Source organism: Prosopis cineraria, unplaced genomic scaffold (assembly GCF_029017545.1).
Source record: "Prosopis cineraria cultivar Desert tree isolate PC_DT_omini unplaced genomic scaffold, ASM2901754v1 PC2, whole genome shotgun sequence".
In the NCBI taxonomy this organism is placed as follows: domain Eukaryota; kingdom Viridiplantae; phylum Streptophyta; class Magnoliopsida; order Fabales; family Fabaceae; genus Prosopis; species Prosopis cineraria.
In genome coordinates, this window is record NW_026555333.1 from 34,433,341 (window position 1) to 34,505,429 (window position 72,089).

At 30.5% G+C, this 72,089-nt stretch overlaps 2 protein-coding genes across 2 annotated transcripts; one reads left to right on the plus strand and one right to left on the minus strand.

Moving 5' to 3' along the window:
• Positions 1–28,070: 28,070 nt before the first annotated feature.
• Positions 28,071–30,442, plus strand: LOC129302716 (zinc finger BED domain-containing protein DAYSLEEPER-like). Its single transcript, XM_054941610.1, has 4 exons — positions 28,071–28,821; positions 28,987–29,137; positions 29,216–30,234; positions 30,318–30,442. The coding sequence occupies exons 1-4, from the start codon at positions 28,071–28,073 to the stop codon at positions 30,401–30,403; spliced, it is 2,007 nt and encodes a 668-aa protein (XP_054797585.1). The 3' UTR covers positions 30,404–30,442.
• A 6,598-nt stretch (positions 30,443–37,040) lies between these two features.
• Positions 37,041–39,944, minus strand: LOC129303709 (protein NUCLEAR FUSION DEFECTIVE 4-like). Its single transcript, XM_054943189.1, has 2 exons — positions 38,624–39,944; positions 37,041–37,493 (listed from the first exon to the last, which is right to left on the minus strand). The coding sequence occupies exons 1-2, from the start codon at positions 39,751–39,753 to the stop codon at positions 37,073–37,075; spliced, it is 1,551 nt and encodes a 516-aa protein (XP_054799164.1). The 5' UTR covers positions 39,754–39,944; the 3' UTR covers positions 37,041–37,072.
• Positions 39,945–72,089: the final 32,145 nt, after the last annotated feature.

Consider the following 72,089-nt stretch of genomic DNA (forward strand, 5'->3'; position numbering starts at 1 on the left):
GTAATTATAAATGAATAGATAATTTTATAATTATGTATCGGCTTATAAATTTATGAAAATTTAATTATAAATAAATAAATAATTTTATAAATTTATACAGATAATCATTTGTATATTTAAGAATATAAATAATCTTGTTTGGAAATTATTTTTCCTATTTTACTTCAGTGGAAATTTAAAAATCTGTTTCGCATGAAACACGAAGCCACCGTCCTAAAATGAGTGGAGAGAATGAGTTGTGAACAGTGAAACTGACACTACACCTTTTTTTTTTTTTTTTGAACAGAGACACTACACCTTTTAATTCAAAATTTTAAGACTTGGTTATGGGCCCTGCCATTTTATTATATATTTATTAGGTTTTATTTTATTTGATATATATCAATATAAGTTCACCCATATTTCGTTCCAAAAATATAAGTTCACCCATATATAAAAATTTTAACATTTTCTTCATTGTTGGTTAAAAATAAAAAACAACAATTTCTCCCTTAAATATCCAACTCACACTTAAATGGATGAGATTGTTAGAATGTGAAAATGTGAATGAACTTGAATTAAATTTAATTAATAAATATAAATAATATATAATAAAATAGAAGCATTCATTAACTTGAGGTTTAAAATTTTGAATTAAAATATATATGATATTGCTTTCCACAAGTCATGGTCCATTTGTACTGGACGGTCGCCAATCGTTCCTTGCACAATTAATGGCACATTACGTTTGATAGCAAATTTAAAATACAACGATGTTTCTCATTTGTTCAAGATCGATGAACTTAATTCAACTTTCTGAATCTCAGTTTGACTTTTATTTCCAAACTTCAAACTCAAACACCAAAAAATCTTACCTAATTATGGCATACGTGGGTTGTGTATCGAATACTGAAAAATAAATTATATTATTTATGATTTATGAATAGTATAATTTATTTTAAATTTTATATTAAGGCTTACTGTATTAATTTGTCCCTCAATATTTTTTTTTTTTAAGGAAGCTAAGCACCTTCAAGTCAAAGATAGCACAATGTTGTCTCTCATGTATTACAAACAGAACAATATTGTCCCTCCATTAAACTTTTGTTAATTTGATTATCAGTTAACTGAGAAAATTACAGAGAAAAAAATAAAAAAAATATAGAGAAAGACCTAATTAACAAAAAAAGGATACAAAAAATTATAAATAAATACCATATAAGAAAACTAATACTGATTCAGTTCCTTAAATTAGAAATAAATCCTAAAAATGTTATTTCTTACCTATATGAAAGACTAAAATATAATTTTATTCAACAATTTTAATTGGCTATTAGGTGATTATTATCAAGTCATCATTGCTGAAAACAACATTGGTAAGTAATTAAAAAATAGATTTTTTAATAATATATTATTAAAATATTTATAATTTAATATAAAATAGTTTAAATAACATTATTTTCAAATCTTTACACAAAATTTACAAGTAAACTTTTGAGATATACAAACTCCATAAAAAAGTACAACTTAACATATATGTGATTCATAAGTGAATTAGTTTTTTTTTAACACCTGCTCTACATTTTTGAAGCAAGCAGGACATGTAAATTTTGGAGGAAGATTTATAATTTATCACACTATTTTAATTTACAACTCAACTAGTATGAAAAGCACGTTCACATATAAATATTGGATACACTATTGTTGAGCTAATAATTTTTAAAAAGGGATTTAAAATTTTTGGAGGAAGATTTACAAACATTCATGTTTAAATTATTAAATATATATGTATTACTATTTTAATAAGATATTATTAAAATAAATATAATATTTTTTAAGTACTTACCAATGTTGTTGTAACAAATGATGATCTTATAATCGCTTGGTAGCTAGTCAAAATGGTATTTTGATATTTTACATAAGTAAGAAATAAAATTTATATCTTATAATTTATTTAAAATTTAGGGGGACTTAACCCATGCCAAGTAAAGGTTGTCATGTGAGACAACTAGATTATTCAAGAGTAATTGGATGCTTAATAAAATTTGCTATGACACGTGCAAGATCGGATATATAACACATGGGAAGGTTAAGTAGATACACAAGCAAATGAAGTAAGAATCACTAGCATGCTATGAATACAATACTAAGGTACTTGAAAGGAACAATTAACTATAGTTTGACCTGTAGTGGTAATCCTTCAATTTTGTAGCATATACAGATGCTAGTTTGATAAGTTACTCAAAGGATCATGCTTCCAAAAAGGGATGGGATTTGGGGGTCAAAATTTTCCATTAACCCCATTTGCATACGAAAATTTACCATTTTGAAGTACTATGTCTCTGGAAGCTATAGATTATAATAGCTACAGAGCTTCTTGAACATGTTTAGAAACCTCTCTGAGATTTCCCCTAGGAGTTGTATTATTTTGCATCACTCTGACACGCACACCTCAAATTCAGTCATACAGAACTATTCATAGAACTTGCCTTGCATCTCAATCTAATTAAATATGGAGTTCCTTGGTAACCTAACGTATTAAAAGAATGCTAGTCCTATAAGTGAACTAGGAAATAGGCTTAGCTTCATATTATCTGAGTGATTAAACTCTCCACATTAGAAGTTGAACCTTGTAATGTGCTCCCAAGTTGATGTGCCATCCTTCCCTGAGAACAATATGAATTATGGGATGCAAAACCCTTAGGGGAAAGGGTTCTTGTGGTCAATGTATTCAAGGTATGGTTTGCAAAACTTAGGTCTTAGAAGTGACCTCAAACTAAGTCCATACAACTATCTAACTACTTACTTGACAATTTCTAGGTCCACCAAGGGTGGTTCTCTTCTTGTATGAATATATGCTTTGGTTCCTCTTGTTAGGGCATTGTCCTTTGAAACTTGAACACCTTGTAAAGAATCAACTTTGTAAGTAGTATGGTTATTTAAAGGGTTCGTATGAGCATAATAATGCATGTATAGGGAACTTTTGTTCCTTACATCAAAGCAGCCACTATGGCTTGTTGATCCCCATTAGTGTGGTGAAGTATAATGTTTGTCAACTAAAAATTAAGGCTTGACTAACTCTTTGGTACCTAAGGGTTGCCCCTCGTGCCCCCTACATGTAAGGCTCTTCTTTGGAGTGCCTTATTGGGGGGTCTTTATAATTTTAGCATGGATCACCATGTGGATGGCAAATTGGTTAACCAGAGATTGCATTGTTTCAACAATCACTTAGCATAGTTCAAAGTGCCTTTTTTGTTCTCGCTCTTTTACTGCTAATAAAGGATTCTCATTATCAAGCTTCAATTGTATGGATCTTATCCTTCTTCTTTACCTTTTTCATCCACTAAGCACAAAACAAACCTTCCTCATTCACCCTTTTTTGGTTCTCTTGTTCATAAAACCCTGCAAAGTCTTCAAAGGTCTTCTTCATTTGCCCAGCTTACCACTCTATAATTGCTTTTAATATGAAAGCATTAGTTTATGTTTTAAAATGATGTAAAGTAGGTGATTTTGTTATGATATGCAAATAAAATGTTTAAGTATGACAATTTTGAAACTCAAGCATGTGGGATAATTTAATGCGGTATGGAACATGAGAGCATATTATTATGCATTGTGAATATGGAATTATGTAACCATGATCATGAATTGGGTGAGAGTTCACCCTAAGAAGAGTAGTTAATTTTAAATCCATAGGTAGCCCTCCACTGAGTAGCACCTAATAGTTGGCATAATTATACTTCATATACTTAGTACTGTCATTATCTTTCAAGAAGTGGCATAGGTTGGCTTAGTTTCATTAGTTTCCTATAGGAGATTATATGAGTTGGGCATTATGACACTCTTAGGATTTGAGAAAAGGGGAATCCATGATTTGAGATTGACTATATGAGCCTTTGGTCATGTAACTCCTTATAGTTAGAGAGCTTAGTCTAGTCCAATAAGAAGAGTAATAAGGTTAGTGCATTGATCATATGTATCATACATCTTTAATTTGCATGCTTGAGTATTTGAGTAACTTAGTTTTGTAACATGCCTACTTTGCATGCTCATAGTTACCAGACTTGAATGTGCTTGAGTTTTTGTTCTAGTTACTAAAATTATTATCTCACTTTCATGTTTTAATGTTTACAAGTGAGAATCTAACTAGGGGAAAGGGGAAGGCCTCTAAGGCTAAAGATAACTATTTTGATCATAATGTCTCTAACTTATGCGTAAGAGAATTTGTATTGACAACTATAGGGTCATCACATGGTAACTTATGTTTGATTTGGGTATGCTTGCCATTTTAGCCTTAAAACTTTGAATTAGGCATTTTTGGGTTATATTGGCCATTGTAGGGTTCAAATCCCTAAGCTAACTTTTGTTATTAACCAAGATGTTTTGGGCAAGTGTATTTTGATAAGTTATATGTGTTTTGCATGATTTAGATGATTATATGGCTTGATGAAATTGTTTCTTCTTATTTGATTATAGATTTGGTCTCTACAGACTATGTAAGTAGGTATTGCGGGATCGAGGATCTTTGTAAAGGACCATCAGTTGTCAAATAAAGGTTGAGGATCCTTGTAAAGGATTATATGGCTTTATGTTGTCAACAACACGATGATTGAGGTGAAGGGTATTGAAACCTGTTAGATAAGATTAGCACCTAAGAGGGAGGGTGAATTGGATGACACTTAATTTTTCTAAAAAAGTATGCAGAGTAGAAGAGATGCAAGGAGAAAAAGCTTTGACACTAAAGATTTATCCTGATTTAACCCAAAACTTAACCTATGTCCAGTCTTCAAGATCAACCTTGAGATTTTCAACTATAATCACAACCTTAAGTGGGTGCTTGCAACCTTAGTACAACTCTTGCTTCAATTAAACTAACCTTACTATAACTAATAAGTTGTTACAATTCACTTGAAAAATTTCTTTTCAAGATTTCAACTTTGTTTTAAAGAAAATTTCTATCAAAGATAAACTCTCTGTAAAGAGTAGATTGAGTACAATTGAAGCTTAAGAACTTATAAGAGCTTTTTCACAAAGATTGTCAAGAATGATAACTAAATGAATGCAAGATCTTTGATGGACAAATTGAAAGCTTTTAAGAATGTTCAAACAAGGAACAGTTCACTTAGTTGATCGGCATTCTTGTTCTAGACTTGAATTGTGTCATATATATATATAGTTTTGCAGTGTACAGACCATTGGAATGGTGAATGTAGCCATTGGTGATATTTCTTGCATACAACTAGGAGATTCATGCGTGAAATGGATCTAGGCAAGTTTCAGCCAAACATATATGACAATTCAAGCATGAATATAGGGTGAATCACACATGATTTATAAGGTGAAAAGATACAAATCATTCTATGTGACAAATTAGGTGTGGTTCCCTCAAGCTCTCACGCATGAATTGGCTAGCAGAATGCCAAAGCCAATTCGGGCGACAAATCATGCGTGGAACATTCTAATTATCACATGTGAAATGGCTAGTTACAAAACCCAAGCCATTCTGGATGATAAATCACATGTGAAACACTCCACCTCTCATGCATGAAATGGTTTTGTCAAAACACAAACTAATTTGTGAAACATATCATGCATGGAACCAATATGCATTCAAGCATGGCTTGCATGATGTATCTACTCAAAATGCTATAGAATACAATGTGACAATTCAAGAATGCGTAAAAAGATGTTTCAAGCGTGAATTGCACATAAGCTTCATCAAGGCATCACTCAAACAAAGGTGACAAATCACACATGAATCACTTCTGATTTAGACGTGAAACATCAGCTAGTGTGTTTAAAATGACAAATCACACATGAAACTATTCTGATTCAGGTGTGAAATGTCATGTAGTGAAAATGTCAACTTCTATGATCCAATTCAAGCATGAATGACATAACTTTCAAGCTTAAATTGACCTAAGACAAGTTCTATGATGCACAAATAAAGACTTATGAGCCTAAGATAATGCACTCACTTTAAAATATATATATATATATATATAATGTGATTAAGCTCTCATAGTTTCATATTGAATCTAAGAAAAATAAAAAACTTAAACCTATATAGCTTCTTCTTCTATTTATTCTTTAAGTTCTTGGAGGTTTTATCTCAGCCATTGATCTTTTATACTTGCATAAGTAACACACACCTCTTCTTTTAGTTTTGTAATCATTAAAACATATGATTTAACAGAACCTGCAAATCAACTTTGCGTAGTGGCAAAACCTTAATTCTTCATGTTGTTTTATATCCACAAGACATTTGAAGAAACTTTATTTTAATTTCTCGTGATTTAGATTATGGGTTTATTGTTAATTTTTATGATAAGGTTGCAAATATTACATACAATTTAACCTTCTATGCTTATGCTTTTATTTTTAAAAAGTTTTTTAATAATTGATATCATTGGCAATGTTTATTCTCATAATTGCTTTCTTTCAATAATATTATTATGAATATTTGGCATGCTAGACTAGGATATATTAATAAAAATAGAATAATTAAACTATTTAAAGAAGGAATGCTAGGACTAGTTACACACATGAAAATGTCCTTGTGTGAAAATTGTCTAGCTGGTAAAGTGGTTAGAAAACCTTTCGGTAAAGGTAATAGGGTTGAAAATATATTGCAATTACTCAATTCAAATGTATGTTCCTATACGTGTAAGACTAAAACATGAAGCTTGATATTTCATTACCTTTATTGATGACTTTTCACATTTTGGTCATATCTATTCGATATCTCAAAATCTTAAGCCCTTGAGTGCTTTAAATGATATATTAATGATGTTAAAAATCAAATGGATAATAAAATTAAAGCATTGTGAATTAACTGAGGTTGTAAATATTTATCTGATCAATTTAAAGAACTTTATAAAGAAAAAGGAATAATTAGATGGCTAACTATTCCAATCACTTCACAATAGAATAGAGTCACTAAAAATTTCTTCTCTTAGTGGTCAAACCAACCGGTCCAACCAATTGAATTAGGAAGCAGCTCTTGGTCAAGTTTGATTGACCGCTCAAAATTGACCACAAGGGAACTAGTGAACGACCAGAAAAAACTTGTCAAAAACTAAAAAAATCGATTGAAAACCGAACTGATTCCCTTAAAAATTAGATTGAATTAATTAAAAAATTAAAAACATTAATTAAAATGAAGAATAGCCAAGAATAATTAATATTAATAATTTATTCATCAACAAAAGATCATTTTACCAAGTATTTATTAATATTGTTTTGAAATATATAAATTTTTGCATGTATTTCTTATTTAATTATGATACATAAATTAAAAATATATTAATTTAATATCAACAGGTTCAACCATGGTTTGACCACAGTTGAACTAATGAATCATGAACTAATGGCTAGTCTGATTCAATGATCGGTTTAATTTTTAAAATTTTGGAAGAAACAAAACTCTTCTAAACATGGTTAGGTTTATGATGGCACAAGTGAATCTTCCAATCTCATATTGGGGAGACATTTGCTAATTTCAACTTTCATATTTAACTATTTGTCCTCAAAGTCAGTCACTTCCACACTCTATAAGTTATAGACAAAACACAAATTGGATTTAAATATCCTTAAACCATAGGGGTTAGCTATCTATGTCCTTGATGATTCCTAAAAATATGAAAAATTAAATCCAGAAGGGAAGAAATGTATCTTTATAAGATACTTTTTTAAGCAATCAAAAGGTTATGTCTTCATAGATAAAAAAAAAACAAGATGAAATAGTGACTAAAATTGAATCTAGAAATGCCACGTTTTGTAAAAATCCTAATCTAACCTAATCCTTGAGAGTAGGTGAGTTAAATAAGCTAACCCACCAACTCATTTATTATTTAATTTTTTTCATGAATTTTTTTTTAAAAATACACATAAATAATGAGTTTCAATTTAATATTCCTTTATGATTCATTCTAGATAAACCAAAATTTTAATATATAATATTTGTACAAAATATATAAATTGATCATGCTAAGTATGTCATGTCCAATATAGTTTATACTCAAATTTTCACCTTTTTCCTTCTTTTAATTTTCTTATAAATTATATAGGTTAAATAGAATAACTTTAACCCAACAAGGTTAACCCACATGGTTTATGGGGTTATGTAATGTCTGCCTTAACATTACGAGGATAACATGCTTACATGCCGTTGTGATAATCAGGATTAAATAAAATCTCAAGTAAAAGTTATAACAATCTAAGAGTTTAAAAAAGTAATTAGTTTAAAATAATGAAATCCTAAGAAAATCCTTTTAAAATATATTGTTTGAGCTCAAACTATAGTTTAAAATCAATCTAATATAATAACGAAAGCATGAAAACTATAAGTATGTGAAAAAAAAGATAATATAATCTAAAAAATTTTCAAAAACTAGTTCGTCTGCCACAGCAGATGGCACAAAGGCAGAGTTCTTCAATGAGCACCACGACACAACTGCTATGCACCATGGTGTGCATCTACTATCATGACAGTAAATCGTTATCATGACAACACTCTAAACTTCCAGAGCACATTATTTTGTCATCCAATGTCCAATTTGAGTAGTTTAAGTGTCCACACAAAGCTCTTCAAGCCCTCTAACTAATGGCACTAGTCTCACACTCAAATAATCATCCCTTAAAAAGATGGACACCTAAACCTATAATAATTTATTTTCACCTCAAAACATATTCAAAGGTGTCTAACTTACAAAACCAAATACCATTACCTCTGGAATCACTTTGATCACCTCAAATGGATCACACACAATGCACATGGCCATTCATATCACACAAATAATCAAACATACCCAAAATGATCACTAAACCCCCAATTTATAATAACAGAAAGAGGTGGATAAAACTTAACACAAATATTATTTTGATCATTTCCACACATAAATCATCACAATTATATCACTTGTAATTGTATTTTGGCTGAACACACTCATTCAATCACAATAGCATCAATCTTAAGCCAAGATGCACACCCATTTCACATATGCTCACACAAGTGATAACAAAACAATATCATGTTCCTAAGTTAGTATAATATTTATGGCATATTCATTACAAATCAAAATGACAAGGAGAAGAGCTACACAAATAAGCTCTTTACTCTTCAGTTGCCCCTTCCTTCCTCTTGCCCCTATAGGAGCCCTTACTTGTAAAATATAACCATAAGGTGAGATAAACATCTCAGTAATAAAATAATTCACTACTATTAATTAACATACACAACCATATGGGAGTAAAGCTTTCATACACCAAAATATACTTTTATCATGGTTCAAGATAATCTTTTTCATAATCAATGTTCATTTCTATTCTAAAATGTTCATTTTACCATTTGAGCCTCCATTCATCCCAATTGAAAACATAGGCTCTTAGGCCAAGTACACACTCACAATGGCTCGAGCACTCCTTTATTAGTAGGATCACCTAGCCAAAGGTGTTCTATCCCACTTCCAGACTATGATCTCTCCCTATCACATACAAATCGAGGTGTCATTACTCTAACACTATATCACTGATGCTAAGGAGCATCACTCTCCAACGTCGTATCTTGTATGGATACTAAGGATAAAAATCTCCAACACCATGCCTCACTAGACACTAAGTAGATGCATGCCATATTTGTTGAAAATTATACCCTAGGGCTAATCATTATACTATTCACACTATTATTTAATAAATTTTTCTTTTATTACCATATCAATTGCATGTTCAATATGATAATTGTATCCTTGGACAAACTATAGTGATTGTCCTAAATGTCCTTGGTCGATCATCTTTGAGGAATTATAAATGAAACAAGACTAATATGACTTTGATTAATTATAGAGATATAAATTAAAGTCATAGGCACTTGAAAGAGTATAAGGTGTTGGACTGACCTACTATGAGAAAGCTACATGGTACAAGTCATAAGCTTATATCATATGTAACTATATCACTAAGCCCTTTAACCTAAGATCATCATGGATTCCTTCATGATGACCACTAAACTTTGACCTAGTCAAGAGTCACCTTTGACTGAGTGATCATAAAGGCTATGATTAAGTTTAGTGATATTCATGCAAAGGAATATGAGTTGTCAAGATGGAATTTGTCTCTCACATTAAGTGAGAGATATTATTGGGCCCCTCGATGAGTAAGACTGAGAAAATGTATGGCCATACTATAATGAAAAGGATTTTTTCATTGCTACTATCAGTCTACTCAGAGATTGAGAAAGTAATTGCCAGGTAAAGGAGAATGACAATTACATGTCTCATATTTGACCAAAATATTGCTCGACAAAAAGGATGTAATATGGTTGCATGATAGGTTATATTGGATGATCAATCCTCATGTGAATTGAGTAGTTGCAATGTCTTGCTAGAGGCCACTTGTGACTTGTGGGCTAATAGCGTAATTAGCTTACTTTTAATTTCATATGGGCCTATGGGGTCAAACACATGAACAGTCCAACTCAAGCTACAATGTTTAAGTTCATTGAATCTAGAATATATTTAGATTCAATGAATGTAATATAGGGTGAATGAATATATATATATATATATGAATATTTATTTGATAAATATTTATATATATATATTTATATTTATATAAAATTTTAAATATAATTATATATATATATATATATTTTGAAATACTTATATATATATATATATTCATATGTGTGTGTGTGTATCAAATATATATTTATATATGATATATGTATATGATATATAAAATTAAATATAATATATATATATTCAAAAATATATATGTATATATATTCGTATATATATAATATAATATGTATATGTGACCCTTCTATCAACATAAATATTCTGGATTAACCTGTCGACAAATAAAGAAGGAGATGAAAGAAGACTAGTTAACAAAACACAAAGTAGTGGAAGACACATTCAAAAAGCCTAAAAGCTAAAAAGTAGTCTAAAGCTATATTGTCTCCTTACTTTTTCATTTTGTCAAAAGTAATTTTATTTTCTTATAATAATTAGGGTTACTTTTTATCAAAAACTAACTACAGTCATGTAACCAGGGTTGGAATGCCAACTCTATATAAAGCCATGTAATCTCTAAGGCAACACATAATGAGAACCTTAGAGCTTCCTTGAGCACTTGAGTTCTTTGCCTCCATCCTTGTAACCTTACCTTCTCACTATTAATAAAAGTATTTGTTTCAATTATTTTCTCCTTTGCAAGTATTGAAGATTAACAGGTATGGCTAAGTAATTTCTTTTTTAGGGATTAAAGGGGATTATTATCTGGTGCTTAACAAAGTTTTGGATTTCCGCAATGATCCTATAAGAGGAATTACTAGTTATGTATTGCTATGGCTATGCCTCCAGTAGGAAACGAAGGAAGGCTATGTTGTACTGGTCTGAAGGAAGTGGTTCTATGAAAGGTCTATAGTCAGGCTTGAGAGACTGTTGGCTTGTTAATCTTAGTATGAAAGAGGACTAAGAACTTTTCATGTTCTGTTATGATCTAGATCAGTATCGATTAAACCTTGTAGCAATATATAGTTGGCTATTTTATTTATGGTATCAGAGCACAAGGTCAAAATGATGTTAAGAGGAAGATAATATGAACTTCTTAATCCCTAAAGTTTATTATTGTTTTACTCAGTTACCTGTTTTCCTACTTTCCCTACCTGCTTACTTGCTTTCTTTAACTATTGCTTTAATTAGTTTGAATATTTTGATAGTAGTTGGCTGATGGTATGCAATTAGGCGAATAGTTCTTCAAATAATTCATACAGTTATGTTGTCTATATTTTTGAATTGGCTAATAGAACAAGATTTAGAAAATTTAGAAACAAGAATGGGATTAATATTGGCAATTAATGAATATATAGGAAGAGAAAGTAAAATATATTATTCAACACCAATAAGACAAAGAAATACTAGAAAATTTTTAATCTTTCTAAGTATTTGCTTTTCAATTATACAAATATTAGAAGAGGTTTCCCCATGAATATTATAAAAAAAATTGAACCAAAAATGTATGAAGTAGAACAAAATAAGATTCCAAAAAGTTCTTATATACCACTAGAAAATTTATCATGTATTTTAGTACCTTTCTTATTAGGAGGAGAAGGAGATAGTATAAGTAATTAAGCAAATTAGACAAATATATTTTTAATGAAACAATTAGGTTGTTATATAAATGAAAATATAAATGATTTAGAACATCTATTTAATGAAAAATAATATAATAAATATGTTACCAGAAGAAGTACAAATAATGTTATAAAAAGAAAATCCTAGAGAAAAAATAAAAAGACTTAAAGAATATGCTAAACCTTTAGAGCAAAAAGTATATAAAATAAAGACAGATTGTAATGAAAAATTAGATGAAATAAAACATGATACAGAAAGACTTAGAATTGAACAAAGTATGATAAGTCACAATATTTATAGAATAATAAAATATTTAGGAATAGACCCCTCATAGTAAAGTAGAAGAAAAATGGTCTTAGGTAAATATGATAAGAATAGTTGAAGATGAACATATGACTGAAGAAAAAATAAAAAAACAAGACAAGCATGAGAATATAAAACAAACAAGAATAGAAACAGAAAAATAAGAAAAGGTCAGGAAATAATGAATAATAATATATGGTTCATACATGCACAAATATAAAAATTAGAATTACAAATATTTGATAGAGAAAATGGAACTAATTATGTAAAGAAAAAAGAAAAAGAAATAAAACAAAAATTAGAAATAGAAGTAGAAAGAGAATTAAGAGGAGAAAATGAAATAGATGAAGAAGAATGGGAGAGTGTAAATAGAGTTGCAGAAATAATGTTAGGAAATTATAATTATAAACCTAGAAAAAAAACTCAACAAAAACCACAACAAAGTATAAAAATAAATATGGCTCAAGCAATAGATGAAATAAAAGATGAAATAGAAAATCAATCAGAAGAATTAGAAATGGAGTTACAAAAATTATTAATAAATGAAGAAAATGAAGAAAGAGAAGAATTAGAAAAAATAAAACAAGAATACAAACATTTGATAAATAATAATTATGATGAAGGATTTATAAATATGCAAAATTCACAATTAGTAATTCATGAACAGTAACCCTATGAAGTACCTCAAAACTTTATATCACCGAATTTAGATGATCCATTTTATAATAATAGAAATATAGAATTCAATAGAATATCTAAAGAACTAAGAGATACAAGAATGTTAGAACAAGATGAACATTTATCAAATTATGAAACAAACTTTGTAAAATCAAATAAAACAGATTGTAACAATATACCTTTTCAAGCTACATTTAATATAACAAAAAATAATGAATTTATACCAACACCATTAGCACAATATGAAAGTAAACAAATATCAAATTCAGAAATTTGGTTAGATTTAGATTGTAAATTAGATAATAATAAAAATAATAGATGAATGGGTAAAAGCAACACTAATAGCATTAATAGAAAAAAATATAGATATACAAGCGGCATCTATGTTAATAGAAGCTACTTTTATTGAAAATGTTCAAAAATGGTGAATGAATAAATCTCATGAATTTAGAGAAAATTTTAAAAAATCAAATAGAAGCTATGGAAATAGAAGAGAATATTATGCAATGATTATACAAAAATATGAAAAAGCATTAGTAAATGAATTTATAGGAATAACACCAGATATAAATGAAATAAGTAAAAATAAGGATGCCATAAAAATATTACATGAAATAGAATTATGCTCACTAGAATCAGAATATTTAAATGCTTTTATATGTGAATATAAAAAATACTATTATGAAGCAAGATTAAAAGATTTAAAAGAAGAAAGATTCTATTTAGATTTATTTTATAGAAAACTATCAAAATTATTATCAGATACAATATTAGATGATTATTATAATACTTATCAAATAACTTCACAAGGAGAAGAAATAATAGATGATATAAGACAAGGTCCAATAAATATTTTAAATAAAGTAGATACCATGGGAAGAAGAGAATTATTTTTAAAAAAATATATAGCTGATAAATGTAAAACTACATGAAGAAATATAAAATATTATAAAACTAATAAAACTATATTGAGATGTGGAGAAGTAATGAAAGGACATAAATGAGGATGTAAATCAGAAAAATATGAAAGAAAAAAGAAGAAAATAAAATTGAAAATAAAATTTTAAAAATATCCTAAACAAAAATATTATAAAAAATATAGTAAATATAAACCAAGAAAATTCTTTAAAAGAAAAGGAAAAAGGAGAATAAATTATAATAAAAAACCTAAGAAATGTAAATGTTATAATTGTAGAGAATTAGGACATATATTACCAAACTATCCAAGTAAAAGGATAAGAAAATTATAAAATAATGAAAGAAGCATATTGAGAAAATTTAGAACCTACAGGATATGATGAAGAATTATCTAAAATAAAAAATAAATTAAATAATTTAGATACAGAAATTTATAAATTAAAAATAATTAGTAAAATTGAAATTGAATCAGAAGAAGAAATGAGTTATATATATATGATAAATAGTTTAGAAGATGAATCTAAAAGTGGTAATCAAAATGAATATGATGAATATAAAGAGGTTGTAAGAGCAGAAGAAGGAATAGTTTAAAAAAGGATGACATTTAACCAAAAATAATATGAAAAGATAAGAGATACAAAATTAAATTTAAAACATGAAAAATTAAAAAAATAAAAGTTTTATGAATAAAGTAGGAAAACTTATAAAATTAAAAAAATAAGAAAATATGCATATATAGTATTAGAAAAGAAACACCCTATAGAATCAACATAAACAGAAGGAGTGTTAAGAATATTATTAATAAGCAAAGCCTTAATAGATGCTGAAATTAATAAATTATCATTTAAGAATGAAGTAATAGAAATATATATTATTGGTGTATAATTATTAGTATAAGCTTATTTTCAAAAAGGAAGAAACTCACCAATAGAATTACTAATAACTGATGGAAGAATAATAAGTAGTGTGGAAGATAGTATTTTAAGAATATTAACTGAAAACCTAATATATCAAAAACTAAAATTTACAGTAAATACTAACTTTTGCATTTCAAAAGCGGATGAAAATATGAATAAAACCCTACTAATATATCATAAATTAGGAGGAATAAAATTATTATCAGGATCAAGAACCATAAGTATAACTGTTATGATAGGACTAGTATTTACAAATGAACATAAAATTTGTAAGAGAAATAAAGGCAAATTAACAATTGACAAATATTTTATGCTTGTATTACAAGAAATTGAATTAGATCCAACAAGAATAATAATACTTGAACAACTAAGATTAGAATTAGATAATACAATAGGATATTATAAAAATAAAAATAATTCAAGATTAATAACCAATGATAATGTAGGACAAAGATCATTAAGAATTAGTACACCAACATTAAATATTAATATAAATCAACCTACTAGAAGGAGTTTTAGTTTAGAACTAAGACCTAACACAAGTGGAGGAATATATAGAGAAGAAAGATTACTGTTAAGATCAAGAAGTGAAAACTCTATAATTTCAAACTTAGAATCATTAAGACCTGAAACACTAATAGAAAATGATAATTATATATTAATAGAAGTTAAACAAGAAGCAAATTGGATAGAAATAATGGCATTAGTAGATCCAAGAAAAGAAAAAAGTACAATACAATTAAATTTTATAAATAATAATTTAGAAGTAACAAATGAAGGAAATAGAACAATTTCATCTATAAGAATAAATCAAAGAGATGTTATAACTGTAAAATTTTAGGTAATAAATAATAATAATAATCAATGTAAAATAATCTTAGGCAATGACTTCTTAGAACAAGTAAAATCATGGAGAATATAAAAAGAAAGAATCATGATAAATATTAATAATCAAATAATAGTAATTCAAAAAATAAAATTGGTATGACAAAATTATATTACATATTGATAAAGTTTAATTATCAAAAATATAGATCAAGAAAATATCATGCTCTAGTAGATACAGGAGCTAATATCTCAGTAGCAAAAGTAAATGTATTACAAGATGAATTATGAAAAAAGAAAAAGAAAATATTAAGAATGCAAGGAGTAGAACAAGAAATTAATTGTATTGAATTAGAAGCAAGAAATATTATGATACAAAGAGGAGAATATGAATTAAAAATTAAGAAAATTAAATCAATATAATGATAATTCATGTGATGTAATATTAGGAATAGATTTTATTAAATAATATTATCCTTTACATTGTTTGAAAAAGCAATAATACTGACAACACCTTGTAAACACCAAGCATGGGAAGTAAGAGTGACTAAACCTTATAGTAGAAGAGATAAAAAATTTTAAAAGAAAACAGAAGAATATGAAGTAAAATTTTTATCAAATAAAAAACCTTTGTATAATAATGAAGTTATAAATTCAGTAAAAGTGTTGAACACTGCAAAAGAAATAAAAACTATTAAACAAAGACTATTAGAAAATTATAGTGATAATCCTTTAATACATTGGAAAAAATCTAAGCCTTTAACAAAAATAGAATTAAAAGATTATAGTAAAGAAATAAATTGTAAACCTTACCCATGGACAGAAAATGATAAAAAAAAGTTCATAATGCATATTAATGAAATGAAATAATATGATTTAATAAGAGAAAGTAAATCTGAATATTCATCACTTGCTATGATTATAGTAAAACATAGTAAAGAAAAAATAGAAAAATTAAGATTAGTTATAAATTATAAAAAACTAAATGAATTAGCTATAAGAAATAGATATCCAATACCAAAAATAGATTTGTTATTTAATTTAATAAGAGAAAAAATATATATTTAGTAAATTTGATTGTAAATCAGGATTTTTTTAAATAAAATTAGAAGAAGAGAGTAAAAAATATACTGCTTTTAGTACATTAGAAGGATTGTATGAATGGAATGTATTACCTATAGGATTTTATAATAGCCCTAGTATATTTCAAGAGTATGTGACAAAATTATTGTTACCAATAAAAGATTTTGCTATAATATACATAGATGATATTTTAATATTATCAAAAGATAAAGAAGAATATAAAAAATACTTAGAGAAATTTATAGATCTTATAGAAGAAAAAGAATTAAATATATTACATAAAAAAGTTGAATTAAGAAAAGAAAGAATAGGATTCTTAAGACAATACATAACAGATAGTGGAATAGAGTTACATGAACATATTAGTAAGAAAATATTGAAATTTGATGAAATTAAAAATATAAAAAGAACTTCAATCATTTTCAGGATTAGTAAATCAGGCCAGAAATTATATTCCAAACTTATGAAAATTAACAACAAAAATAAGTAAATTAGCTGAAGAAAAAACAGTATAGATATGGGATAAAGAACAAGAAAAAAATAGTAAATCAGATAAAAACTTTATGTCAAAACCTACCTAAATTAACTATCCCAGTAAACAATAATGTAATATGGATAATATATACAGATGCTAGTAAAAATTATTGAGGAGCAGCTTTATATTACATTAATGAAAAAGAAGTAATAACTAGATATGCAAGTGAAAAATTTAATGATTCTCAGATTAGATATCATTCTAATTGGAAAGAGTTTTTAGCAATAATAAAAGCTATACAAAGGTTTGAATTATTTATTATTAATACTAGATTTATTATAAGAACTGATAATACTCAAGTAAAGCATTGGTTGAATAAAGGAATAAAAACAACTCAATTATGTCATAAAATGTTAATTAAATGGCAATCTAATATGTCTTATTATGATTATGAAATTGAATATATTAAAGAAAAAAATAATCTTGTTGCTGATTATCTGTCCAGATGGAGCCAAATAGAAGAGCAACAAGTATGATGACAAATAGTAGTGGTGGTAGTTCACTAACAGGACCAATAATGACCCTACTAGACCAAGTAATTATGAAGGTAAATATTCTGGAGATGAATATGAGCCTTCTTGCTGGACAACTAAATAACAGTATGCAATCATTATCTAAAACAGTAGCTCATCTCAGAAATGAGGTGAATTTGTTGACAAGTAAAGTGGAGACCTTAAAGAAATCTAAGAAACCATTATCCCAATCCCTTAAAAGACAAATAAAACAAGTAATTGAGTCATCTACTCAAACTCCTGAATCATTATTCCAGCCTTATAGTCCAATTAAATCTGGCCCAATAATACGTTTCACTGAAATAGTTAAAGAAGCCTAAAAGTCTAAAGCCAAAATAGTGATAAGAACACCTCAAAATAGTGCATCCACTTCTACCTCTTCTAGGAGAAGTCCAAGCCCAGTAACTTTACCATCCTTTAAGACCTTAGACCAATATAATTATTTCAAACTCCTCATTAATAAGACCAATCATTTCCTTCTTCCTAACACCAATAATATTAAATATGTTTCCCATTATTCCTTCAATAAAGTTATTATTTATCTAAACATTAATCATGAACTTGTAAAAACCCTTTTCAGTTATGGCCTTATCCACTCAATATATCCTTCTAATGATATGTTTGAAATATCAAAACTTTTAGAGTCTATCAAAGAAGCCGCCAAACTTTATTTTAGAATAATAACTCAATACCGAGTCTTTATTCGGTGTTACTCAACAATAGCTAAAATAACTCCTAACAAATTTTATCCTCCAATTAATCTGATTAAGTTTGGAACAATAAGAAGACTATTTAAGTATGACCAAGAAGAAAAAGAAGATATGAGAGAATATCATGTTAGTTTTATAATTTGAATTTATAAGATAAGTTTGAATTAGATGTGATATTATGGATTAAATTTATGAGATAAATTTAATTATATTTTTGTGGGCCTTTTAAGTGAAAGATGAAAACCCTTATCTACATACTATATATAGATAAGGATGTCCTTTATAAAGGATAAGAGAGTTAAAAAAGTTCTGACGGAAAAAATATTTTGAGAGTCATGAAACACCCTATAGAAAGGAAAAATAATATTCAAAGAAGAACGAATGCTGAGAGTGCTAGCACACTGTTTGAGTTAGAGAGTTGTTCGTGTAAATACTAATAGAGGAAGTAGATCTACGTTGTCAACTTCTGAGATTCAAACTCTTAAAGAGAACGTGTGCCAAGTTTAAAAAAATTAAAAGGTAACTCTTCTATATACCTTGACTTAAATGAGTTCGTTCAGTCCATATTAGGATAGGGACTTTAAAATTTTAATCTTCTACTGCGCATCCTTATTCAACAATATGGACTTCCACTACTCCTTTCAACGGGTGAACTCCCACCCCTTACATGATCATGCTCACATATCTCATACCAAACTCATATACATATCCAATTCTCACTATAATCATATAAAACTTTCATAAAAATTCACCGTTTTGAAATTGTTTCACTTGTACAAAATCATATGTCGCAATATGCCATGTTATCAAATTACAAGTAGCAAACATACATATTTACTTACAAACAGTTAAGCAATATAATCAAATAATATAAATTATTTCGTTATCTCAATGCTTTGTCACACAAAAGGGTTACTATGACTCAATGCTAGCTCCACCCATTCTATATGCCTGATAAAGCTCGAGTAATATTCAATCTATACAATCAAGTGATAATGATCAATTATCACTCTAGATAAACCTTGAATTCACTAGGTTTTAAATACTCATAACACTCAAATTCTTTATCTAACAACATCAACCATTTCCAAACACTCTAACCATCTTATTAAATATTTCAACATATCAAAATCACCATCCAATAATCCACATTATCTAAAAACTCTCAAATTATGCTTAGGGTTCATCCAAACACTCAATAAAATTTCCAATTCACTATAAAACTCACAAACCTAGGGTTAGAGGCTTGATTTAAATCCTCAAAACCTTAAATAAGTCAATGGGTTCAGTCTAAACTTAAGAAAACTGATATCAAAGCCCCCATTGCACCAAAAATCAGAATTTTCACATAATGAGGGAGAGGGAGAAGAAAGAAAAGCTTACCTATTGTATATCAAGCTTGTAAGGCCTCCAAAATCACATTGGAAGCAAGCCTTAGTAGCCACAAACTCCTTTCTATCACTCCTCTCACATTCACCCTTTCCTCTTTTCTAATTTTCAGTCTAGTTTGCAAATTTGATAAGTGTAGATTTTACACATGCACCATAGTACATTGACACATTCGTTGCAATGTATGGCATAGAGAGCCTCGCCACAATTTAAACTATCCTCTGTGCCATGGCCCGCTTGAATTTTGACCTAGCCTTCTTCTAAGGCTATCCAAGGATCTAAAAACTATATTAGTCTTTTAGAAATATCATTAATTAATAAGTTATCTGATTTAACCAAAATACCCTTAGAAACATTGATAATTCCTAGCTTAGAAACCTAGGATGTTACAGGTTATATGGTCTAAGCCAGAAAAAACTCATTTTTATTCTTGTCAATTTTTTCCTTCTCAACCTAACCCTTATGACAGGTTGTTCAAGCAAATCCACATAATCCAACCCATATTCTTGGCACTAAACACAGGAGCAAAATAATACAGAACAAAATCATATACTTGAATCATCATAGTATGCTAATCTAGGTGGGAGCTCTGTAAGGTCTTTGAGAAGACCTAAATAGAATAAAAATTCACAAGAGATCCTACTTTAGAGAAGTAATAGAGAGAGTGTACATAAAAGGCACTTCTAAATTGAGGGTGAAACACTAATGGTAACTCCACAAGATGATGATGAGCTGTGCTTTGTAAATGAAGCTTTGTTAAGACATGCAAAGGCTAAATGGAAGAAGAAATGGATTCAATGAGGACTAATCAAATATGAAAATTAGCTAATTTACCATATGGCCGAAAGGCTATTGGGAATAATTGGGTTCTCAAAATTTAAAAAAAATAGTGAATTAAGAAATTGATAAATAAAAGGCTCATTTAGTTGCAAAAGGGTATACACAATAAGAGGGAATAGATTATGATTTATGAGGATACTTTTTCTCCTGTTATGTGCTTCAATTCTATCAAATTAATTCTATCAATAGTAAATAATTTGGATTTAAAGTCATACCATGGAGATGTAAAAACCATTTTTTAAACGGTGATCTAAATCAAGAAATATATATATATATATATGCAATAGCCGTTAGGTTTCATTGAAAAAGGAAAAGAATATAAAGTTTATAAACTCAATAGATAAATTTATGGACTAAAACAATTATACAAACAGTGGTATTTGAGGTTTCACAAAGTGATAACCTCATATAACTTTTAAATGATTAAGAAAGATCATTATGCTTACAACAAAAGGTTCAAGGAAAACGTAATATTATACCTTTATGTGGATAATATTCTATTAGCATGAAATAGTCTGGATTCGATAATCACTATTAAAGAATGGCTTTGATAAATTTTGAGATGAAAGACACAGGTGAAGTAAAATATATTCTTGGAGTTAAAATATAAAAGGATTGTTCTAAGAAGCTCCTTTCTCTTTCACAAGAGAATTAAATAAGGAAAATTCTTGTGCACTTTAATATGAAAGACTATAAATCTATGGATACACCAGTAGCTTTAAGTGTAAATTTTGAGATGAAGGATATAAGTGAATTAAAATATATTCTTGGAGTTAAAATATAAAAGGATTGTTCTAAGAAGCTCCTTTCTCTTTCACAAGAGAATTATATAAAGAAAATTCTTGTGCACTTTAATATGAAAGATTATAAATCTATAGATACACTAATAGCTTTAAGTGTGAAGCTTAGTCCTGATATGGTCCTAAAACTGAAAAAACTAGAAAGACTATGGAAAGAGTTCCATAAGCCAATGTAATCAGAAGTCTGATGCACACAATAATGTGTACAAGACTAAACATTTGTTATGCTATAGGAATTGTGTGTTGCTACTAGTCCAATCCCAATGAGGAACATTGGGGGGATGTGAATAGGATCTTAAAGTACTTGAAGAGTACTATTGATTATGAATTGTGTGACTAAGGGAGAAATCTATGCCTGATAGGATACTCTAATAGGGATTTGGGTGTAGATAAAAATGAATGGAGATCAACTTCAAGCTATATTTTCTTACTAAACAATAGAGCTATTTATTGAAGTAGCAAGAAGCAAACATGTATTGCCCTATATTCTATGAAAGCTGAGTTTGTAACATGTACTACAACAGTGCAAGAGGCTATATAGTTGAAGAGATTTTTGAAATATCTTGGGTTTGGAAATGAAAGTACATATCTAGTGTTATAATGTGACAACATTGCAGCCATAGTTTATACTAAAGATCCTAAGTACCATAGCAAAACCAAATATATAAACATCAAGTTCAATTTTATAAGGGATTATATAGTGCAAAAAGTTATACTGTGCAATGCATTTTTATGAAATGTATGATAGTAGATCCCCTAACAAAACCCATAGCTAAGGAGACATTTATGAAATATGTAAAGGCTATTGGCATGTCTAGATTGTGAAGAGACAAACTTGATGTAATATCTTAGTTATATTAATGAAAATTATTTATGTTTTCATTGCTTCCATGTGTGTGTGCATGATGTTGGACACAACAATTTATGACATTATGTTTAGTTAAGTTTTGATGATAAATATAGATTAGTTAATTGTATCTATACTATTGTTTCATATATATAGTAATTAACTATAACTATAGAACAAGTACTTTAACGTGTTTTTACCTATATTATTCTATATTATATAAGATTCAAAAACTTATTTATGTGCATAAAAGTTATTTTTATACTATCACATTTTCCTTTATCTTAAAGTGATTATATATCCAAGATTGTTTAAAATTTTATAACTATGACTTTTCATATGCATAAGAATAAATATGCATAGTGATACTTTCATAACTTTAATACATGCATATTGAAACTTGAAATAACCACTTTATTCATGTCATATCATTGAATGTTGTCCGAAGTAAATAGGAGAGTGAGCAAGAAAAGAAAAAAACTGAAGTCATCATTAACATGCCTCATTCAAAATGAGAGAACATGAAGTAAAGGATGATCTAAGAGGAGTTTAAAGAGAATAAAAACATTCATACAAGCTTGGATGCATTATAGCCTTGGAATTGATAGGTATAATATTCTTATGCTAGAATCTGTATGTTAAACTTATTGATATATTATATATACAATATTAGCTCAAGATATTTTAAATCAAAACATGTATTTCAATTATTTAAAGAAATAGTGAGATATAATTTTCTATAATCATGCTTTTTATCTTTGATCATATATATATATATATCTCACAAGCTTTAAAATGTTTTGATACTAACTCCATAAGATTTTCAAATTTATTTTCTATTTACTCAAAATAAAGTTAAGTTGAAAAAGTTATGAATACTTGAAGTTTAAGCTTTGAAATGAGAATTATGCAGAAAATAAAATTTGACCTTTGGTCACATTTTTAGTCATATCTCTCATTATATAAATTCTTTTAATGTGAAATATATCTCATTTGAAAATATACTCCAACATCTTTCAATGATAGTTAATTTATTCAAAATGGTATTTCATTGAGAAATATATGACTTTTAGAATTTGAGTGATGGGATATTGATTCTGCGTATTAGTTATTTTTGAAATTTGATCACTATTTTTAATCATATATCAAAAAATACATTGAATTTAATTATGAACCTTATTTTATTGAAAACTATACTTCAAGGGCTTTTCAATAATATATAATTTGCTAAACTTGGAGTTATATTGAGTAAGTTATAGCTTTTAGAAGTTCTATTCCATAATGCCCCTCATATACATGGGTATGAGAATGGTCACATGTGTGTTTCAGCCTTAGTAAGTCTAATTCAAGCTTATGTTAAAACTAAATGGTCATGCGTATGTTTGAGCTTTAATGAGAATGGTCACACATGTGTTTTAACCTTAGTGAGTCCAATTCAAGCTTATGTTGAAATTGAAACTCATTTGAATTAGACTTAAGAATTGAAGCTCAACACTGTGATGCAATCCGCGCTTGATGCAGAAAGGGTCGATATGTGTTTTGGCTGACAGTGTAGGCAAGTGTCTTGGACATACTTTTGTGATCTAATTTATACTTGAGTAACTTAGTTGTACATGCTTAAATTGTCCCTTAGTGTCAACTCAAAGTGTGCTTAAGATGTAATCCACACGTAACTCAAGATTAAACCACACTTGAATGGGTTCCAGTACTCAAAAACTTTTTTGAGTCTAACTTAGAGAGCCTTAAGCTTAAACAAGCCAAATCAACCTTGTTTTCAAAAGTGAGTCAAGCATATTTCACATTACAATGAATGCAAAATTCAATCTATGCTTAATTCCATGCTTACCCATGTGTGTTTCAGCTTATAAAGAAGTATGGTGCTTTTGATCTCCAAAACACATAAGTCTCATTATAGCCTAATGCTTAATTTAGTTTTAGAATGTGTTTGGTTTGAGGGAGGGAAGGGGAGGGATTTTAATGGAGGGGAGGGAAGGGGTTTGATATTACATTGTTTGGTTTAGGAGGGGAGAGAAAGAAAAATAATTACATATAAACAATTTTATCCTCATTTTATTAGTGTTTAGGTATTGGAGAAATGTATTTGTATTTTTTGAACTTATCATGGAGGGCATGTTGGTTAGGGTATGAAAAATTTTATCCCTTCCCTCCCAATCCCCCAACTTGGAGAAGAGGGTTTGGAAGGGAAAAGAGGGGAGATTTTTTTAAAATTCCCCTCTCGTCCCCTCTATTTTTTCAAACCAAATGAGGGGACCCCTCCTCTTTATTTAGTTTGAAAAAAAAATGGAAGGGAACAAAGGAAAAATTTTAAAAATCTCCTCCCCTCCCCTCCAAATAGGGGGATTGACATGGGAGGGGTATAATTTTATTATATAATGATCAAAATGCCCCTTCTTTTAATTGCTATTGTATCTTTTTAAACAAGTTTAATAAATGCAGATTTTTAATAATATATTTAACAATGATAATTATTATATATATTTATAATTACATGTTAAAAACATTTATAATTATATTTTATTAGGAAAAACAATTTTAAGAATATAAGGGTAAAATTATCTATATATAATTATTTTTCCTCCCCTCCCCTTCTGAATCAAACAAGATAATATTAAAATCCTCTCCCCCTTTCTATTAAAATCCCTCCCATTCCTTCCCCTTCCCTCGAACCAAACATATCCTAAATGAACTAGACCAAGCATAACAGAAGGGAGTCACAATTCTCCATAATTAGGAAAAAAATAATTTATTGTTACATATGAATATATATATATATATATATATAGAACCTAAGTTGGTTTCACTTCTTAGTATTTATTATAAATTTTCAAACACACATAGCATTAAAAATTATTTCGTCCTAAGGCATTTTTAAGTTTTAACTAAATTACACTCCAATAAATTAGTTAATTTTCTTTAAACTAACCATCTTTCCATATTTTCCTTATTTAATAAGATGACTAATTAAAGATGAAGAGTTGAATGCTTTATTTATTAAGGGTATTTTTGAAAAGGGAAAGACTTATTTACTTAATTAACCTTATATATTTAAGGTATTTATTTTCAATTAAATCATAATATGTGTAAATTTTATAAATTATTTATTCTAGGGTTAATGATCATTTTTGCCTTTAAAGTGTACGCGAAAGTTTACAAATAACCCTAAATTTAACTATAGATTAATTTTATTCCTCAACCTTAAAGATTTTCTTTTCTATTACCCTATCATTCATCTACATCTACTCTACCATTAGTGTGTTGATGTGTAGGCTTTTGGTTGACCATAGGCCCCATAATTTTGGCATTTTAATAATTTTTTATAATAAAATATTTTTTAATATTTTTTTAAAAACCACATGGCATATCCCGCTTACTTTCTCTATCCGTCCCAATTCCAACCAACACCCTTTCTTCCTCGACCTCCTCATCAGAGTATGCAAAGTAGGCACTTCACTGCCAAGAGATCGATTTGGGTCTGTGTTGGAGTTCCTTGCTTGATGATGATCCTATGAGTTTCAAATCATCAACATCCTCATCTCAACCAGCTCACCAACAAATGCCTCGGTCTCATGGCTTGAATTTTTCAAATTTGGGTCTAGGGTCTATTTGCTTCCTCATTCTTCTTTGATAATCTTGTCTAAAATCTGATAATCTTATCTAAAACCAAGAAAAGCTAACTTGAAAAGGTTTGATTTCTGAGTTCACAATGCTTCTCTCTTTCTCTATTTCTAGGCAAAACTCATGGTGTTCATAGCACTCTATTTAAGGACAGAATTCAATGCACTCTGTTTATTAACCTGGAAATGCTAGATCTATTCGTCCGAGTTTATGTTTGATCCAAAACCTAGTACCACAGGAGGAGAAAATCATGTTTATTTTGTTGATTCCTTGTGATGCCTCCTTTTAAATTGTGACATTTAGGATTGTATTGATGATTGAATAGTTAGATTCTTGGGTTCTTTTCCTTTTTGTTTCCTTTCTTTCTATGATTGTATAGGATAAAAGTAGGGCTGAGCAAGCAACCCGCTACCCGCACGGCCCGCTTGTACCCGTTAAAAATGAGCGGGTAAAAACCCGCCCATTTAACAAAAAAACGGGCGGGTTGAAATTACGGGCTAGCCCGTTAATAAGATATACGGGCGGGACGGGCTACGGGTTAGCCACCGGGCAACCCGTCCTATCCCGTAATAATTAAAAAAAATTTGCAAATTATTTTTTATTAAAATACTGGAAGAGTAAACAGTGAAACAGGACGCTGGCACTTGGCACGCTGCGTTTTGCCTTCTGCGGTTTTTCAAATACCATTTCCTGCCTGCTGAAATCAAAACCCTCGGACTCGGTCCCTCTCCCTCACAATCGCAAATCATCGCACGCAGACGGCAGACCAGGCAGCCGCAGCTTCACTCAGATAGCCAGACTCGTAAACGCAGAGCAGCAGAGGGCAATCGGGCAGACTCATAGACATAGTCGCATACCTCCACAGCTCTAATCACGCATTCTCACAGTCGTAGAGCAAACTTGTCTTCTGGAGTGTTTCCAAGGATTCTGGGCCACGAGGCTATGGGGTAAGCTTCTGAGAATTCCTTCCGAAGGATTCTTCTTTCTCGCAGACGGCAGACCAGGCAGCTGCAGCTTCACTCAGACAGCCAAACTTGTAAATGCAGAGCGGCAGAGGGCACTCGGGCAGACTCATAGACATAGTCGCATACCTCCACAGCTCCAATCTCGCATTCTCACAGTCGTAAAGGAAACTTGTCTTCTGGAGTGTTTCCAAGGATTCTGGGCCACAAGGCTGTGGGGTAAGCTTTTGAGAATTCCTTTCGAAGGATTCTTCTTTCTCACAGTCGCTACCGTGCTTTTTAGAAATATCTTCCAAGTATGATTAATCACTAATCTATATTAATTACTTGTAATTTCGTTCTTATATGATATTTGTGTATGATATAATTAATCTTGCTCAGTCGCTTAGTCACAATATCTTGCTGCCTCGCTGGCTTGCTCACTCCCTGATTCAATCTTGTGCGTGTCTTCCTGCCAAGCTAAGACCAAGTAAGTTATTAACATTATAGTGATGATTATTTGACTCAGCGACTCTGCCTTTGCTCTTAGTTGTGAATTAGTTTAACTGAATTGGATATGCCACCAATAGATTTCATTAACAGAGTTTAGAGGTGACAAACAAATCCTTCTTTTCCAATTTCCAGTGTTGCTTGCGTGTCCAACCTGTTGTAGTTAATTAATTTCTTGAACGCCATATTCCCAAGCAGTGTCGATGTGCCTGTAAGTCTGTAACCAGCTTGTAAAGAAGCATTAGATTCCATGAGAATCCCACAAAAGAATGGATGCATAAGTTAATTAACTTACTTTTGAATATATTGAACTATTTCATAATGTAAAGATCTCCACATTGGTGGGAACATGTATAAATACATTGCTTGACTGAAATTATGCTTGAAAATTAAAATTATGTGATTTTTTTTGTAGTATGAAATTATGTGGCTGCTTGATTGGAATAATTGTACCTTCCTAATTTTTTAGAATTTAAAAGGATGAGCAACACTCAAACCCTTAAAGCAAATATGGAAGAAGGTGATATTGAAACTAAGGCTACTGCAACATCACACAGTCCCACTACTCGAGTAGAGAATGCCACAAATAATAAGGGACAAAAACAAGCACCGGCTAGGAAAAGGAAGAAGCAAAGATCTGAAGCTTGGAAGCATTTTACAAGGATGCCACTTGAGCAAACTAAAGGGAAGCACCATGCCAAATGCAATTATTGTGGCATGGATTATGCGAGTCATCCTTCGAACTATGGGACTAAAGCACTTTGGCGGCATTTTGAAAAGTGCCCAAAGAATCCAAACAAAGCCAACAAGATGACACAATCTTTATTCTCTGTTACTTGTAGCCAAACAATGTCTACACAATTGTTCAATCAAGAGAGGTGCAGGAAGGATCTTGCTAAATTTATTGTAAAAGATGAGATGCCTTTTCGAGCTGTGGAAGGGGAGGGTTTTAAAGAACTATTGCACGGACTTGAGCCTAGATTTCAAATCCCTTCACGATGGACAGTTGCTAGGGATTGTTACAAGTTATATCTTGAAGAAGCAAGACATCTAAAGAAATATTTTAAGAAATTTAAAGTTCGTGTGTCCCTTACCACAGATTGTTGGAATTTAATCCAAAATGCCAACTACATGTGTTTGACTGCTCACTGGGTTGATGAGAATTGGACATTACAAAAGCGGATTTTGAATTTTTCTGTAATTGAAAACCACAAAGGAGATACCATCGGGAAGGAAATTGAGGGATGTTTATTTAGTTGGGGTATTGACAAAGTATTTATAATTACAGTTGGCAATGCTTCTTCCAATGACACTGCAATTGCATATTTAAAAAAACATTTGAGGGAATAGAATGGCCTTATATGTGATGGAGAGTATATGCATATGCGGTGTGCTGCTCATATTTTGAATTTGATTGTCTCTGAAGGATTGAAAGAGATGAATAAGTCCATTGAACTCATTCGGCATGCAATAAAATTTGTTAGATCTTCTCCGGCTAGGCTACGTAGATTCAAGGAGCTCATGGGAAAGCAAAGAATTGATTCAAAAAGTCTACTTAGTATGGATTGTCCCACTAGGTAATTTTAATTATTGTTATGAATTGTTAATTTATATTTATTTTTCTAATATTAATCGAGCTTTTTTTATGTTGTTAGGTGGAATTCAACATATCTGATGTTAGAAAATGCTGTGAAGTTCATTAAAGTTTTTAATCGGATGAAAGAAGAAGATGAAGATTACAATGAATACTTTAAAAAGAAAGTTGAAGAAGAACCTCCTAGTCCATATGATTGGGGTGTTGCAAAAGAGTTTATAGTCTTTTTGAAGCTATTTTACTCCATGACATTGAAGTTTTCTGCATCAAATTTTGTGACATCTAACACATGTTTCCAGCAAATAGTTGCAATGCAAACTAAGCTTAAGACAAGTGCAACTAATTCTAATGCTCTATTGGGTGACATGGTGAGAAGAATGCAAAGTAAGTTGGATAAATACTGGGGTAAGGCAGATAGCATGAATCCATTGTTGGTGATAGCAGTGATACTAGACCCTAGATACAAATTTAAATATGTCCAAGTTGCTTTGGAAAATATGTATTCTGAGCCTATACAACGTGAGCTGGTTACAAAAAATATCATGGATGTCTTGTATAGCTTATATGGTGAATATTCAAAGGATGTCTTTGATAGTGAAGCTTCTCAATCTCAAGCAAGAGCAGAACACGGTGATGACAATGTTGGGGAGAATCAAGATTCAATTCCCGATGATGATGTTTTGGCGGTCATGGATGATGAAACAATGAGACAATTCTATACAATTGCAAGCATTGAACGCCAAGAGGAAAAAAATTCAGAGGTGGATGAATGTCTTCACGCTGAGTTAGTTGCTTCTCGTGATCTAAAGTTTGATGTTTTAGCTTGGTGGAAAGTGAATGCTTTCAAGTATAAGGTCTTGAGTTTGATTGCACGTGATGTGTTAGCTTCACCTGTCTCTACTGTCTCTTCAGAATCTGCTTTTAGTACGGGAGGTCGAGTACTGGATACTTTTAGGAGCTCCCTCTCTGCAAAAATGGTGGAGGCACTCATTTGTGCTCAAAGTTGGCTTTCTCAACCTACTTTCAAATTGAAAGAGCTTGATGTTGATAATTTTGATGAGTCTGACAATCTTATTATTGGTAATTTCATTAACATTTTCACTTTATATTACTTTACATTGTTCAAATATTAATGAATATAATTTTCTTAATTTGTTTTGTAGAGGAAGAATCAGGGGCTCAACGTTCAACCATCTCTAGTGATTCTGAAGATGACGATGACGACGACGATGATCCAATGCAAGATTAAATATGTGATGGATTGTTTTGTTGCCTTGTTGGCTTGTGAGTTGTGACAAGATTATTTGTGTTGGATTATTGCTTTTTGCTTGTGCCTTGTGGCAAGACCATTTGTCAATTTGTATGGTTACTTTGATTTGATTAATGTTGTATTTTGAAGACTGATGATGCTTGGTGCCTTGGATGACTGTAATATATAACTGCTAATATTAAAGTTTATTTCCTTTGATGATGGTGATATTTTAACTATTTTTAGGTAGAATTACAAGAATTTTAAAGCATAGAATATTTTTTTATTTTAAAGCAAATTGAGGGCTGTTTGTCCAAAACGGGCTGGCCAGCCCGCCCAGACCCATTTGCAGCCCGCCCAGCCCGTTTTTAAACAGGCTGAAACGGGCTGCAAACGGGTACGGGCTGGCCCAGCCCATTTTGGACAAAACGGGACGGGCTACGGGCAGCCTTACGGGCCAACCCGTCCCGCTTGTTGCACAGCCCTAGATAAAAGGGGGTTGGTAGTAATGTTGGGGTTAAAAGGATTTGAAGGAACTAGGTTTCATGTATTATTCAGCTGAAAAATCTTTGGCGGGTAGGAATTTGAAAGTGGTGAAAATGAGTTTGCGAGTGACTAAAGAAGAATTAGGTCAAGAGATCATATTCATATGCCAATCAATATTTATATTCAAATGCTTGATAAGGCATGGCTCTTAATAGAGAAAGCAAGATGGTGGTCTAAGGTGGGTGTCCTATGATGAATTGTAGAAATAGGATGGAGGAGAAAGAAGGACTTTTTTTTTTTGGTTTTCCAGCACCATATGTCTCTCATCTTGTCCACATGTGCATGTAGGGTTAAACAAGCACGTACACTATAGTAAGAAAATAGAGCTGCTATATCAAGTAAATGGTAGGGTGATAGAAAAAAAAATTTATAATTGAGGGATATAAATGACTCATAGTTAACTTTAAGGTCATTTGTGACCTTTCATATATACTGTAGGGACATTTTTTTACCCTTAATCCTTTATTCTATAACAAAATCTTGTTTATCAATATTAATGATACATTGAAATTTACATGTCATGATTTGATATATTAAATATATAAAGCTAAGAATGTAAATCTTGTCCTTTTGAAAAAGAAAATTACAATAAAATTCTTCTGAATTATATAAATGATAATCTAATACCTTAAAATGCCATAATTTCATTGAATTTTCTAGGGACCTCTTAATCAATAAATTTTAAATTGAAAAGACCATTTTATCCTTATTGACAATTTATAATTTCTTGTTCAATTTTTGTAATTCTTTGAAGAAAAGTTGCGATTCTTTAAATAAAAGTTATGAATGAGATTTGTTATTTTAAGAACTTATTTTTTAATAATAGAAATTACACTTGACAAACTATGATTTCTTGTTCAACTTTTACAATTCATAAAACAAAATTTGTTATTTCTTAAGTAAAAATTGTTATTGGGAGTTTTTTTAGTAACAAAAATTATATTTAACAAGTTGTAATTTCTTGTTTAACTCTTATAATTCATAAAATAAAAGTTGTGATTTCTTAAATAAAAATTGTGATTGAGGCTTGTTATTTTTAATAAGGATAAAATAATCTTTTCACTAAAAAAGTTATTAATAAAGATGTTCTCAGGAACTTCATTGAAATTATAATATTTTGAAAGATTAAATTATCATTTATATCATTTGAAGGGTTTTTAATATCATTTTTCCTTTGAAAAAAAAAAACATCATCACTTACATATTGAAAAACTAAAATGTTTGTTGGTAAAAAAACTAAAAATATCTTATATTTTTGAACATTTAACCTAAAAAAATACCTTATATTTTTTAATGAAGTGTAAAATAAAATTTAATTGAAAATATGTATTTGTTATTAACATTAAAAAGTATCATATTTAATTAAAAAAATAACTAGCTTACTTTTTGACAAGTATATATCTATATAGAAATGAAGCAAACAATCAGATCGATATTCTACAAAACCTTAACTTCCAAGAAATTGGAAGCATAAATATACTACTTTAAAAGATAACTTCCCAAAAAGTTAGGTAATTTGAACTAAATAAACTCTAAGATCATATATAAATTGTGTCATATTCATATGGGTGTCTTGAGGCAATTAGGTGCCATAATCCAGTGAGGGACGACGATGACACTTTCTTTATAATGACATTATCCTTTCTTGTGGATATAACCCTTCACTTATTTTGTGAACCATCTTTATAATTGGTCTGTTAATTTATCTTTACGTCTCAAACACTCTTATTCTCAAGACCGAAAGTTTGGAGAATACAATGACGTTGATTATATATATTCTGTTATGTTTGATACTGTTTTAGATGAGTTAAGATTACATGTTTTCTTTGTACATGATAACATGATAGTATTTTAATAAGGTACCACTTTAATATTTATTATGTGGTCTCATTTTCTAAGATTTAACCATATAATTTTTCCCTTAATTCAAGTTAAAAAAAAAGTACATGAGTAAATTGGCCTTTAAATTATAAGTCTAAAAGTGCATGGCAAACTGAGACCTTAAACTCATCTTTTATGCAATATTTTCCTTCAACTTTTGAAAATGGTATAATTTCAGCCCTATCGTTAACAAAATTTACTTTAACTATTAGTTACCAGAAAATTATATAAAAAGATCTCAAAAATTATAAAAATGCACCCAAATATTACAGCAATGACAAAAAAATTGCACAAAATGACCAAAATTTTTTTTGGTCATTTTCTATTAGTTTTGAAGTCCTTTTCAGTCATTTTTTAGCTGATTAACAGACAAAAATTAATTTTCATTAATAAAAAAAATAGATTGTAAAATTTTTAAAAGTTAAAGGAAGATATTTCCATAAAAGATGAATTTAAGGTCTTAGATATTTTTGAACCTATAATTTAAAGGCTAATTTGCTTATTTATCCCAAAAAAAAGAACAAAATAATTTTCCCTAATTAATTTTTGACATGGAAGCCATTTTTTGAAAATTACATTAGACCCTGATTAATTTGGATTGAATCACGTGCATGGTCCTTTTTTTTTTTTGAATTAACATTGATAGTGATAATTTTATTTATACAATCATCAAAATTTACTTTCACCTAATCAAAGATATATGAAGGGGTATATTCAAAAAAAATTACATTGTATTTTTTATATGAGAAAAAATAAAAGATTGCACATAGAATTTCAATGAAATTATATTAATTAGTGAGTGGATATAAAAGTTGAGGCGTGCTCTTTCGAATTAATTACCTATCATCATCATATATCACATTCATCACTCGTACGCTTATCCATCCTAATCCCAGCCATAAAAGAGAAATAGTACATAAAAATATGATTTTTTTTTTTCGTTAGGCACCATGAGTATACTTCAATGACAGTGAAAATTAATTTCCTTCAGGTTATTGAGGGTAAAATTCAAACCTTTTTCCAATAAGTTTGCTACACAACACACGAGCCTCACGCTCTTTACTATTCACATTAATTTGAGATGATAAAATTATAATTATTTATAAATATTAGATATTTTTAATATACCAGCAATTGATCATAGTTGCCCTTATGGCTACTTAAAAAAGAAGAAGAAGAAGAAGAAGAAGAAGAAGCTAATATATAGCAATCATATTTGTCAACATATAACTGTTTTTAATCACTATATGTTGTGACTATATAGTCTAAAAGCAACTATATAGCAGTTTTTAATTGTTATGTAGTTGTAGTCTCTATAATGGTTATTTAAAAACAACCATTATATAAATTATTCTAGTATTGATTTTCATGAACCATTCAATCAACTATATTATGTATTTTTTTTTAAATAACCGTTAATAGTTGTCAAATATACATAAATTGTTTCAAAAGAATCATTATATACTTAGGTCCAATTTTGAATATTGGGCACGTAAATTCTAAAAATGAATTAGCACAATTAATTACTCCTCTCGAACCAAAATATTATATGCACACACACACATATATATATAGAATACATACATACATACATACATACATACATACATATATATATAATATACATATATAACATTTAATGCATCGTTCACATGTTTTAAGAAATATGTTGTTTTTCTGTTATTTTTGTCCCAACTTTTTAATTATACTCTTATTAGAAATAAAGAGGGAAACGATGTCATCCATCTAGTTATATAGGCAATGCTTTCTCATGTAAGGTAAATTAAAATGAGAATATTATTCCAGTTTTTTAATCAACATCCTATAATAAGGACAACTTTTTTGTATTTGCAAAACACTTTATAAATAGGATTGAAAAAGTAATTCACAAAAATAAAAAGATAAAAAAAATAGTTTGTATAATTAAAATGATAAAAAAATCACTATTTCCTAAGGTTACTCTCTAAATAACAACAATCTTTTCAAACACTTTTTACTTTTTTTGAAGCACATTTCTTTACATTTTTCCAACATTTTGTTTAGAATCTAATAAGTTGTATTTATAAGGGAAAATGATAATTAGGGAGCTTGCAAATATATTAATAATAATTGAAAATCACAAATTATTAAAATTCCTCAAAGGATCATAGTCTTTAATTATAATTAAAAAATAAATAATTATTAAAATAATTAATGAAATGTGATTTATAAATTTAAATAAAGTTAGTTGTGAATTTAGATAATATTATAAGTGAATCAATTGAAAGTTAATTGGGAATGGATAGATGGTTATATGAATTTATATATCATTATTTATAAATCTAAGCATAATCATTTATGAATTTTAAAAAGGCTAACAGTGAATTCATAAAATTTCAATTGCGAATAAATAAATAGTCTCATAAATTCATGTATAATTTGTGATTTAGAAATAATCATTATGAATTTAAGAAATGTTACTTTTGAATACAAGAATGTCAACTGTGATTGAATATGAATATGAATACAAGTTGTTCTTCTCAAATTTTCAAGTGACGATATATTCATCCATATATTCATAAAATTATCTATTCATTTATCATATCAAATATTTATTCAATAAGATTACATCACTTCACTCAAATGAAAAATTATGTACCATTATTTTTAATAACTTTATTTTTAGAATAAATTTTATTTTCTTATTTTTTTCTTTTTATCATGTTAATGAAAAAATTAATTTATATTTATAATTATTTTATCATTTTTTATTGGACAAAATATAAAACACCTAATGTGTTAGGAAGGTTCATGTAAAATTTTTTTGATACTCGACCGTCCAGCTACGAAGCAGACGTTTGTCTTTGTACTTAACTGTATAATTTTACACGTGCATCTATCTAATCGCGTGCGTAGAGAGAGGATGGGGGAGAGAGAGAGATTTGTGTTTTGGGCCAAAACACTGAGTAAAATCGAATACGAAACCTATTTATTATAAAAAGTTAGAATATTAATTGATCCATATTTGTACACCCACGTATGTATATATTCAGCCACAAATTAATGGTTCATGAACCCTGAGATGAAACTATAGCCATGTATTAGATTTCTTATATGTAAGTATAAATAAGAATAATATACTCCATCAAAATAGCTTAGATCATTTGGTTGGATACTTTCTTAATTTATATATTTATAATATATTTTTTAATATTTAAAATAGAGACTTCTTTTTTATTTTAATATTTCCTCTATTACTTTCTTCCTCTTTTTTAATTTTTTTTGTCTGAGCTTGTACTTTTTTAGTATCAAAAGTTTCAGTTCTATTCAATTTCTTCTCCTCCTCTCTTTTTTAATCTTTCATTTTTTTTTGGTTAGATTTCTTACTTGTAAGCATGCTTAAGGATAGTATACTTCACCAAAATAGCTTAAGTCATTTGGTTCAATATTTCTTAAATTTTAGAGTTGGACCTAGATGGTCCTATTTAAATAAAAGTTTGGGATTTGAAATTAATTTTTTTTTAAAATAATCGGGCTTGAAAGCTAGTCCTGATGAGCCCTGTAAAAAAAGACTTGGGCTCGGGCGGTCCTTCAAGCTCGGTTATATCTTTATTTTTTTTTTTTTTGGTTTTGAAGCTAAGAAGGATCTGTTTGCCTAAAGCCCTAATCCTACATACATTATATTATTATTAATTTAAATTTATTATAAAATTAATTTAATATACTTTAATAAATATTAGTGTGCAATATAAAATTTCTGATATTTTTTCTATAATTATCATGTTGTTTATTTATAAAAAATGAACTGTTTTTTCTTAACAAAGATTTGAATTTTCTTACCAAACTTTTAAATGTGTGTTATTTAATTTTTAAAAAAATATGAGGATTTTAATTTTTTTTTAATTTTAAAATATTTTATTTAATTTATAGTACTTAATTTTATTTTAATTTTTTTAAAATAGGACTTACGAGTCTGACCTGAGTCCATATATATTTATAGTTTATCTTTTAATTTTTAATGTGTGATTTTGTTACGTTATAATACGATGGCATTATATTGCAGCATTAAATCAAACAATTAACATGGTCGGTAATACATTTACGACTTGTATCTATAATATAACATCATGTATAGTTAGATCACTTGGTTCTGATTCTGATCATCAGCGATCCATCTACAATCGTCTCTCTCTCTCTCTCTCTATATATATATATATATATGAAACACAAGTAAATTAAAATCCCATGTGTATTATTAATTAATTAACGCTTTAGCGAGTAAAATTTGCGAGTTCTGGCATGGAGAATGAAGGCCAAGACAGTCCCTAAACAACAAAGCGAACCCCACAAAATGAAGGTCGTTCTGTAGCATGCCATGCCGAGGCATTTTCCGAGCTCGTCCCCTTCTCGCCTGTAAATGATCGCCGCCGATATGCCGAACAAGAAGGAACCGATGGGGATGTTAGCCACAACCACATTGTGATTCACTGAGAAGTTCTTTGTGCCAAATAATTCTGTGGTTGTGGACACTGCTACGGAAGTTATGGCCCCAGTGCAAACTCCTATTATGGCTGTGCTTGTGTACAAAGACATGTCTTTTTGATTCAGAAGTAGAAAGAATGATGCTGATATTGCCGCCATTAATGCCACCATTGAAGCTGGTCTTGATATTGCAGACTTTCCCCTGAAAAGTATGTTCACGTCTGTATGTCAATATAAGAGTGAGAGAGAGAGAGAGAGAGAGAGAGAGAGAGAGAGAGAGAGAGTCAGATTTTGATTCATTGTGGGCCTTAACTTTTGGTCTAATCATGTTATCATGACCTTAACCGTCCGTTTTTATCTGCTTCTTGTCACATCACACCACGACAGCCAGCAGATAAAAATAAACGGTTGAGATTTTTTTTGATTGGATTGGATTGAAAACTCATGACCGCACCGAATCCATATATAAAATGTTCATCATGAGATGGTGAAAACTACGGCAAATCAGTTAAAGTATTAATTAAAGGGTTAGTAGTGATCAGATTAAAATACTGATTTAACAATCTATTGATTCTATCATACAAGTTGAATTGAATTTTGATAATATCTCTCCTGTGATGCCACAGGCTTAAGTAAATATATGTAACCGATGCCACATGACATAACAACAATCAATAGATGTAAATGTATGGTTCATATCTTCTGACATGAATGGACTGAAAAACTCACAAACTAAATTGAATCCATAATAAAAAAAAAAAAATCCAGTGGAGTGGAAGATTCCTACAAAATACAAATAACATAATGACATACACGTCTTTTAAAAATGATCGGTTTAATTTATCTTTTTTAACGAAAAAAATTACCTTTTTTTATTAAGTAAAAACTGTGAAGAATGTTTTGGAAATTCAATTCAACAATTGATGAATTTATTAATGTAGATCAACTAACACATAGAGAGACATCTGTAGCTTTAAATGACAAGATAAATGCAATTTATGAAGTTGGATAGGATGGAGGAGAATCAAGGCTCAATTGGTGGTGTATGGTTTCATAAAGTGTTTTCTATTTTAAAAAATAAAAAAAGTAACAAAATTATTTTTATTTATTTTTTTATATTTTCAAAACACACTATATTTTACTATCGAAAAATTATGATTAACTTGATCAATTTTCATCATAAACCAAAAATTATTTTTAAATTAATATAATTAAACAGATTTTTATTTTATTTTCATTTACAAAACAATTCTAAAACCTATATCACAAGATAATTTTTTAAACCAAAAAATAGGATCAGAAGCGAAAGGGCAATGAGAATTTAGAAGTTACCTGTAGAAGTAATCCAAGAGAGAAGGCATGAGACGGCCGAAGAAACTGAAAGAAGACGACAACGAAACCAGAGATGAAGTTCCAGAACAGCCTCTTGATTCTGCAATCTGGCCCAAGTTGTTCAGAAACACCAGCCCAATTGTGGCACCAAAAAAGTACACAAAGAAATATAACCAGAAATCTATTCTTCTCAACATCAACTTCACTCCAATCTCTTCTCTGCTCTGATGATCTTCTTCTTCTTCCTCCTGATCTTTTACCTCATCCTCTGTTCTGACTTCATTATTAGTGTTCTCTTCTGAAGTAAAATGGTACACTCTTTGCCTTTCTCTGTTTCTCTGCCATGATCCCACTAATTCCATAACCTTCTCTGTAACTGGAACTAACAAGGGAAGCAAAAGGGTCACTAGAATCCCAAACAGACTGCTCAATGGAGACAATTTTTCTGACACAAATTGCAAACTGGTCATGACAGCATATATCCCAGTTCCAATTGTAATCACAAACATTATCATAAACCCAAGACCAATATGTGCAGATCTTGTGGTTTTAATCTCTCTAACCAAAGGAGCTGCCATGAGACTAACTATTAAAGGTGTGACAGAGTTGAGAAACAGAAAAGTTCTAGCCTTTTTATGTGGGGAAACAGATTCAACTATATTGGTATAAATCTTTGCACTTAATCCTTGATAACTAGTTGATAATCCCACAGCAACTTGACGATGATCAGATGGGAAGTTTCTGATGGTGACAACATAGCAGACAGTGTTAATCCAGCAAATGCTATTGCCTGCAAGAACAGTGAGGAAGAAGACATGCCAGTAGGATAGAGAAGAGATATGATTTGTGATGAAGAGATATTGCAGACCATAACCTATTAGCCCAAGTGTTGAGCCAATGATGAGGACAAGCCAGAGAGGAAGGTATGCGATGGCAACGCCGGAAAACCAGCCGAGAAGTTTGCCGGCGTCAGAAGCGAAGGCCAAGTTATTGAGCTGTAATTGGGATATGGAAAGAAGCAGCTTTAACTGAGAAGAGTAAGCAGGGAAGTTAGTGTTTGTGCCATTTATGGCTTGGAGCCATATCATGCCCACAAGGCTCAGCCATTGCAGAGCAGCTGATGAAGGCATGTTGAAGAAGAAGAAGAAGAAGCTAACAAGGGAGAGAAATTAAAGTAAAGTTGAACTGAAACAAAGAAAGGGTGGGTTTGGAGCTTTAAATCAGTTGGGAGGAGGAAAAAGGAGGAAAACTTTGGGGCTATTGTTGTGTGTGAAACCTAAGTATGAAATATTACTCTGTTTGTGGTTTTCTTCCACCACCATCAAAACATTTTGAGTGGGAGAGGAAGACTTTCTTCTGTTTTAATGAGAAGAGCACTTAAGAATTGAATTCCTAAAATGCTGCAGTAAAATATCAAACTCTTTAATTTGGCAGAAAAAAGTTGAGAAAGCATATGCATGTTAGTTAAAAGTGTGCATCAGAAAAGAAGAATGCTATTTTATTCAAGAGTTTTTCAATACAATGAAGTACCCGATTAGACAAAAAGAGAAGCTCTGCTTTGGTTATTATTTCGTCACTGTGATGTCATCCATGAGCTTATGTGGGCCAGCCAGAAAAATTGTGTTGCTTGAATCCACGAGAAAGCGGATCTCCTTGGAAAGAGAACAAAGAATAGTTTTTCCCATTTTGTGGGATATTTAATTCAGATGCAACATATTTGCAGTGGAATAGCTCCTAACAATATTGATTTTATTTTTATAATGGGTTGAAGATAAATTTTCCCCAAACACTATCTAGAACCCTAAAGATTTTATTAATACTACATAGCCCCATTTTACTTGCAATATTGCTTTTATAATTAAAAAAAAGTTAACTTTAACCGATATTGATTTCAAAATAACATAAAAATAATTTCAAAAATGATAAAAAATTAAAAATAAATATTGTATAAAAAAATTAATAATGATTAAGCTCTTTAAATTATCAATAAAAAATCAAGAGACAAATGTCATTTATTTTCCATGTAAAAGACTAACATTACATTTTCACCAAACACTTTGATATACTGTAATGAGTGTTATTGAGTTACCATTATTGACAATAACACCCATAAATAATTAACAAATAACATGTTTGTCTTTATAATATTTTATTAAAATTTAATACCTTAATGTTTAACAATTAAAATATTATTATTTATAAATATTCCTCTAAAATTTATAAATTCATTTCTCTTTTTTTTTAATTTCATTACTTAGTATCCTAAAAGACCTAAAAGTATTACCACTTTTCATCCATACAACCCAACAATGTGGTAGTCTCATGGGTATTTTAGGGATGCCTTTGGCATATCTATTTAATGCGATTGCATATCTTAAAATTCAAACTCAAAACCTTAAGATAAGCTAATTTAACTCTCTTGATTAGCGGAACTAATTGCCCCTTGGTCTCTTTTAAAAATTAATAATTCAACTAATGTGTCTGAGGTTTATAGTTGAATGTGTTTGCCAAATTAATTTAATTGCAAATTAAAATAGCATAATAAATTAATTATAGGATCAATTGGCTCATTTGAAAAAAAAACTTGTGCCCAAAAAATATAGTCCAAAAATTTAGGGGTATGGTCAGTTTATATTGATGTACAAGAAATTTATAATTGATATATAAGATATTTATCATTAAAAATTTAAAAATTTATATGGTATATCATTAATAAATATAATAAATTGGCCATAATGTAAGATACAATAAATGTTGGACTATTTTTTTAGTTTGATCCTATAACATAAGCTATATTTGAAATAGCCCCTAAATTATCAATCTTCATCTAAATTTTATAATTTCCCTTTTAAAAATTTACAACTAATGTAAAAAAAATTCATTTGTAAATCAAAGATACTCTAATTAAGTTTTAATTTCTGAGGAATTTGCAAATCTTTGACTTTTAAATTGCATGAAGATGTGTAAATAATATTAATATTTAAATCAGTATATACTATAGCATTAATAATAACATGTTGTTAAAATAAATATAATATTTTTTAATTACTCATGATGTTGTTAGCAATGGTGATATGGCAAACTGGTAGCCAATCAACTGATTAAAATAATATTGTGATCTTCTATATAGAAAAGAAATAATGTTTGTCTCTTGGTATTTATTTTTAGTTTGGAAAAATTAATCAATCAATATTAATTTCTCGTAAAGTAATTACATATAATTTTATAGGTGATTTTCTACAATTTCCATGATCCTTTCATGTAATTTTCGTGTTAACTAAATGTCAAAACTAACCCTTACTGATGGTAGTTTCAATGTCGAGCTCTTTTCAAATGCCAAAGAAGAATATTGCACTGAAAAAGAATTGGGGTATGACATGTTCTTGAACAATTTTACCTAAAAATCCTTTCATAACATACATAGCTTCTTAAGTTTTTATATATAAGATATTTTTCATCAAAACCTGCAAAATGATAAAAAAAATTGTTATGTAGTGGAAAGAACATAAAACCATGACAAGTTTTCAATTTTATATTTAATAATGTTACAATTAATACTATGGTTGTTGGTAAAATACACTATTAATACCTCTTCCTTTTTTTAAAATAATAAGAGTAAAATTGTTTAATTATTTAAAATTATCATCATACTTTTTTTATTTAAGAATAAAATAAGTTTGTAAAAAATATTCTATACAAACACACAGTACTTAGGGACTATATTGATATTGACGATGGTTGAACGCATTCAAAAACACTCAAGTTGTATGGCTAAATTAATTGCGATGTTAATTACACCACAATAAATATGAAATTAAAGCTCAAATATTAATATCTGATTTATAAAAAATATTAATGTCCGATAGGACAGTTCTGGAAATCTGCAGCATCCACGTTATCCGTTTGATACCACAAATGAACAAAAGCAACTCAACAGTTAATATATACATATATACACACACGTATATACTGCCTCCAAATCCAAATATAAAATATTAATAATTAATTTACGGTTCTCTAAAAAATATTATTTAAAATTTTAATTTTTTTAAAATATTTACATCTTTTTAATTTGATCCTTATAAATATTTTATATAAATATTTTAATAATGATATTAAATTTTTAATACATTATTTTTTAAAAACAATAATAAATAAAGTATGGATATAGTTGAAAATATAATTATAAAAATTATCTAATACCTTACTATATTTTAAACCAAGTAAGATTTTTAAAATTTGTCATATGTTGTGATTTTGAGGGAGCATTATTTTGTTCAGTATAGTAAAAGAAACTTATGCATAAAACTCATAATTCAGGCCAAATTTGATGAACTAACATAAATAAACTAAAAAGAAAAAGAAAATTAAAATTGGTTTAACAAAATATTACATTTTTTAAGTTTAAATCTATTTGAGCCAACACAAATAGATTAGAAAAAATTCAGGTTAAGCCTGATAAAAAATATAAAAATATAGTGAATATTAATTAATCTTTTATATTTTATTCCATTCTATACTAATTGACCATATATTTCATTATATTATTATAGATATTTAAAAAATAAAAAATTCCTATAAATATATTTTTATTAATTTTAATATGTAAAATATCTTAAAATAATATTTAAAATATAATTAAATATTTATTTTAAACTTTATAACCCATAAATTTTGTATTATAAAAAAGTTGAGTCTTTTATTTTTTTAAGTAATAAAATATTTATATCTTGTATAAATAAAAAATAATTAATTTTAAAGAAAAAAATTGAAATTTGTTTTAAAAAAGTTAAAAGAAATTCAACAATTTAGGTATTCACGATGACTCGAATAAGCTCAAAGATTTTCATGTCAGACTTGACTATTTAAGCTTTTTTTATAAGTTTGGTTAGCCCAAGTAAATCTAATTCACCCAAATTATCAAGAATAAAAACAAGATTATTGTAAATATTTACTAGTTTAAAATTTGTATTTTACATGGTACTTTTAACATCAACTAAAACGCACCCGTTATTAAAAATAGAGGTAGTGTTATTTTTGTAATATTTAAAGTCAATATAGGACTTTCAATAGCAGGTGATGTGTTCCTTTTATTGAATCTTATTCAAATCAACATAAAAAAAAAAAAAACTACCCCCTTTCTCCATTCATCCTCCTCCCCCCCCTCCCCTATTAGCCCCTATCCTTCCCCTCCCCTCACCCTGTTGCCCCCTTCTCGTGCTCCCCCTCCCCTCCCTTGTTGCCCCCTACACCCTACCCTCCCTAGCCAACCCCACCCCCTCCCCTCCTCCTCTCTCGTCTCGGTCCCCCTTCCTCCTTGTGCCTCTATCATTCCTCCTCCTCCTCCTCATTGTTACTCCTCCATTGCTCTCCTCCTTGTTACTTTTCTTCCATTGCTCCAAGTACCTTTCCTTTTTTTAATTATTAATTTATATATATTAATTATATTTAATTATAGTTTTATTTTTAATTATTGTTTAAAAAATTATTGTTGAATTACTTTTATTATTATTTTTATACAAAATTGTTGTTATTATTGTTATTGTTATTTTTGGATGTCTAATGTTTAAGAAAAATATCCCAAAATTTTATTGATATTAATTGTTGTTGGGAGTGCTGTTAGTGGCTTCATGAGACTTTAGAAGTTGCATGTGATTATTTATTTGATATAAAATTATAAATTTTCTCTTGTAAAATTTTTGAAAGGTCTAATTTTTAGAGGAGACTCTGCTGAAATTTTTTTAAATATATTATTTTCTCTAAATTATTTAAAATCATAGATTAATTAGGAATTTACATTTTTTTGAAATTGTTTGAAAACAATAACATGCACATTAGTATTATTCTCCTATAGGTAGTAACATATAGATTGTAGTTGGATGAATGTTAGATGAACAAGTGATGTGTATGATAATGGTGTGAAGGAGTTTTTGGAATTTACTAAAAAAATGTTGCTGACAATAGTGGAAGGTTCTATTGTCCTTGTATAAATTGCTTGAATGAGAGGAAAATAAGTGTTACTGAAATAAGAAAACACTTGACTTGTGATGGAATTTGCAAGAATTATACGATATGAATTTAGCATGGTAAATGATTGAAAAATCATAGTGGTATGTTTCAATATGTGGAAGTTGATAATAATCTTGATGATGAAGCAAATATGGATGAAGATTGGTTAGAGGATATGATTTATAATATTGGGGAAGAGGCCTTTGAACGGGCGCATGTGTATGATAACTTGTGCACTGATACAGATAATCCTTTTATATTTAGGGTGTACTGATTTCAGTTTGTTGTCTGGAGTGTTAAAATTAGTTACATTGAAAGCAAGAGTTAGGTGGAGTGATCAAAGTTTTACATGGTTGCTAGTGTTACTCCAAATAATGCTTCCAAAAGAAAATGTACTACTAAATTGTTATTATGATACTAAGAAGATCTTGTGCCCAATGAGTATAAATTTGAAAACGATACATGGATATCCTAATGATTGTATGCTGTAGGAGAAGTTTTCAAAATGTGAGGCACCATGGTACAAAGAGAAAGGGGCTCCTGTAAAGGTTTTGTGATATCTTTTGATTATACTAAGGTTTAAGCACTTGTTTGTGAATGCTAATGATGCAAAGAACTTAAGATGGCATGCCAATTAGAGGATTTTTGATGGAAAATTTCAACATCCAGTTAATTCTCCTTAGTGGAAGAAAATTGATCAATTATTTTTTGAATTTGGCAATGAACTAAGGAATCTGAGGCTTGGACTTTCTATTGATGGAATGAATCCTTACGATAGCCTTAGTAACATATATAGCTCATGGCCCATTGTTTTGGTGATTTATAATGTATCACCTTAGCTATGCATGAAACGAAAATATATGATGCTATTCATGTTAATTTCAAGACCAAAATAACCTAAAAATGACATTGATACTTACTTAAGACCTTTGATTGAAGACTTGAGAAAGTGCTGTGAAAAGTAGGTGTGGATGTATTTGATGCAAATTGAAAGAAAAATTTCAAGTTATATGCTATGATCTTTTACACTATAAGTAACTTTCCTATGATAGAAATTTGTCTAGGTGTAGTGTTAAGGTTCATAAAGTATGTCCAATTTGTGAAGAAAGCACATGCTATCATCAACTTGAACATGGAAGGAAGATAGTTTATCTTAGCCATCTAAGATTTCTTAGACGAGATCACTCTTATTATAAATTAAAGAAAAATTTTTATGGCCACCAAGAGCACCTTCATGCTCCGGATGCTTTGACTGGGGAGCAAATCTATGAATGACTGAAAAATATTAATGTTATCTTTGGTAAGACTCAAAAGAATACAAGTATCAAAAATAAATAAAAAAATGTCTTTCTTCTTTAATCTTTCATATTAGCGTTTTCTTGAAGTAAGGCATTATATTAATGTTATGTACGTGGAAACAATGTGTGTAATAGCATTATTGAAACACTTCTGAACATGTCAGGCAAGATGAAGGATGGTGTAAATGCAAGAATAGATTTAAAAGAAATGAAAATTTGAGAGGACTTACACCTAAGATTAGAAGGTAAGAGGACTTACTGTCCCTCAGCTTCTTATACATTGTCCGAGGTGGAGAAAAATAAGTTTTTATGAGTGTTTACATGGGATCAAAGTATTGTCAGGGTATTTTTCAAATATTAATAAGCTAACTTTATTGTTACTTGAATTAATTAATTAATATTTTAATTGAAATTTTATACTTTACTTTATATGTTTGACATTGCATATCCATTTTTTGAGGAAGACGACATCGTTACATGTTATGTACAATATTTTGTTAATGGTATGAGATTTAGGTAGTTTTTTAAGAAATTATATAAAATCAATTGAGTTTTGTGTAGTTTTTATAAAATTTTGTATTAAAATTTGAATTATTTATATATACTAGAACTAGCTGGCAAGAAATTGTATAGAACATTTTCATTTATAGGAATTGAGAAAATAAGAAATAAAATTATTTTTTTTTAAAAAACTCACTTTTAATAGTGGTTTTGGTCATAACCGTTGTTAAAAGTGTTAAGGCAACAACCTCTATTAAAAGTAAACTTTTAACAACGGTTATCGGTTATGTCCAGAATCGTTGTTAAAAGTCTTCTGTTTTTTCAAAATAAATTTCCACAAGCAACTTTTAATATTGGACATAAACCTATTGTTAAAAGTTTATTTTTAATAGTGATTGAACAATCATTATTAAAAGTCACATATTTTTAACATCCTTTTGAATAATAGTGGTTGCATAACTGCTATTGCAAGTATCTTTTATTTGTTGTTAAAAATTTATTATGTAATAGTGATTATAAGAAGCATTATGATCTCTGCGACGGAGGAGTGAAGCCATGTAGTGAAAAGTGAGTGTGACAACATTTCTGGACTAAGATATTTCTGAAATCCTTAATAGAACGGGCCTCATCTTTTTAGAAAAATATTTTACATTTTTTTTACTTTTGTTGATTTTTTTTTTCTTATCTTTTTTGTATTCTTCTGGTTTTATTGATCACTAATATGTTTTAGTTTCCGAGAGTCTTGATTTTAGTATTTTTGAAAAAAGTTAATCATTTAATCTTTATAATTTTATCTCGATTGTAATTTAATGCTTAATTTTAACTTGATGCAACTCAATTTTTATAGTATAGACTTGACTAAGGATCTGCTTGTTTAATATTAAAAAATAAGTAATTTTTAAGTAGTTCAAAATTTTATAAAAAGAAATTTATTTTGTGGAGATTTTATAAAAAAGCAGACATTATTTTATGTTTTGTTACAATAATAAAAAAATAATTATCAATTATTTTTTAATTTTTATAATATCTTCCTTAATTTTTTTTATGAAAATAATTTATTATTATATTATTTTAAAATTTTATGATATCTTTATGCATCTTATTTTTTTAGAACACTTTAACTTCTTAAAATAATCAGAGATATGTTTTTTCTTTTTCAATGATGATTATTTTTAAAAGTTTAAATAAATATCATAAAAACTCAACAAATATTTTTTTTTTCAAAAAATATGTGATGTTTTCATGAAAGAAGTTAAAACAAATGGGCCTTAAAACTCAATACCTAAACTTTACTTTAATGCAACTTAATTCTTATAAATTTAAAAATTTAAACATTAATCCCTAAACTTGAAAAAATAATTTCAGTTCTTATAATTTTATTTTCTAAAATAAAAAAATTATTTTTTTTAAATTGTTAAAACTATGGGGATTGCATTATATTGAGTTAAATTTCAAGAATTGAATTTTAGTTGAGTCATAATTATAAAAAAATGAGTTGTACTAAGTTAAAGTTTAAAAATAAGTTAATAGTAAATAAAAACTGTAGTTTGTTAGAAAATCCAGTGGAAAATATGATTTGAGTTTTGTCTGATAACATTGTCCTTAAAAGATATTTCCCAATATATGGTTAAGTGTGACAACTTCCTAAAATTAAATAAACCCTTCCTGCAGAAAGTAGGGTCATAGAACAAAGGAAATCACATAATAATTCAAAAGAAGCACAGGCAAAGGAGGGGAGAACCTGAATGCTCGAGACAATGTATCCAACTATTTAGTCAGCACTATCTTTCATAGGCAGATAACTTATGAACACTGGGCAATTAAAACACTGGCCAATGATACCTTAATACCATGAAAAAATGGTTTCGGGAAATAATGAGAAATAAATATATTTAAATATAGTTGTTAATATTATAATAATTTCTCTTTTGAAATACCATTAAATATGATAAAATATCCTGCACAGTTTTCCGTTTTTTTTTTTTTTAATCTTGAACGTGACCTACGTTGGTACGTTACCGTAGTCCTCTGTCTCAAGTGAGACTGCAAGAGTTCATTGATGAAATTTAAAGGCACTATCCTCGGTCTGTCGTGTTCAGCAGTCGGATATTGAATAAAAAAGATCAACTCATCACGATTTTTATGATCTAATTTGTTGAGCTAAATGATTAAACTGATGAAATAATAATTAAATAAAAATAATATTATATACAATAATATATTTATAAAAATGAAGTGCTAAATATATTGTAAAAAAATTTTGAAAAAAAAAAAAGATAAATTAGTGATCATATCGTAAAATAAATATATTTGACTGCATCCATATTAAAGTAATTCTATAAAATTTATGTTAATACACATAAAGCTTTATCCCAGAATCAATTTAAAGTCTCTCCTTCATTAATTTATCCCAGAAATTAAAATATTATTTAATTAATTTATTTCCATCAAAGCATTTACAACATGCGTTTGTACCCTACACTTCCCAGGCCTGAGGGTTACTTTCCATGCTTCAGGGGGTTGAAGTAGATGATGACGAACAATACCATCACCCGGTTGGACCTGCAATGAAGGGTCTCCCTCATTCTCCTTCCTCCTCCTCCCTGTCATCCTTTGGAAACTTGAGGATGACGGACTCGGACTTCTATTGCTATGGAATCGTGAAGATGTAAATGATAATGAGAAAGATGTGAAATCATGAATAGAGCTGCACATGGATAAGGTTGGACAGAGTAAGACTTTTGCTTGACACTCAAGCCAGACGTGTTGCAAAATATAGCCTATTGTCCAACCTTGCCCAATAAAAGTTCAAACATTTCAGGTTGGGTAGAATAGATTAGGCACCTTTGGGCTGCCCTGCTTAGGTGATAGTATCTTGCCCAACATTTATAAAAAAAACTTTTCTAAATTTAACCTAATAGACATCATTTTAAAAAGAAAATATATTTAATAATTCAAACTAAAATAACATCCATACTCCATAAATTCACATCATAAAAGATAGAAACTTATTATCAAATATAACAAGCTTCAATCAAAAATAGAAGAAGTAACAAGCAGTTAACAAACAAAACAAGAAAGAGGTGAGGAATTAATCATGCACCAGATGTAAATATTTATGAATGAAAAAAGCTACATATGTAATTTAATAATTTAAAAAGTGAATCTACATAAAGTGGTTAGTTGGAAAATAAACTTGACTAAGATGGAATGCTATTGCTAGGGATGTATCAATAGTCTAAATCAACATAATAAATACACAAATCTCTAACTTAAAATATGACTTGGGAATATATATTATTAGGAAAAAAAAAACAACACAAAATGCACACTTTAAGACTTCAACTAAAATACAAATTATATCATATTATATATATATATATATATATATATAAATCTTAGGCAAGGCCAAATGGGTAGGGCAACATGCCTTGCCCACCGCCTACCCTGCTTGTACATTAGCTTGGCCTTGCCCTGCCCAAATCGTGTCGAGCTCCTATTTTTTTGGCTGGGTAGGGTGATAATTCACTGAGTTGGGCTAAGCATGTTAGGTGATTGGGCACCATGAATAACCCTAATCATGAGTGCAGATTGTGGCCATAACATATTTGAAAATGAGGGGGGCTTTTTTGGGTTAAAACTAGAAAAATTAAAAAATATTTGACCTGTCCAATTTTTTAGGAACCGCTACTGATTTATAATTTTCAAGTGGTTTCCAACCCAACCCAACCACTGGCCCAATAACTAAAATGGCTTAATAGTTCAAACTAAGCCATGATACTGAGTGGTCGATAATCTAATTGGTCCACCCATTTAATTTAGTTTGATTTTGAAATCTTTGGTGCTCAGTGAATTGATGAGCACCTTGGTGATTTAATATCCAAATATATTTTGGAGACTTTAGATTTAATATTAATTGTTTTCATAATTTTTATAAAATTTGATTTTATTAAAAACAAAGATAATCTCTTAATTGAAACTTTTCAAACAAATATTTTTTTAAAAAAATTATAAGTTAAAAATTTCAAATCTAAAGTTAAAAATATATTTAGATAATCAATATATAAAAATTATAAATATTTTTAATATTAATTAGATTATTTAAATTAAATTTTCACTTCCTAGAAACATACCTATTAACAAATTTTATAAATTTGTATTTTAATAATATATATTAAATTGTTTAAATCTGGACCAGATCTATTTGTTTTGCTCAAACGGCGCTGAGCACAAGACGGACCCTCTACTATTCTCTTTCCTATGAAAAGCGTCACACATTTGATAGTGCAAACAAAAACTTGAAGGCTTTCATATCAACAAACACTATTGCTGACATTGAACACATCATGACACAAATGAAGAGAAGCTGAGATTTTTCTGATTTGATTTGTCCCAATGCTTATCCCAGATTATGTTCACGATCAATTCTCTTCAAAGAGAAGCTTTTCTCACTAGGAGACAAAGACGGGGAAATTAAACTATCCTCTTCCCTTGTGAAATGGGCATAAACAAGTCAATTTTTTCAACACTACAGGATCTCTAGTTCAATCTAGAGTATGATTCTTCCACGACATTAATCAAACTAAATTACTTCTCCATCTTTAATAGGATTTCAATTCGTGCTTTTGTTGGATGTGACTCGCGTTTTTTCTAATTCGTTGCATTTACATCCATCCACAGTATTTGAAAACTAAACAATAAGTTCATGCTCAATTTATAGTAGAAAGTGAAAAATATCATAAATTGGTGTCCAATTCTTTTACCTACTCCCTCTAAATTACATTATAAAATATTTTTTAAAAATTTTACCTAATTCAAAATATATAATATTGAATAATTTTTATATTTTTTTCAATTATACCCCCACTTTATTTATTATTTTTTTTAAAAAATATTATACAATAATATTTTAATTATTATTACCGAGATTCTTATATAGAATATTTAATGAGGGTATAAATAAAAAAATGTAAAATTTTTTTTAAAAAATAAAATTTTAACTAATATAATATTGTTCGTAAATAATAAAATTATTTAACTTTGGTTGAAGGTGAGTCATGTTTTTACTAATTAATTCATTGCCATTTACATCCACAGTTTGAAAGACAAAAGAATGAGCATTACGCTGCAGTATTTTTCATTCCAAATATAGAGCAGAAAGTGAAAAATATCATAATTAAATTGGTGCCAAATTGTTCTAACTATTTTTTGTCTTTAACTTGGAAAATAAATTGAATGATTAATCCTTCAAAACCCTTCGATTCTTTCATGGATCGACGCCTGCAAATATCTAATTCAAATGTAGAGAGAATCCTATTTATTTTGACAAGGCCACAAGCAGAGAGAAGAAAACAGTAATGCAGGTATCAATTCATTTCTTGCATTGCCTGTTACGCTGCTAGGCAGTAAATAAAGTAAGTGAGCCATGATGATGATGACACGTGTAAATGTAAAATGATTCTAGAATACTCTTTTTACAAAGATAAAGTTATTTGACTAATTCAGAACTTGGGCTGGGACTACTACTTTTGGGCTTGATAGCAGTTGATCCTTCAACAAGCCCCACGAGTCCAATGGTAGGGAACGAACATCCGAGACTCGAACGCTAGGGTGTGAAACGAGGTGAAGATAGTGGTTTAGTCGTGATATCTGCTAGCTGATCCTTTGAGGGTAGAAAAACAATTCAAAGAGTCTTGGCAGCAACATTTTCACGTGCAAAATGGTAGTCTAAAGCAATATGTTTGGCCTGGGAATGAAATACTGGGTTAGCAGCAAGGTACGTGGCACCAAGGTTGTCACAATACAAGATAGGTGGTAAGATAGAAAAAGACCCAATTCTTGAAGAAGGCTTTGTACCCGCAATAATTCATAGGTGGTATTGGCCAATGATTTGTATTCGGCTTCAATACTAGAGCGTGCTACCATAGGCCGTTTTTTGGAACTCTAGGCAATAAGATTAGATCCAAAAAGAACATTAAAACTAGCAGTAAGGGCGACAAACAAGTAACCACCCCAGTTAGCATAGGAGAATGCTGCAAGAGAAGAAGCAGGGGACCGGCCAGTATGCAATCCAAGATGAAAAGTGCCACATAAATAATGAAGGATTCTTTTAACAGCTTGCCAGTGGTGAGCTTCAGGTTGATGCATTAGTTGACTAACTCTATTGACAGCAAAAGGCAAGTCTGGGTGGGTGAAAGAGATACTGAAGACTGCCCACAATACTTGTAGCTTAGTAGAGCAAGTAAAATAAAGAGAAGGGCCATCAAAATTGAGGCCTTCAAGAGTGAGTTTAGTATAGCAAATAACTTGGAACAAGCCCAAATAAGCCCAAAAAATTTAGGGTTGAGCTTAGAATAAGCCTGATGTGGGTTTGGGCTTGATTTGAATATCTAAATTAAAAAAATTATGTTTTTAAAAATACATAAAATATAATAAATATTAATTAATTTTTTAAATTTTATGTCATTTTATACTAAAATACCCATATATTTGAGTGTATTACTATAGGTATTTTTTATATTGTCATATTTTTATTATTTTTAATTTATAAAATATCTCAAAATAATATTTAAAATATATTTTGATATTGATTTTTAGATTTTAAGACCCACTTATTTTTTTTAAAGTTTTGAGTCCTATACATCGTTTATTTATTCAAAAAATATATTATATATTTTTTATAAAATAAAAATAATCAATTTTAAAGTAAAAAATTAAATCAAAATTAATTTTATAAATAAAAAATGCAAGTATTCTGCTTGAGGCTCAAATGAATTCAAGCCAAACTTAGCCATTTAGGCTTTTTATGAAGTTTGAGCTTGCTTTAGTTAAGCTTATTTGGATCGAGCTCATTTAAGTCAAGCTTGAATAAGCTCGCCCCACCTGAATTACTAGTTTTAGAGTTAGAGTTGACAACCATTGGATTGGACATAGGGGTAACAAACATCATCTTACTTAGAATTTGATAAAATATCTAAAATATACTTCTTTTAAGAGAGAATAAGACCACTAGAAACATGGAGAACTTCAACACCCAAAAAATATTTGAGAGATCCTAAATCCTTGAAAGTAGAACTCAAAGTAGTGAGAAGTTAAGAAATAGCTTCATTAGATAAAACCAGTAATGATGATATCATTGACATCAACTAGTATATGTAGTTGAATGCTAGGACCAATGAAGGAGAAAAGTGAAGGGTTATACTTGGAAGTAATGCAACTGAGTTCTAAGAGGTGAGAATTGAGATGAGCAAACCATGCTTAAGGAGCTTGTTTGAGATTGTAGATAGCCTTGCTCAAGCAACAAACATGATTCGGGTAGTTAAGATGAATGAAACTTGGAGGTTAAAATGATAGTCAAAGAATTTCTCTTTGAACTGTCTTAGTTGAGCCGACTACCACTAGAGGGTCTCACTGAATGCCACCAATGCTTGGCATCCTCAATCAATTGTATCGTGGTTAAAACCACTTTTTGCTTAGAGGAACATGGAGTAACCTTAAAAATGGTCTCCATCCTCTGTTTCCAATTCTCGACATCCCCCTCTCTCATGCTGCCATTAAAGGTCAGCCGATTCAACCATGAAAAAGTACTTTAGACTCAGTCTATGGGAACCCCTTGATCTTCCCTACCTATCTCTGGCCTACTCCTTGAAGCATGGGAGGTCACTGCCCCACTATACTGCATCTTAGGTTATTGCTCAGTTTCTACTACCTCTTCAGCCTTAGGCCTTACCTCTTACTCTGGCCTTGACTCCTCATGATCACTATTACAGTTCAGGGCATCTGGCTTGCTAGAATGTCCAATATCACTTCCAACATACGTGCCATGATAGGGTCATTATCCTGAGGTTACTTTAGTGGCACCTCCAAATCTTGCACATCCTGGGGAAGCTGAGCTCATGTGCACCATGAAATTCTACCATGCCCTCTCATAGCTCTATAGCAATGCTACAGTAGCTTTATGTACCTTTTTCCCCTCCTTTAGAATAAAGGTAGAAAAAGTCAGTAAACAAGTGCTAAAGGCTGAAAAAGGGTAAGGAATATATAAAAGTTGCCAACTAATGTGATGCAATGTACAACAAATCAAAACCATAGAAAATTGACACCAAACTGTAAAGTCCTTGAGTCCGAACTATAAAGTCCCATCTCAACTCGTGCTTTACCATTCCACCACACAATCAACAAAATAAAAATTAGAGTAATAGCCCTTTGTTTGTTTTTAAAATCACCGGATCCTGACTTATCAAAACATATATTCAAATAAGAGGATAGCAAAATTGTGAACACATTCAAAAGACTCAAAATATCATAATTTCTCAACCTGAAAAGGGCCATACACTATGGTGTGCAACATGTGCACTATGGCATGTGGCATAGAACCACATACCCTATTTCATACTGCATCATGTGTTGCAGTGGGCACATTATGCACTGTGGTATGCTTATCCGAAATTCTGTTGTCATTTTGATAGAAAAAATGATAAACTTTTGACGTGCACCATTTTCACATCTAACATCCGATTGGAGTGATTTAAGTGCTCACATGAAGCTTACGACATATACTAGCTAATGGAATAAGTTTGGACTTGATCTAATAGTTTGATCTAAAATTAGACACTCGGGGTGCAAAAAATTACTTTTTCTTTCAAAAACTTACACCCTAAGTGCTCAATTCTCATTCCTTGTCCTATTAGACTACTTCGGGCTTTAAACTAAGTCCAAAAGGACTACATACACCTGATTAACATCATACATCTTAAATATCACATCAATAGCCCATTTTAGCCTCTCAAAGCCACATTACACACTTGTGGTCATATATGAGGAAATCACATATATAGCACAAATTCATACATACAATTAAACTTGTTCAATTTTCAATCCTTTAAATCTTACATATGAGGTTCCGCCTCACCATATGATTGGGAATTATAAATATACTTGACTCTTTTAAATGGGGCTTGCCTCACCATTTATGTTAAGTTCTTACCATTTGTGTCAAGTTCTCATGCAATCAACACAATTCACATTCAATTTACAATCAATACACAATCATCATATATATACACTAGTGAAACAAGTTACAACATCATACAGTTGCTTGTTCGCATTTTGGCCTACTCACGTACCCTCCTTTTGGGCACCCTCGGCAGAATGCAACACAATACACATATATACAAGCAAGCTTCACATCATAACTCACTTTCTCATATTTGCATACATATATGTATCCTAATAGGAAACTTAAATTAATAAACAACTTTGTACATTCAGTTCAACTCAAAGGTAGTCATACCACTACCTATCAAGGTTGCTCTTTCCTTGCTTCCTTTCTTGACCTTCTCAAGCTCTCTTTACTTGTGTTCAAAAGTAACAAAGTGAAATATACATCCTAGTAACTCAGAGATAACCCAATTATCGTTCAGTAAGCAAAATTATAAACAAGTGATAAAGTAGCATGTATAATCATAAAACAATAACATATGCATGTATAATAATTCAAGCTCATCAATCTCTTTATGCTCATGCAATGTAGTCCTAGTTCCCCCTAGTAGAGTAAACTTTACACTTGGACTAGGCCTTCTAGTCACAAGAAATAGGGCCCACAATACCACTGCTCATACCAGGTCATTTTCATATAGGTAGTCTCTTAGGTCAGTTATGGTAGAACCTAGCTCTACTCTTTATATCATCAGGACTTTCTAGCCTTATATAAAGTAGGACCACAGCCCCCTACCCTAGTCTAGGGTAATTTCATGGATCATTCAGTATCCTAGGTTCGTCATGGTAGAGTCAAGCTTTACACTCTAGATCATCAGGATTTCTTCTCCTAGGTTTGTCTTAGCAGAGTCAAGCTTTATCCTCTAGATCATCAGGACTATTGGACCTCCTCACGTTAGGGCTGTATTTCCCCCTATTATAATCTAGGATATATCTCATGGATACAATGCATGTTAGTACACGTGTTACTTCTCAAATTCATTTCAATTAATACTCACACACCCACATGTATATACTTTCACAATATGGCTACTCTATCAGTTTATAATACAATACATGTAGTTATATCAAAACATTTGTAAACAATTTCATAAAAAAAATAAAAGGATTATTTTAGTTATCTTTAACCCTTGCTACTAAGGGTTACCAATCAGACTAAGCTTCCAAGGGCGCAGATTCTCATGAGTAACATCACTGGTGCTCATTCTACACAATACAGTACCCCTCAGTCAATTTCCATCACATTTCATAGGCATTGATTCAGTTAAACTGAATCTCTTAATGCACAAAACAGTTCAATTGAACCCTTTTCAATTCACTTATCCATTATTTAATGGTCACTAGCCATTTAGGCTACTCAAACAACTATAACAACTTTCTAACATATCCGTTCACCTAAATTCACCCTATTGACCTAACTTTTAGGTCATTTTGAGCCTAAATGCTCAAAACTCAACCATTAAACTCTATACTAGTCATAAAACCTTAGTTCTATATTCAATATCCTATTTTAACCCTTTTTTTGGATTACGACACCTCAGAATCTCATAGTTTGATTTCTCAACCAATGAAATTCAATGAGAAAGAGGTAGAATTGAAGCTTGGGATTACACGATACTTACCTAGCAAGTTATCAATCGAAGAAGACTCCTAAGCTCTAATTATTGCTTGCCCTAGTAGAGATGGCTTCCTTTTGCCCTCAGAACACGTCTTCAATAATTTCCTTTATGATTTCACAAGCTGATCATGTCAGCTTTAAGTGATCCCTAATCAATACACTGTGGCGTATGTAGCTTCTGTCGCGGCATGTGGCATAGCAAGAAAATTCTCATTGTGCTCATGTGGTCTGTCCTGGATTACCTCTTTACCCTTTTATCCTATCAATGCAACACCTAAACAACACAAATTATCAACTCTACATCCAAATCACAAGCAATCTCCTAATTACTAATTCACCTTTGATTAGGAACTAGTTTCTGAGATTGAAATTCAGGATGTTGTAGATTAATTGTGTTAATTATGTTGTAGATTAATTGTTTTAATTATGTATAGATTAGCATAATCCTCACTTAGAGTGAGAGAGAACTCGATAGAGACAAGTAGTATTTGAGAAAGTACCACAGGTAACCTTTCTAATGATAGAAGGGTTGAGGTAACTGAATAACTTCCTTTGTTTGACTATTTATTATAAATATGTGTGAGTATACTATTTAGTGAGTGACAATGGTTTTAAGCTAAGCATGATTTATGGCATTTTATGAATGTTGCATGAAAATGGCTTTTGATCAGATAGATGGGTTTAAACATGTGATTTCATAGTTTTTATATATATATATATATGTATGTATATACAAGTATGGTGGTAAATGGGAACCTATGATTGGTTCGAAAAGTATGATCATAAAGGTGGAAGTTCACCTGTGTGGAGTGTAGAAAAAGACCATATGGCATTATTTTTTCTTAGTTCCTGATGGGGTGTGGTGTTGGAGAATTTGTATCTCCTTAGTGTTTTTCAAGGAACGGTATTGGAGATTATCTTCTTAGTGCCTATTGAGGTATGCTGTTAGAGATTTAGACTTCTTAGTATCAATGTGATGCAGAGTTAGAGTGAACGACATCACATTATGTGTATTGGGAGAAACCATAGTCTAAAAGTGAGATAGAACACCTTTGGCCAGGTGATTTTACCATTAAAGTGAGCTCAATGCTAATGAAAGTGTATATTGGTCTAAGACAAGCTTATGGTTTCAAGTTGGGGTGATTTGGAGATTCAATCGATAGTGATCATGCTATGTGCAAAAATGTGATGTAAAGTAGTGAATAAAGTTGTAAAAGAGGCAAAGTGATATGTTAATGTCATTTAAAGTAAAACATATGTTATATACTATGTTTACCTATATATTATACTATGATTTCATATAGTTGCATGTGATAATTGATAATAGTGAGTTATTCTATTACTAAGATTTTTATCTCATCCCCATGGTTACATTTTTACAGGACTGAGCAGTGAGTTGAGTAAGGGAAAAGAGTCTAGACTGGCATAGTAGTGCCGTAGTTGCGAGATCTATAAGTTTGTATAATGAACTAAATGGATGTGAATATTATATATATAAGTAACCATAGGGATTTGCATGCATATTTTAGTTGTGAAATGTGGAGAATTGTAGTATTTTTATGAATCTTAACCTTTATGTGTGAATATGTGGTGAGATGAGTAATTGGGGCTAAGATTTAATTGTGAACATGTGGTGATTTGTAGTGATTTTGTGGTGAAAAAGGCTAAGTGGCCAGTTTATGCTAAATAGTGTAAAGTTTATATCTATAGAAATTGGCCATTGAATGGCCAAAATGTGATGTGTGCATATATATATATATATATATGATACATTTGGTCAATCAAGTGTATTAAGTCCTTCTGGATTTGGTTCAAGACTTGAAATGGTCTAATAAGACAATGGGATTGATTTGAGCGCTTGGGTGCATAAAATTTTTAGAAAAGTGGCTTTTTATACTTGGGTGTCCAAATTTTGATCGGACTATTAGATCATATCCAAACCTATCTCATTAGTTATCTCGTGAGTTAAGCTTTGTGTGGATGCTTGAATTACTTCAATTGGACATCGTAAGTGAAAATGACACATGCTGGAAGTTCATCATTTGAGTTGTCTTGTGACAACTATAAAATTAGGCTTATGTGCAGCGGCGCATGGCGTGTCACCTTGTAGCGCATGACATAGAGAAGGTCTGGGCATGTGGCTCTATGGTATATGCCGTGCCACATGTGTTGTCTGTTGTGACACATGGCTTAAAAATTAGACCTTGTTTTTTTATTTTAAATGAGGCAATGAGTGTTATAAATGCAACTGTTTGCTTTCCACTATGTGTTACTTTGATATGGTATGAATTTGATGATTTTGCAAAACAAGTCTTGGGCTCAAGCTTTTCAAATAAAGTAATTAATTATTGTTTGATGTTTGTAAAGTGGTGATTTAGTTAACTCTTCCTATTATTGAGTGGATATTGGGAAAGTTTACAAGTAGAGTGGGGCTCAAGTTTATGTTTGGTGTAAGGCCTTAGATGATGCCAACATACTTATAGAAAAGGCCTTTCACATTGCTTTTTTAGGACATTTCATATTGCTATCATGGGGGATATAGATGTGGATAACTTAGAAAGTTGTTTTACCTACGTCACTTTTATCAGTAATGTTGATAAGATAAACCACATCACTTTTTCAAAAAGAGTGATATGGTTTCTTGACAAACCATATCACTTTTCTGCTTAAAAGTGCTTAAAAACCACGTCACTTTTAAGTAGAAAAGTAACGTCTCTCTTTTGCTAAAAGTGACTTGGTTTCTTGTCCACAATACTTTTAAGTAGAAAAGTGAATCCCATTTTAAAAAAGTGATGTTGTATGTTGTTTTTTTTAAATAGATATTTTGTATTTTCTTCATAGCCAAAATTGAACCTGCCAAATTATCACAACAACAATAGTCAAACATATACAGTAAAAATGTCCAACAAACAGCAATAATAGCATAACAAAATATGCCAAGCATATCAATGGAACACTAAACTAATTTTCACCTATTCAAGTGTTTAATATATACAATCAAAGTCAAACAAACTACCATAATACATTAAATAGAGTTTATATTCATCTAACTTTCTTATAAATTTAACTAAAATTTTAACTTAATGGACAAACTATAAAATTTTGTACTATATAAATAGCTCTTGAAGTAGTTGACCTACCAAACTATTTTGAATGCCATTTATTTCCTCATTGGTGTAGGGGGTATGATAAAAGGGTATTTTATGTATATTTATATATTGTTTATGCTTTTATATTGACTATTTAATGAGTGAATTGAAGATAAAATAAGATAAAATATCTCACCTAAAGATTTTGGTGTAATTTCAAGAAAATGAGACAAAATAGAATGAAAAAGGCCTTAAAATATGAAGCTCAAAGTCAAGGACCAAGAAATCAAGAGAAAAAGTCTCATATGCTCGCAAATAAGATTGTGAAGCCTTCATCTGTGTGCGAACATAACTCACAGTAGAGATTCTGAGTTATCTGGCACTTGACTGCATGCGGACAAACTTGTGAAGCATTCTTTTGTTGCAGATAAGAGGAAAAGTTGTGAGAAAAAATATAATTTAAATATTTTAAATTAGATATTATCATATATAATCAAATAAGGCCTGACTTGGATTGATTTTAAGCCTAAGGGGGCTGAATTTATTATAAATAAACTTTATAAAAGCCTTAAAAAATGTAATGTGATGTTTGAAGGCTAGGAGGCATACTATGAAGTTTGAATGAGTCTTCCAATATGGGAGTTTTCTCTCTTCTTTTCTTCTTTAGACTCTATGAGTTGGCATGACTCGGATGGATTTTATTCTTTATTTGTTTTAATTATTTTTTTCCATTGAACATTGAATTTTGTCTACAAAATTTATGTTTGCTTTTATTTTTAGCTCTCTTTTTGATTACTTATTATATATATGGCTAGTATATAGTTTGTCTGTGGGTAGTTTGATGCATTGAAAGGTGAAGAACTTACCTAGACCTAGAGAGCTAGATGCAAATAACTAAATTAGAAATAATTTAAGAGCTTATGGTGGTTTAGATCATAGCTTCATAATTTAGTTAGAGAGTGGAATTTAATGAGAGCTAAATTTAACTTTAATTAAATATGTAACATCCTAATTTTTTGATTATAGAACTAATTGTTAATTAGGAGTAAATTAGTAATTAACTAGTGATTAGGATTTTGGATGAAGGTTTCATGTTTGGCACTTTAGGACATTACATGAGTAGATATGGGGTGAAAGGATCAAGTTATAAGTGAAGCGGATGTGCGTGGTGAGGATTTTCTTCACTATGCCATACGCTGCAGCTCATGCTGCTTGCGCTGTGGAGCATGACATAAGAAGTTGCCTTAGATGATGTGGGAAGCTTGTGAAAATAGAGGGAAAGAGAGAGGAAGCACGAAAGGAGAAGAGGAGAAGACAATTCTTTGTTAGGGCAAGGATTCTTGAGGCTTTGGGAGAAGTTTTTGATCAATAGCTTATTGGGTAAGTTTCGTACCTTCCTTAGCTTCAATTCTACATTAGCTTCTCTTAGTTTAAGTTATAAAAAAATTGAATTGGGAAAATTTAAGGGGTTTGTTTCTTACCCTTTTATAATGAAAAAATTCTTTGAAATCAAACTAAGGCTTTGCGACTAGTTTTTAAATGGTACAACAAGGATTGGCTACAGTAATAGGCTAGCTTGTACCCATTTTGCTTAAAATGAGTAGGCTACGATAGCCCTACAAGCTAGCCCATCTCGCCTGTTGCTTAGCTCTACCATGTATCTTGTCTTGTCATAGATATTGTTGTGAGTCAGTATCACAGAAGTTAGACACAAAAATCTAAATTGATCTTCTTTAGGTCCAATGCAGAGATATGAGAAATATATTAGTAGAAGGAGATAAAAATTAATGCAAATAAATTAAAATGAATGAAAATGAGACAAAATATAGATAATAAATTTACAAGATTGATAACATGGCCCAGGATATGTCTAGCTCCCTCATAAATAGGAATTCCAAGATGTCTTTCTTGTCAATTGTAAAGGGATACGACTTATCTATACCCACAATTCCTTTAGGCTTCTTTAGCTTGATTAGCTTTGTCATTTCCTTCAGAAATTCATATAATTGTGGCAAATAGGGGTAGTCCTTAGCATTCTTAGGATTTTAATGACATATAAAATGTCAACATTCTTAAGATCCTAATGACACATCAAATAAATACAAGTTATATAAGTAATTGAAACAAAAAAATAAAAGAATATTAAGGTATTTTTTTTACCATTGAAATCGTCTTCTCTATGTCAACAAGTATTTTAGGCTATAAAATGAAGTGGCCTGGTACTTGGCTTAATTTTACAACCTCATCAATAGGGAATGGTACTATCACATTTGGCCTAAGAACAACCTTAACCATCACCTTGACTTGGTCATTCAAAATCTCCATATGATAGATTGTTTCCTCAAGCATGTATGCCCGAGTTGCAACAACAACTCATTTCCTAGGTTTATCTAAATAAAGAAAATAAGGATCTTCATCATCTAGTGAGGGCCTAGAGGCATGCAATGCTATCTTCGATGGAATATGGCTGTCTTCAGTGCTTCAAAGCATGGGAGAAGTTTGGAGAAAAAAATGAAAAAAGTTAAACAAAATAAAGAAAAAATAGAGAAAATTAAATATTTAACAAAATAAAATTAATTGAAAACTTGTGGTCTTTGTTGCTCAATTCCCTAACCATTTACATATTGGAGGCCATGGATCTAAACTCTTCAAGAAGCTGGTCACAGAAAGACAAATGGTCTTGGTTCTTGACTTTAAGTTAACCAATTACAATACAACTGTCTACATCACTATGCAAGTTGCCATATGTAATTGTGCAAATGACACTATCTCAACAGCACAAATCATATAATCTATTCTATTATCCAAGTCTTTCACAATTTCTCATTATGGGACATAGAAATTGTTCCTGCTTGCCCATGCCATATCTATCTTATATACCATAAATTTATCCCATCACAAATTAAATAGTCTTTTATTTCATCAATACTTAGTTTAATCTTATTCATATAATTGACACAAGGACAACAATACTTCTCATTTTTACTAGGAAAATTTCTTTTAGAAATTCATCAAATTAGCAATTCTCTAATATGTATGGACATGTTAAGATTAGAAAAAAATTAGGCAAAGTTTCCCATTAAAAATAGGGCCTCCAAAATTTCCACATCAAATTAAGTATTTAACCTAGCTCAAATCACCAAATATCAAATTATATCATAAATTGAACTAAACAATAAAATTTCAATTTTGATACTCTTGCACAAACACACAAGCAATCATTGATTTTTGGATCATTGCACAAACAAACATTTGTTTATGGTGTGAAGCAGAAAGGAGTGATGTAATGCCCTTACTGATATTACCATTCAACCCCATACCATTTACCAATCAAATTAAAATATCTTTCAAAGTTTGACATCCCATCATAGACTTTTGAAAATCTCTTTATAAAATGATTTAAGTTATTTTAAAACAACACACAGTAGAAGCATACAATCAGGAATAGATAAACCTTAAGGGATACCAACTTAAAACATTAAAATTTTCATAAATTATGAGCAGTGTACCATGGCTCGTGCCACATGTGCCTTGGTATGTGGTACAGAGACATTGGCATCACTCTCTATGCTATGCACTATGGCACACACACCAATTGTAACCCTCCCTTATATTTGCCAAATATAAGAGAAGATTAACTAAATCACCACTCTAATACACCACACAATAACCAACTACTTTGTTTAAAAAGCTTAGGTCTAAGATTTATTTTGAAAAATCATCAAAATCATAATACATTCATGTAATACTTAGTGGAAATAACCCATATACATTCATAACACCAATTGCATGCATTGAAAACCATAAAATTAGGTTGGATTATGGGCCATGCGTCGTGACATGCAATACATGCGCCATATCATGTGGCATAGAGCCACATGTCTAGATCTCCTCTGTAAAGTCTTGACTCAATCCAGGCTTTACCATTCCACATCACATAATCAACTGATACAAACTATAATCAAAATCAGAGTAATAGTCTTTTATTTGTTTTCAAATTGAGAGATCCCAACTTCTTAAAACATATATTCAAATAAGAGGACTATTGAAAGCATAAACATATTCAAAAGACTCAAAATACTACAAATTCTCAACCTTGAACAATGTTCGAGCACCGCGACATGCAACACATGTGCTGTAGCATGTGGCATAGAGCTACATGCTCTATTTTTCACTGTGTCATGCGCCAAGACGTGCGATGTCATGTGTCGCAGCGTGCCTCTTGAAATTTTTTGCTGTCATTTGATAGAAAAAATAATGAATTTTCAGCATGTGCCATTTTCACATCTGACATCTGATTGGAGTGATTTAAGCATCCATATGAAGCTTACAATGTATACTAGCTAATGGAATAAGTTTAGACTAGATCTGATGGTTCAATCTAAAATTAGACACTCAGGTGCAAAAAATCACTTTTTCTTTCAAAAACTTGCACCTTAAGCACTCAATTCTTATTCCTTGTTCCATTAATCACTTAGGCCATAAACCAAGTCTAAAAGGACCACATACACCTAATTAACACCATACATATCAAAATCACATCAATAGCCCATTTTGGCCTCTCAAAGCCACATTACACAATCATGGCCTTATATGAGGAATACACACATATAACACATAATCACAAATATAGCTAAACTTGTTCCACTTTCAATCCTCCGACTCTTACATATGGGGCTCCACCTCACCATATGGTTGGGAATAAAAAATGAACTCAACTCTTCTAAATGGGGCTCTACCTTACTATTTGTATTAAGTTCTCACCATTTGTGTTAAATTCACAAATCACAACACAAGTCACAGTCAACACATAATCATCACATCAATTCACATATAAACAAGTGGAACAAGTTACAAAACAACATATACTTGCTTGATTTGCATTTAAGCCTAACCATGTACCCTCTACTAGGACACCCTCGGCATAATGCAACACCATATATATATATATATATAATACAAGCAAGATTCACAACACAATCCACTTTCTTATGTTTACATGCATTTTATGTATCCTAGTTGGCAACTTAACTCTATCAACACATTATACATTCATTTGTACTCAAAGCTAGTTATATCACTACCAAATGAAGATATTCTTTCCTTGCTTCCTTTCCTAGCCTTCTTGCGCTTTCTTTACCTGTGTTTAAAAGTAATGGAGTGAGACATACATCTCAATAACTGGAAGGTAACCCCAATTACCTGCTAGTAAGCAAAATTATAAACAAGTGATAGAGTAACATGTGTAACGATAAAAGCAATAACATATGCACATATAGGAAGTCATTCTCATTAATCTCATTATGCTCATGTAGTTTATTCCAAGTTCCCCTTAAAAGAGTAGCCTTTACACCCAAACCAGGACTTTTAGTCGCAAGGAATAGGGCCCACCATTCCCCTTCGGTATGGGTGGTCTCCTAGGATTGTCATGGCGAAGTCAAGCTCTATACTATGGGTTATCAGGACTTCCAAGCCCTATACAGAGTAGGACAACAACCCCCTACCCTAGTTTAGGGTAACCTCGTGGATCATTTAATATCCTAGGTCCATCGTAGTAAAGTCAAGCTCTATGCTCTAGATCATCAGGATTACTCTCTTAGGTCTGTTCTGGTGGAATCAAGCTCTATGCTTTGGATCATTTGGACTTCCTAGACTTCCTCACTATAGGGCCACATCCCTGTACCATAATTCTGGGTATATCTCATGGATGCGATGCATGTTAATGCACGTGTGATAGGCATTTTCGTTTGCCTTTAAAATTAAACTAAAGCTAACCTTAATGCAATATAGGGCCAACCTTAGGTCATATCCCAAGAAATGATTTTAAGTCTAATTTAAAGTTATCTAGTGAAATAAACTACCCAAATTTTAAAGTTGATTAACTAATTGCTAACTTAATTATCTAGTGAATTAAACTAGCAAACTAAACCTAACTATGAATGAAGTGGCTTCCCAATTTAAGTAGGATCCCTAGGGTATTGCTAATAGAAGAATCCTAATTTCTAATCAAACATGGCAGCTCAGTCAACTCCTCTTCCTTGACTAAAAAATGCATTTACTTAAGACAACTATCTCAACTATCCTAGCTTCATTAATTCAATTTCCTAAGTGCTATTACAAGCCCCCTAGATAACCTTACTAGCTTAGCTCTAAAATTAACTAAGTGTTTAGCTAAAATTCATTCCTAAATGCCACTACCCAAAGCTGTACCTAAGTTCAAAACTATGAAAATTCAAGCAACTCATTAAGTATTCACCACACAATTACATGCTAGGCTAATACATGACATTCTCCAAGTGAAATCACATATTACTATGCAAATTCATAGAGTAGAAGAAATTCAAGTAGCACATAGGTCATGAAATTCAACTCAACAATCTTGTTTCAACATTACAAATTACAAACAACTATGTAACTAAAGTCAAAGTAAACCACAATCAACAATAGTCATAGTATTCTAATGGAATTGAAATAATATGAAGAAATAGTTGAGCTTAGCCAAGTGAAGACTTCAAAACTCCTCTTCCATCAAGTCTCCCCTAGGATTCCATAGAGACTCTAGCTAGAAAACATCAAGAGCACTTTGCTTCCTCCATGAACACAACTAAGCCATGGCACATGCTCCATGCTTCTTGATGGATTGAGCTTTAAATCTCCTTCTAGTTGCTTAGGGTTGGTTCGGCCTTAAGAGAGGAGAAGAATGGTGGAAGAATTGAGTGGATTTGATAGTGAAAAGAGGGAGAAATGGTGCCTAGATGTGGCTGTATTGTAGAGTGAAGGAGGAGAAAAATGAAGAATAAGATGAGTAAGAGAGAGAAAATGTGAAAGATGAATGAGATGATGATTGGATCTAATTTTTAGGGTAAATGGCGTGCTCAATTCTATTTTGACATCAGCCAAAGCTTAATTAAAAAATAGGAAAAGAAATTAAAATGAAAATAGGAGCCTTGTCACACTTGCAAGGTGGTAACCTCCTATTAGTTGGTAGATAATTTCAATGTGTGTGTAATTCCCCATGTGTCATCCACATTTTCAAGCTAATTTAATCCCAAATAAAGCCTAATTCATGTGCAAACCATCAGCTTTAACCTCAAGGAGTGTTGACTTCAATTGCCCAATTGATATATAAGTCACAGTGAGTTCAATCTCACTTGTGCTCATGCATTATGTCCTGGACTGTCTTTCTACCCTTCAATCCTATCAATGTAACACACAAATAACATAAAACATTAACTCAATATCCAAATCACTATTAATATACTAATTACTAATTTACCCTTGATTAGGAACTAGTTCTTGGGATTGAAGGATGTTACATCCTCTGTGTCATGTATTGTGGCATGAGATACCATGTGCTATGACGCACAAGTTCGATTTTTTTACTGTTATTTGACAACAAAAATGATGAATTTTCAGCATGCAACATTTTCACATATGATGATCGATCGGAGTGATTCAAGTGCTCACATGTAGCTTATCTCATAAGCTAACTAATGAGATAGGTTTAGACCTTTAGGCACCTAGATGTAAAAAGTTACTTTTTACAAAAATTTAACGTGCCCAAGCGCTCAAATTGGCCCCATTGTCTCATTAGACTACACAAGGCCTTGTGATAGGGGACACAGAAGTAGAATCGTGCTAGTTTAAGGACAAAACCCTGAAAAATAAAAAAAATACAAGAACAAAAAGAAAGGGATGAAATTTATGATGAAAATAAAGAAAGATATGAAATAAACAATGGGATAATGATCAAGGAGAAGATCCTTTAGAGAACTTGCCTTTAGGAATCTCAACCTTTGAAGACATCACAAGAGTTGATCACGCTCTTGATCACATCTGTTCCTCACACGAGATGCCACCACAAAGCACTAAGGCTCACAAGAGTTATAAACTCTAAAATGAATAATTTCATTCAACTTCTATTTCATTTACAAGAGGGGGCATGCCTAATTTATATAGGCTCATAGAGAAGACTATTTCCTAAAATTAAAACCCTAATTTTCTAATGCTAAAAAGGAGAAATAATATAAAATAATGATAAAATATTCACCACATAATTTAGGAGATGTGATCCTAAAATTATGGGATTACAAAACTACGAAATTAATAATATAATTAATTCTAATCTTTAACTAGACTTAAAATAGGAAATTGAGACTAATCTTGCTCCTTAAGAAAGGAAGTCAAATTAAAGGACCATTAAAATAGAAAATAATTTAGGAGACAATAAAGGGATCATAAAGGGTTTAAAATCATGCCACCCTTGACTTCTTCATTAGGGTTTCTTGCCTCCTTACTTGCAAGAGGCTCAACTTGTAGTCTTCCTTGCATTGGGCTAAGGTTTGCATCTCTTGGGCTTGACTCTTCATGAATTTGGATCTTAAACATATTATACACATATAGATGCTCTCCTTTGGCTTGAGAGGAGTGCCCTAATGCTCTCTAAACTCTTGAACTTCTTGCACAAGACTGAACAATGCTTGCTCCATGGCTTTAGTTTGGACTTTTGTTATTGGACCTCTAATATGTTATAATGGGTCTTTAGGTATATTAGATTGGAAGTATTGGGCTCCTTGCTCCTTGCCTTAGGCTCCTTCCATGTCACCATGCTCATGATTACCATCCTCAAGCTTCATTGCCATTAATGCCATGTCATCTGTGCCATGGGGTCCATCATTCCCTCCCAGTTGGAAAGGATTCATCCTCAAATCTGCAGAATCATATAAAGATAGATCGGAAACATTAAATGTAGCATTAACATTGCTATAAAAGCTAGGCAAATCAATCTTGTAAGCATTATTATTAATTCTTTTCAAAACTTGGAAAGGCCCATCTCTTCGAGCTTAAAGTTTGGACCTCCTTTGATTAGAAAATCTCTCTTTCCTTAAATGTAACCAAACCCAATCTCCAGGCTCAAAGATCACATGTCTCCTGCCTTTATTAGCTTGCTTAGCATATTGCTCATTCTTTTGCTCTATGTTTGCTTTAACCTTAGCATGTAAGTCCTGTATAAACTCAGGCTTTTTCTTGCCATCAGTGTTAGCATGCTCAAAAAAAGGCAAAGGTAAAATATCAATAGGAGATAATGGATTGAAACCATAGACAATTTCAAATGGAGAATAAGAAGTAGAAGAATAAACAGTCCTGTTGTAAGCAAATTCAATATGAGGTAAATAATTCACCCAATTCTTCAAATTTTTTTGAATTATTGCTCTTAGTAGTGTAGTCATAGTTCTGTTAACTACCTCAGTTTGACTATCAATTTTGTGGATGGATAGTAGTGGAAAAAAATAACTTAGTCCCTAATTTATGCCATAGGGTATGCCAGAAGTGACTAAGAAACTTCACATCCCTATCACTTACAATAGTCTTAGGTAAACCATGCAAACGAACAATCTCTTTAAAGAATAAGTCAGCAATGTTAACAGCATCATTAGTCTTAGCACAAGCAATAAAGTATGCCATCTTAGAGAATCTGTTAACAACAAAAAATATGGAATCTTTGCCTGTAGAAGATTTAGGCAATTCAGTTACAAAATCTATAGAGATATGTTCCCAAGGGTAAGAGGGGACGGGTAAAGGAGAGTAAAGTCCATAAGGTTAGACCTTAAATTTTTCCTGTCTATATTTAATGCATTTATTACAAATAGATATGACATCTTTCTACAAGTGAGGCCAAAAGAAATGATCAGACAAAATAGCCAAAGTTTTCTTTACACCAAAGTGTCTCATCAAACCACCACCATGTGCTTCCTTAGTAAGCAACTCACACATAGAACAATTAGGAATACATAATTTATTTTTCTTAAAAAGAAATCCATCAAATCTAAAGAAATCACCAGATTCATGATTTTCACAAGATTTTTAAATATTTTCAAAATCAGAATCATTTTTATAAAGATTTTTTAGAATCTCAAAGCCAAGTAATTGAGCATGCAAATAGGAAAGTAATATATATCTTTAAGATAAGGCATCAGCAATGATGTTTTGTTTACCTTGCTTATGCTTAATCACATAAGGAAAGGTCTCAATAAATTCCATCCAGTGAGCATGTCTCTTGTTCAACTTACCTTGAGACTTGAGAAACTTTAAACTTTCGTGATCAAAATGAATGATGAATTCCTTAGGCCACAAATAATGTTGCCACGTTTCTAAGGCCCTCTTTAGAGCATAGAGCTCTTTGTTATAGGTGGAATAATTCAAAGCTGCACCATGAAGCTTTTCACTGAAGTAAGCTATTGGTTTAGAATCTTGCATTAAAACAGCACCTATACCAATACCATAAGCATGACAGTGAATTTCAAATGCTTTAGGGAAATAAGGCAAAACAAGTAAAGGGGCATTAGTCAATTTATCCTTTAGGGTTTGAAAAGCTCTTTCTTGTGTTTCACCCCATTTAAAGGTCACATTCTTCTTAACAAGTTCATTAAGAGGGGCAGCAATGCTAGAGAAATCCTTATCAAAGAAAGATATGAAATAAAAAATGGGATAATGATCAAGGAAAAGATCCTCTAGAGCACCTGCCTCTAGGAATCTCAACCTTTAAAGACACCACAAGAGTTGATCACACTCTTGATCACGTCTATTTCTCACACGAGATGTCACCAAAAAGTACTAAAGCTCATAAGAGTCATAAACTCTAAAATGAATAATTTCATTCAATTTCTATTCCATTTACAAGAGGGAGCATGCCTAATTTATATAGGCTCATAGAGAAGACTATTTCCTAAAATTAAAACCCTAATTTTCTAATACTAAAAAGGAGAAATAATATAAAATAATGATAAAATATTCACCACATAATTTAGGAGATGTGATCCTAAAATTATGGGATTACAAAACTAAGAAATTAATAATATAATTAATTCTAATCTTTGACTGGACTTAAAATAAGAAATTGAGACTAATCTTGCTTTTTAAGAAAGGGAGTTAAATCAAAGGACCATTAAAATAGGAAACAATTTAGGAGACAATTAAAGGATCATAAAGAATTTAAAATCATGCCACCCTTGACTTCTTTACTAGGGTTTCTTGCCTCCTTACTTGCAAGAGGCTCAACTTGTAGTCTTCCTTACATTGGGCTAAGGTTTGCCTCTCTTAGGCTTGACTTTTCATGAGTTTGGATCTTAAACACATTATACACGTATAGATGCTCTCCTTTAGGCTTGAGAGGAGTGCCCCAATGCTCTCCAAGATCTTGAACTTCTTGCACAAGACTGAATAATGCTTGCTTCATGGCTTTAGTTTGGGTTCTTGTCATTGGACCTGCAATATGTTATAGTGGGTCTCTAGGTATGTTAGATTGAAAGTATTGGGCTCCTTTCTCCTTGCCTTGGGCTCCTTTTATGTCACCATTCTCATGATTACCATCCTTAAGCTTCATTGCCATTAATGCCATGTCATCTGTGCCATGGGGCCTATTACCTTGAACCAAGTCCAAAAGGACCTTTTACACCTGATTGGCCACAATATATCACATATATACACATATACCAAAATTTGACCTCTCAATAGCCAATTTTCACATTTCTCAACTTTTCACAATTTGGTCCACTTGGCCTTTCTCACGATAATTCTACCATAAATTCACTACTCAAATATTCTCAACACATACATAACCAAACCTTAGCCCCTGATTCTTATTTCACCATATAAGTACACATTTGGCTAAGATTTCACAAAATCACTATAATTCTCTACAAATCACCACTTAAGGCATGCATGTAATTTCCTATGGCAACTTATTTACACACACACACATATGTTTTTGATTCATTACACAATCTCAGAGGTTTTACATGGCTTTAGCAACCTTAACTGATCCTGACTATTTTTCCTTACCTTGATCACTACTTTGTTCTATAAAAATGTAACCACAAGAGTGAGAAAAAAATCTTAGCAAAAGAATAACTCACTACTGGGAACTATCATATGCAACTATACGAAAGCATAGT

What these genes read in the sequence shown, in the direction of transcription:
- LOC129302716 (XM_054941610.1), top strand. Translation starts at nt 28,071, where the DNA reads ATGGAAGAAGGTGATATTGAAACTAAGGCTACTGCAACATCACACAGT. An exon ending in GGGATGTTTATTTAGTTGGG is followed by an intron (nt 28,822 to 28,986) that starts GTATTGACAAAG and finishes TTGTCTCTGAAG; the next exon opens with GATTGAAAGAGATGAATAAG. An exon ending in AGTATGGATTGTCCCACTAG is followed by an intron (nt 29,138 to 29,215) that starts GTAATTTTAATT and finishes TTATGTTGTTAG; the next exon opens with GTGGAATTCAACATATCTGA.
- LOC129303709 (XM_054943189.1), bottom strand. Translation starts at nt 39,753, where the DNA reads ATGCCTTCATCAGCTGCTCTGCAATGGCTGAGCCTTGTGGGCATGATA. An exon ending in CTCTTGGATTACTTCTACAG is followed by an intron (nt 37,494 to 38,623) that starts GTAACTTCTAAA and finishes CATACTTTTCAG; the next exon opens with GGGAAAGTCTGCAATATCAA.